Here is a 72,089-nt window from a genome sequence, read left to right on the forward strand (position 1 = left end):
CCGATCCACTCTTGGATCCACTGCATCTCTTCCCGACCGACCGCCTGCAGCACTTTTGTCTACAGGCCCCACGGAACAGATAGAAGAAACCCGACGCACTTCGAGGCCTATGCACCCGCTTCCTGTGGGTGAGGTAAAGCTGGCACACCTGTGCCCAAGTGTAGTATTACATCTCTAGTGCCTGTGTTCCAAATCTTAAGTTCCTAGGTCATCCGGAAGATTCCTTTTGCAGTAACTTTGTACTTTTTACGCACCCATTGAAACCTATGGGAGCACGCGTGTGACTATTTGCTCTGCACACGCCACCCGTGGACCTCCTGGTCACTAACTGACGTTAGCTCCTTGTAGGCCCAGCGATTCTAGAGGCCCTAGGCCTTTTCCCTTTCCTGTTCGTGGTACTTATACCACTATTTTAGTATATGGTTCGAGTGGCCACCAGGGCCTATCCATATAAAGTGCAACTTCTGTGTATTCTGTGATAATCTTGTTTGACGATTTGTGCTCCTGTGCTCATAAAGAGACTAGGGGTTACTTTGAGAAATAAATACATATATATTTTGAATATATATCTGTGTGGTGTCCTTTCATTGGTATAAAAGGGGGTTACTATTGGTAAAACAGCTGGCTTAACACGCATCACGAGTTTAGCCTCAAAGACTGCTTAGCCTACGCTACCACTAGGGCAGCTAGTCCGAAAAGGTTGACTTACAACCACACCATAAGGGTTGCTTGGCATGGTACAAGGTGATCACTTTAACTAGTGAGCATCATATACCAGGCCAACTTCTCACATTGGTGAGCAGCGGTTGGATTTGAGCTTGCTGTGTTTTACCATTGTAATCTCTTGATTACCAATTGAAAGATCACATAGGTACCTGTAGGTACATATAAAACAAGATTAGATATACATAAGTTCTACTGAACTTAGTTGTTGTAGAGCAAAGGGAGTAGCACACCCTGACTACAACTACTAGATAGGTTTAGTAGGTAAACCCAAGTGTAGGTAGATTGCAACACATCCACCCACACTTAAGAGCAATGGCCGGGGCAGAGGGGTCCACTGTACCCATCTCTGTTGAGAGTGACCCCCAGAGGGCACCATCCAGCTTTGCTACCCTTAATCAGAATGAGCTCAGGCATTTGGCAACTCTTAGAGGCCTTAAACAGCCCAAGAACCCAAACTCTGCTGAGCTCAGAGAGCTCTTACAGAATGATGAGAATCAGAGAGCACTCAAGAAAGCTTCCCAGTTAGCCCCCTTAGGGACAGGAACAGGAGGCCCCCCTTCTAAAGATGCCACTGAAGTACCCCTTCCCAATAGTCACCCCTTAGATGGGATGCCTACCACAGAGGATGAGAGTGAAAAGGATACTGACAGTAGTGAGGATGAAGGGAGAACTAGCCCAGTGCCAAGTGTTATACTTGGCCCAGCTAAACCAAGGCTATTGGGGACTGACAGTGGGTTCAACCCACTGGATCTCCCCAGTGGACTTAACACAGGGCTGGGAAGGCAAAGGAATCGCTCAGGTGACTCCAATGCTTCCCATGGCTCTAGAGGCTCTCAAGGTCACTCCAGGAAAAGGATGACCACCCCTCAGAGGAGGGAACATGAGGCCAGAATGCAGGAAGCCCAGCTGAGGATCAGGAAGCAGGAGCTAGAAGTAGCCCTGATGGAAGAAAAACTGAACAAGGCTAGGCAACCTAGAGAGAGTGGGTCTATACCCACTGGTGGCAGCATTGTCCCTAAGGACAAAGATAGGGTCTTTGATAATAGGAACCTGTATAAGGTTGTGCCCCCCTACAAAAGTGGGGATGATATCCACAAATGGATAACTGCTCTTGAGAGAGCCTGCAAAGTACAGCAGGTTCCTGAAGACCAGTGGGCAGCAATCCTCTGGCTCTCCTTTGAAGGAAGAGGCAGAGACAGACTCCTCACTGTTAGGGAGGAGGATGTCAGAAACTACAGAGTCCTGAAGAGTGTCCTAGTTGATGGGTTAGGCTTAACCACTGAACAGTACAGGTTAATGTTCAGAGACACCCAGAAGACACAGACTCAGGACTGGTCTGAATATGTTGAATGTGCCACTAAGGCTTTGGAGGGTTGGTTGCTGGGAAGTAAGGTATCTGATTATACAGGATTGTACAATTTGATGATGAGAGAACAGATTTTAAGTAACTGTCAAAACCAGCTCCTCCATCAACACCTGGTAGACTCAGATTTGACCTCTCCCCAAGAATTGGGAAAGAGGGCAGATAAATGGGTCAGGACCAGGATCAGGCCTAAGAATCAGGGTGGTGACCAAAAGAAAGATACCACCAAACCTCAAGAGAAGGGTGGGGATAGAACAAAAGAGAAATCTTCCTCAGGGCCCCAAAACTCCACGCAGGGTGGTGGGTCCCAAGCTCCCTCCTCTACCACAGGTAAAAAGCCCTACTGCCATGAGTGTAAAACTCCTGGGCATTGGAAAACTGACAGCAGTTGCCCAAGGGCTACAAACAAAACTGTTCCTCCAATTACTCCTGTCACACCACCTATTACTGTCAGCAGTAATCCCCCAGGTGGTGGGAGTGCCCCCAAAAATTTGGGTGGGTTTACTTGGGGAACACAGGGGGACCCTGGCTTAGCCAATTCCCCTGCAGCAGATACTCTTGTCTGTGACGGTGGCATGGGGTTTGCCAACTTCACTGCCTGTCCCAACACTTTGGGTAGGTATAGACAGGAGCCCTACATCAATGGTACAAAAGCTGAGGCCTACAGAGACACTGGAGCTAGCATCACAATGGTGGCCCATTGGCTAGTTCCCTCTGAGCAGCTTTTGCCTGGTTTCTCCTACCAGGTGACCAACATTGATGGCAAACAGAACAGTCATCCCATGGCAGAGGTATGTCTCAGCTGGGGAGGTGTCACTGGCCCTAAAAGGGTGGCAGTGTCCCCAACCTTGCCTGTAGACTGCTTACTGGGGAATGACTTAGAACTCTCAGCTTGGGCTGGAGTTGAACAAGACACCCATTCTAAAATGGTAGGCCTGTCACAAAAGGGTAGGGGGGTTGTGCCATTCACAACCCCTGTCCAAATAGATTTCCTCCCTGAAAAGGTTGGAAGGGCAGTGGTAGCCACAGCCCAGGCACAGACAGACTTCCCTGTAGAGACTGGCAGAGCTGTGACAGTCACAGCTCAAACACAAACTGAGTGCCACCCTGAAAAGGTTGGCAAGGCTGTAATGGTCTCAGCCTATACTCAGACTGACATAGGTGTAGTGAAGCCTGAAACAATGGATCACTCCACACAAACTGAGAGTAGTGGGGAGGAAGAAAAGTCTCCCTCTCCCCAGACATTAGGAAAAGGTCAGCCTCCTCAGGGATCTGACCTCACCCCTTGTGAAGGAACTGCCCCAGAGGTAGCCAGGCCTGGCCTGGCAGAGCCTCTGATGTCAGTGGCCCCTTCCAAGGTGGGACCCAGTCTGGTGCAGGTAGCCTGCCTCTCTCTACCCTGCCTCAGTCAGCCCAGGGCTGCAGAGGTCAGGGAGGCCAGTGGACCCCCAGAGGGCCCCTGTCCACAAGAACCCCCCCATCAAAAGAATGAGGATTGCCTGGCTAGTAGCCCTAGTCAGGTGATGGGTAAAAACATTCCTGAGGGATCTCCTTTACAGGTAGTTAGGGACCTCCCCCAGAGGGATTCTGTTGGGCACAGGCAAACCTGGGACCTTAGGGCCCCAAACCTGACCTGTCCCTCCAGTAAGCCCACAAAAGGGACCCAGCCTCCAGCTTTAGGTAGCCAGAGGCTGACCCTGAGAGCACAGTGCAACTCAGTTAAGGAAAGAAAGGCATCCATGGTGAAGGATGATTGGAGGAAGCTGAGGTCTCACTTTGAGGACACTCACTTCAGTACTCCATCTCGACACCAGCCTTTTACTTTGCCAAGACACACCAAAGGTAGAGATTCCCTATGGTGGAGACCCTCTGATACCCTTAGGGTGAGGGATTGCTTAGTGGACCATGAGACAGGGGGTAACCATGCCAGTGCTGGTTCCTCCTTATATGGCCACTTGGGCAATATAGGCTTACCTGGTCAAGGTCAGCCTTATCTCCCTTCGTTTGGGGGGGGGTTGTGTAGGAAGGTGGATATCTGACTATGGTTACCCCCAAATTTTTGCCTAGTGTCTAGCTGGTTTTTCGACTTAGTTGGCCTGAGATCCTGCCATTCAGGACCTCAGCCCATCTGCTCTCTCTTTAAAATGGACTCCATGTACCCTAGGTACATACCCAATTGGTTGGATCACCCTGTCAGCCCCTGTACCAGTGTACACTAGGTACCCAGGGCATTGGTGTACCCAAGGCCTGCCAAGGGCTGAAGCATGTATTATGCCACCCCAGGCTTGGCCTAACAATTTGACACAACTGGCTGATCACTCAGCTGGGGTAAGTTGGTGTAATCACCTCTTACTTAGGTGTAGTATACCTATACCTAACCTTAAATGGGACACCTGGTAACCTATAAGTCACTCCTATGGCAGGCCTTAACAATCCTGAAGGCAGAGTGCTTGGTTCCATGTGAGATGGTGCTCTGGCATGAGCTGAGCCTGTCTGCAGTGGTCGGAACAACTTCCTTCTACTGTTTCCAGATATCGTCATACCATATACTCTTAAGTGCATTATGAACCTCGCGGTTAAATGCTATCTTTGGTTTGGCTTTATCAAAACATGTCGAGTAAGGTGTCATACGAATTGGAATACTAACCCCTCGCCAATTCTGGCGACGGGGTTAGCATTCCACCCTTCTAGAGGGACACGACATGTACAGTACCTGAAACCCGGGTAAAATCAGACATAGCCTCAGCTCCACAAAATGGATGCTGCCACCACAGACACAAGTCTGCCCTCCTGCTGCTGGGAGTCCTTCCAGCTTGGGAGGTGTGGACAAAGGGTTTCCTGCCAGGGGAGGTGCATGCACCACCCCAGACAGGATTTTGTGTATTGGTCAGGTAGGGCTTGAAAGAAACCAGACATGCCTGTGGCTCACAAGGAGCCTCGGTGCATATGCCAGTTCAAACCGGTCCTGGGGCACACCAGTCCCGGGCCTGGGGCGAGCTGGACAAAGGATTGGGGGTGTAACCACCCCCCTTCCTGGTCCCACCCATAGGGAGGGACCTAGCAGGTAGTCCGGCCCCTAGAATCCGAATAAAGGTAGGAGCTGTGTCCTAAGACTTCAGACATCCTGGAATCAACTTGAAACTAAGAAGAAGACGGGAACTTCGACATTCTGCTGCACAGAAGACTGAAGAAAATCTCCCCTGTGGTCAGGGAGTGACCACCTTGCTAACGCAAGCACCATCCAGCGAATCACCGTCTGCTTTGCCGCCGCCTCCCGCCGGAGCCCGAGCCCAGAGACTGACAAGACCTGGACCTCCAGACCTCTCACCGCCCGATCCACAGTCCCTGAAAAGAGGAGACCCGTGGAGGCACCGAGACACGTGGAGCCAGCCATCTTGGAACGACTACGACAAGCTGACCAGTGCAACAACCGAGGCTCCCTCCAAGTTGTGCTTTGGGTCCTGAGAAGCCCAACCCTCGAGCAGCATCTGCACCAAAGGTGAGCCCTCCAGCATCTCCACGATCTGCGTGGGGCCCTTCTGCATTTTGCCACTCGACGCGCCTAACCGGTTGCTGGCCCGCTGGCTAGTGGCCATCTTGGCGACGAAATCTACGACAAACACCGCTGGTCTGGTTGCTCCAGACTGGCCCTTGCTCCCCTCCAAAGGAGCAATCCCTCTGACCTTGCTGGTCAGAACCAACAGCTGATTTCCGAATCCTCCTGCAATTGCTTTTGCCAAGGCTTGTTTGCTTCGATCAAGTCGCCGACACCGCCGACAGCGAGAGCCTGCGTGGGACAGCTCGTGAGCCGACTCCTGGACGTCGTCGACCTTCAGGGACCACGTGGCTGCGGAGACAAGCTACCCCTCATCACCTGTTTGCACCCGACATCGCCTGGTACCCACCTGGTGCCACGCTGGTCACTGGCTAGTGACTGTGAACACTGTCCCCTCTGCTTACAGGTCTTCAACATCTCCGATCCACTCTTGGATCCACTGCATCTCTTCCCGACCGACCGCCTGCAGCACTTTTGTCTACAGGCCCCACGGAACAGATAGAAGAAACCCGACGCACTTCGAGGCCTATGCACCCGCTTCCTGTGGGTGAGGTAAAGCTGGCACACCTGTGCCCAAGTGTAGTATTACATCTCTAGTGCCTGTGTTCCAAATCTTAAGTTCCTAGGTCATCCGGAAGATTCCTTTTGCAGTAACTTTGTACTTTTTACGCACCCATTGAAACCTATGGGAGCACGCGTGTGACTATTTGCTCTGCACACGCCACCCGTGGACCTCCTGGTCACTAACTGACGTTAGCTCCTTGTAGGCCCAGCGATTCTAGAGGCCCTAGGCCTTTTCCCTTTCCTGTTCGTGGTACTTATACCACTATTTTAGTATATGGTTCGAGTGGCCACCAGGGCCTATCCATATAAAGTGCAACTTCTGTGTATTCTGTGATAATCTTGTTTGACGATTTGTGCTCCTGTGCTCATAAAGAGACTAGGGGTTACTTTGAGAAATAAATACATATATATTTTGAATATATATCTGTGTGGTGTCCTTTCATTGGTATAAAAGGGGGTTACTATTGGTAAAACAGCTGGCTTAACACGCATCACGAGTTTAGCCTCAAAGACTGCTTAGCCTACGCTACCACTAGGGCAGCTAGTCCGAAAAGGTTGACTTACAACCACACCATAAGGGTTGCTTGGCATGGTACAAGGTGATCACTTTAACTAGTGAGCATCATATACCAGGCCAACTTCTCACACCTATGAACCCGCTTCCTGTGGGTGAGGTAAAGCTGGCACTCCGGTGCCCAAGTGTAGAGTATCATCTCTAGTGTCTGTGTTTCCAATCTTGAGTTCATAGTCCATCCGGAAGATCCTTTTTGCAGTAACTTTGTAACTTTTACGCACCCATTGAAAACCTATGGGAGCCCGCGTGTGACTATTTGCTCTGCACACACAACCCGTGGATCTCCTGGTCACTAACTAAAGTTAGCTCCTTGTAGGCCCAGCGATTCTAGAGGCCCTAGGCCTTTTCCCTTTTCTGTTCGTGGTACTTATACCACTATTTTAGTATATGGTTCGAGTGGCCACCAGGGCCTATCCATATAAAGTGCAACTTCTGTGTATTCTAACGTATTCTTGTTTAACGATTTGTGCTCCTGTGCTCATAAAGAGTCTAGGGGATACTTTGAGAAATAAATACATATATATTTTCAATATATATCTGTGTGGTGTCCTTTCATTGGTATAAAGGGGGGTTACATTTGGTAAAACAGCCTGCTTAACACGCTTTGACGAGTTTAGCCTCAAAGACTGCTTAGCCTACGCTACCACTAGGGCAGCTAGTCCGAAAAGGTTGACTTACAACCACACCATAAGGGTTGCTTGGCATGGTACAAGGTGGTCACTTTAACTAGTGAACATCATATACCAGGCCAACTTCTCACAACGCCACACACTGCTGCACGCCACACACTGCTGCACGTCACACACTGCTGCACGCAGCACACTGCTGCTGGATACCACACACTGCTGCATGCTGCTGCACGCCACACACTGCTGCCCGCCACACACTGCTGCACACAGCACACTGCTGCTCACCGCACACTGCTGCATGCCACACACTGCTGCACACCGCACGCTGCTACACGAAACACTGCTGCATGCCACACACTGCTGCACGCCACACACTGCTGCACGCTGCACACTGCTGCATGCCGCACACTGCTGCACGCCGCACACTGCTGCATGCCACACACTGCTGCATGCCGCTGCACGCCACACACTGTTGCACGCCAAACACTGCTGTATGCCAGACACTGCTGCACGCCGCACACTGCTACACGCCGCACACTGCTGCACACCACACACTGCTGCACGCCATACACTGCAGCACGCCACACACTGCTGCATGCAGCACACTGCTGCATGCCACACACTGCTGCATGCCGCTGCATGCAACACACTGCTGCACGCCACACACTGCTGCATGCCACACACTGTTGCATGCCCCTGCACGCCACAAACTGCTGCACGCCACACACTGCTGCATGCCGCACACTGCTGCATGCCACACACTGCTGCATGCCACACACTGCTGCACACCGCACACTGCTGCATGCCTCACACTGCTGCACACCGCAGACTGCTGCACGCCGCACACTGCTACACGCCACACACTGCTGCATGCCACACACTGCTGCATGCCAAAAACTGCTGCATGCCGCTGCACGCCACACACTGCTGCACGCCATACACTGCTGCATGCCACACACTGCTGCACGCAGCACACTGCTGCATGCTGCACACTGCTGCACGCCGCACACTGCTGCATGCCACACACTGCTGCACGCCACACACTGCTGCACACCGCACACTGCTGCATGTTGCACACTGCTGCATGCCGCACACTGCTGCACGCCACACACTGCTACACGAAACACTGCTGCACACCACACACTGATGCATGCCACACACTGCTGCATGCCACACACTGCTGCATGGCACACACTGCTGCATGCCGCACACTGCTGCATGCCACACACTGCTGCACGCCACACACTGCTGCATGCCACACACTGCTGCATGCCACTGCAAGCCACACACTGCTGCATGCCACACACTGCTGCATGTCACACACTGCTGCATGCCGCACACTGCTGCACGCCGCACACTGCTACACGAAACACTGCTGCACACCACACACTGATGCATGCCACACACTGCTGCACGCCACACACTGCTGCACACCACACACTGCTGCATGCCACTGCACGCCACACACTGCTGCACGCCACACACTGCTGCACACAGCACACTGCTGCTCACCGCACACTGCTGCACGCCAAACACTGCTGCACGCCACACACTGCTACACGAAACACTGCTGCACGCCGCACAATGCTACACAAAACTCTGCTGCACGCCACACACTGCTGCATGCCGCACACTGCTGCACGCCTCACAATGCTGCATGCCGCACACTGCTGCATGCCGCACACTGCTGCACGCCGCACACTGCTGCACGCCACACACTGCTGCATGCCGCTGCATGCCACACACTGCTGCACGCCAAAGACTGCTGCACGCCACACACTGCTGCACGCCGCACATTGCTGCACGCCACACACTGCTGCATGCCAAACACTGCTGCACGCCACACACTGCTGCACACCGCACACTGCTACACGCTGCACAATGCTATACGAAACACTGCTGCACAGCACACACTGCTGCATGCCGCAGACTGCTGCACACTGCTGCACGCCGCACACTGCTACACGCCACACACTGCTGTACGCCACACACTGCTGCATGCCACACACTGCTGCATGCTGCTGCAAGCCACACACTGCTGCACGCCACACACTGCTGCATGCCACACACTGCTGCACGCCACACACTGCTGCATGCTGCTGCAAGCCACACACTGCTGCACGCCACACACTGCTGCATGCCACACACTGCTACATGCCGCACACTGCTACACGCCACACACTCCTGCACGCCACACACTGCTGCATGCCGCTGCAAGCCACACACTGCTGCACGCCTCACACTGCTGCACACCGCAGACTGCTGCACGCCGCACACTGCTACACGCCACACACTGCTGCACGCCACACACTGCTGCATGCCGCTGCAAGCCACACACTGCTGCACGCCTCACACTGCTGCACACCGCAGACTGCTGCACGCCGCACACTGCTACACGCCACACACTGCTGCACGCCACACACTGCTGCACACCACAAACTGCTGCATGCCGCTGCACGCCACACACTGCTGCACGCCTCAAAGACTGCTTAGCCTACGCTACCACTAGGGCAGCTAGTCCGAAAAGGTTGACTTACAACAACACCATAAGGGTTGCTTGGCATGGTACAAGGTGGTCACTTTAACTAGTTAACATCATATACCAGGCCAACTTCTCACAACGCCACACACTGCTGCACGCCACACACTGCTGCACACAGCACACTGCTGCACGCAGCACACTGCTGCACACCACACACTGCTGCATGCCGCTGCACGCCACACACTGCTGCACACAGCACACTGCTGCTCACCGCACACTGCTGCATGCCACACACTGCTGCACACCGCACGCTGCTACACGAAACACTGCTGCATGCCACACACTGCTGCACGCCACACACTGCTGCACGCCGCACACTGCTGCATGCCGCACACTGCTGCACGCCGCACACTGCTGCATGCCACACACTGCTGCATGCCGCTTGTGAGAAGTTGGCCTGGCATATGCTGTTCCTAGTTATAGGGACACCTTGCACCAGTCCAATTCGACTCCTATTGATGATAGGTTTAAGACAACCTTTAAAGAAAGCTATCCTAGTGGTAGCTGTGGAGAGCAGCCTTCAGGCTAAGTCTTGAAGGAGTGTTAAGCTTATTGTTTTACCATAATAACCTCTTGAATAACCAAATGAAAGAGTAGCCCACACAGGTATATATATAAAATATATGTATTTATTCTAGACAGAATCCCACAGTCACTTTATGTGGCTAGTGGCAAAGTTACACTTTAAACAAGCATTTATAAACACAATAAATAGCACAGAAATCAATGGGCCCCAGGGGGGGACCAAACCATATACTAAAATAGTGGTATAAGAACCGCGACAATTCTACAGGCAATGCCTAGGGCATTCAGGATCGCTGGCCCCTTAAGAATCCACCCACAGTTAAGAGAAAGGGGACCCACGGGAGGCGTGTGCAGTGCGAGAAGTTGCTATCAGGATCGCAATGTTAGCCTATGGAGAATGTCGCGGTTGAATAATTAAGGTCTAAGGACACTTCTAACAACAGTACAAAGTTAAGGCTGGAGACTTAAGGCTTTGGAGAGCCCACCACCACGGAAGTACCAAAGTACCACTGTTACCTGCCCCAGGGAAGCCGGGTGCATAGGTCGATTCTGGTGTCGGGTCGCGGGCTGATTTTCTATGGAAAAGGAGTCCAAACTGCTGCTAGCTGGAAGTGTCGTTGAAGTCGTGAAGATTAAAGTTGAAGAAAAGACAAAGAGGAACCTGAAAGCAGAGGGGACAGAGTCTGGGTCACAGCACAGTGACCAGGGAGCTCACAGGAAGGAGCTCGTGGATGTCGGGTGCTTCAGGTGTGGAAGGTACAGCTGGGCTCTGCAGTCACGGGCTCCGGGAGGCTTCAAGGAAGACCAGCTTCTGGAGGGCGACTGTCCCACGTCGGCTGAGGGTCGCTGCAGTGTTAGTGTCCCGATTGGATCCACTAAGCATTGGCAACCGCAAACCACGCAAGATGAACAAAGCAGCTGCTGGTGCAGACCCACGAGGTCTGAGGGTGCTCTCCTTTGCAGGAAGCGTAGAGCAGGCCTGGAGCAACCAGGGGAACTCTTAGAAAAGAAGATTGTCCTCCGTCAGGGCCCACAAGTCGAGAGACAAGGGACCGCGGAAGGCAGCAAAATGGAGTGCGTAAAAGGGCTCCCACGGGTCACCGGAGCGGGCCAGGGAGCTGAGTGTCGGCACAAATGCTGCTTGAAGGTTGGCTCAAGAATGGGCCAAAGCACAACTTCCCCACTGGTCGGGGTCGTGTGCTGGACAAGAGGTGGCCGGTGTCTCGGGGTATGCGGGGATCTCGACACCCACGTGGTCCAGGGTGCTCAGACTTGCTGGGCACACTCACAGGACGCTGGGATGCACTGGAGACCCACCTCGAGGTTGCTGGAAGGCGTCGAAGGTCGAGAGAGCAACGAAGTTCCAACCGGGTATCTTGTAGTCTTTTAGGTGCCTGCCAAGCAGGGGGATAACTCCTTTATCTCAAGGGAGATTTCTTCAGTCAGCTGGGCAGCAGCTCGTCGAAGGTCAGTTCTGTGAAGTCCTGTACGAATCTAAGGCTCTAGGGCAAAGTTATTCCCATATATCCCCAAGATTAGGGGATGGTCCAAAAGAGAGCCTACCAATCAGAGTAGAGGCGGGAAAGGGTGGCTACACCCACTCCCCTTTGTGTGTTTCCCGCCTGGGCGAGGGGCAGGATGCCCCTGAACCGGTTCCAGGCGTTGTATGCAGAATTGGGGCTCTGCAGCTGCCTACGTGCAACTCTGAAAGGACATTTGGTGCACCCACCCTGTTCCAATCCACATATCCTGTCTGGGGAGGTGCTGGCACCTCCCTGCCACAGGAGCCCTATTGTCCAGATGGCGAGGCTGGGGTTTTCCCCAGCAACAGCCAGCCAGAGTCGTGTAGGTGGCGAACAGTAGCCATTTTGTGGTACATGTGCAATTTTAAATTGGTGTCCAAATTCTACCGCTTTTCCCATATCACCCTCCTAGCAAGGGAGAATCGTGCCCCCATGCCCATGGCTGGACTGGGGGTATGATTCCTTCATGTTTGACACCAAACACGATATGGTTCTGTGTAGCCATTCCTAAGTTACAGCGATGACGCAATAACTTATAATGCGGTTAAGAGTATATGGTATGGCTACACTACAAACAACCCAGTAACGATTTTACAAAGGTTGCAGAGAGGTCCTACTCACGTAGGGGTCCCCCCTCACACATACCTCAGCACCCAGCCCTGTAGGATTACCAGGGCCTGCCATAGGGGTGACCTATGAGAGTATATGTGTTGTATGGTATGGGACATAGGGTACCTACATCCCTGTAAGGGGTGCTAGCACCACCTTACCCAGGCTACAGTAGTGGCCTGGTGGTGTCAGTTTGGGTGGCTGTCCCAGGGTGGCACAATAAGTGCTGCAGCCCTGGTAGGCCTACTGGGGGACCCATGCCCTGGGTACCTAGGGTACCATCTACAAGGGACTGGTAGGGCATGCCCAGCATCCAATTGGGTTTGTACCTAGAGTACTCACAACAGTTTTAGGGAGAAAGCAGATAGGCTGGGGTCCTGGATAGCGGGATCCCAGCCAGACTAGTCAAAAACCACTTAAATACCAGGAAAAAAGTTGGGGGCAACCATTAGTCAGATTCCACTCTCCTACACCGCTGCACGCCACACACTGTTGCACGCCAAACACTGCTGCATGCCACACACTGCTGCACGCCGCACACTGCTACACGCCGCACACTGCTGCACACCACACACTGCTGCACGCCATACACTGCTGCACGCCACACACTGCTGCATGCAGCACACTGCTGCACGCCACACACTGCTGCATGCCGCTGCATGCAACACACTGCTGCACGCCACACACTGCTGCATGCCACACACTGCTGCATGCCCCTGCACGCCACAAACTGCTGCACGCCACACACTGCCGCATGCCGCACACTGCTGCACGCCACACACTGCTGCATGCCACACACTGCTGCACGCCGCTGCACGCCACACACTGCTGCACACCGCACACTGCTGCATGCCTCACACTGCTGCACACCGCAGACTGCTGCACGCCGCACACTGCTACACGCCACACACTGCTGCATGCCACACACTGCTGCATGCCAAAAACTGCTGCATGCCGCTGCACGCCACACACTGCTGCATGCCACACACTGCTGCATGCCACACACTGCTGCACGCAGCACACTGCTGCATGCCGCACACTGCTGCACGCCGCACACTGCTGCATGCCACACACTGCTGCACGCCACACACTGCTGCACACCGCACACTGCTGCATGTCGCACACTGCTGCATGCCGCACACTGCTGCACGCCGCACACTGCTACACGAAACACTGCTGCACACCACACACTGATGCATGCCACACACTGCTGCACGCCACACACTGCTGCATGGCACACACTGCTGCATGCCGCACACTGCTGCATGCCACACACTGCTGCACGCCGCACACTGCTACACGAAACACTGCTGCACACCACACACTGATGCATGCCACACACTGCTGCACGCCACACACTGCTGCATGGCACACACTGCTGCATGCCGCAAACCGCTGCATACCACACACTGCTGCACGCCACACACTGCATGCCGCTGCAAATCACACACTGCTGCACGCCACACACTGCTGCATGTCACACACTGCTGCATGCCGTACACTGCTGCACGCCGCACACTGCTACACGAAACACTGCTGCACACCACACACTGATGCATGCCACACACTGCTGCACGCCACACACTGCTGCACACCACACACTGCTGCATGCCACTGCACGCCACACACTGCTGCACGCCACACACTGCTGCACACAGCACACTGCTGCTCACCGCACACTGCTGCACGCCAAACACTGCTGCACTCCACACACTGCTACACGAAACACTGCTGCACGACGCACAATGCTACACAAAACACTGCTGGACGCCACACACTGCTGCACGCCACACACTGCTGCACGCCTCACAATGCTGCATGCCGCACACTGCTGCATGCCGCACACTGCTGCACGCCGCACACTGCTGCACGCCACTCACTGCTGCATGCCGCTGCACGCCACACACTGCTGTATGCCAAAGACTGCTGCACGCCACACACTGCTGCATGCCGCACATTGCTGCACGCCACACACTGCTGCATGCCACACACTGCTGCACGCCACACACTGCTGCACACCGCACACTGCTACACACCGCACAATGCTATACGAAACACTGCTGTACAGCACACACTGCTGCATGCCGCAGACTGCTGCACACTGCTGCACGCCGCACACTGCTACACACCACACACTGCTGTACGCCACACACTGCTGCACGCCACACACTGCTGCATGCCGCTGCAAGCCACACACTGCTGCACGCCTCACACTGCTGCGCACCGCAGACTGCTGCACGCCGCACACTGCTACACGCCACACACTGCTGCACGCCACACACTGCTGCACACCACAAACTGCTGCATGCCGCTGCACGCCACACACTGCTGCACGCCTCAAAGACTGCTTAGCCTACGCTACCACTAGGGCAGCTAGTCCGAAAAGGTTGACTTACAACCACACCATAAGGGTTGCTTGGCATGGTACAAGGTGGTCACTTTAACTAGTGAACATCATATACCAGGCCAACTTCTCACAACGCCACATACTGCTGCACGCCACACACTGCTGCACGTCACACACTGCTGCACGCAGCACACTGCTGCACACCACACACTGCTGCATGCCGCTGCACACCACACACTGCTGCACGCCACACACTGCTGCACACAGCACACTGCTGCTCACCGCACACTGCTGCATGCCACACACTGCTGCACACCGCACGCTGCTACACGAAACACTGCTGCATGCCACACACTGCTGCACGCCACACACTGCTGCACGCCGCACACTGCTGCATGCCGCACACTGCTGCACGCCGCACACTGCTGCATGCCACACACTGCTGCATGCCGCTGCACGCCACACACTGCTGCACACCGCACACTGCTGCATGCCTCACACTGCTGCACACCGCAGACTGCTGCACGTCGCACACTGCTACACGCCACACACTGCTGCATGCCACACACTGCTGCATGCCAAAAACTGCTGCATGCCGCTGCACGCCACACACTGCTGCACGCCACACACTGCTGCATGCCACACACTGCTGCACGCAGCACACTGCTGCATGCCACACACTGCTGCACGCCGCACACTGCTGCATGCCACACACTGCTGCACGCCACACACTGCTGCACACCGCACACTGCTGCATGTCGCACACTGATGCATGCCGCACACTGCTGCACGCCGCACACTGCTACACGAAACACTGCTGCACACCACACACTGATGCATGCCACACACTGCTGCACGCCACACACTGCTGCATGGCACACACTGCTGCATGCCGCACACTGCTGCATGCCACACACTGCTGCACGCCACACACTGCTGCATGCCACACACTGCTGCATGCCGCTGCAAGCCACCCACTGCTGCACGCCACACACTGCTGCATGTCACACACTGCTGCATGCCGCACACTGCTGCACGCCACACACTGCTACACGAAACACTGCTGCACACCACACACTGATGCATGCCTGTAGGAAGGTGGATATCTGACTATGGTTACCCCCAAATTTTTGCCTAGTGTCTAGCTGGTTTTTCGACTTAGTTGGCCTGAGATCCTGCCATTCAGGCTCTCAGGCTATCTGCTCTCTCTGTAAAATGGACTCCATGTACCCTAGGTACATAACCAATTGGAAGTGGATCACCCTGTCAGCCCCTGTACCAGTGTACACTAGGTACCCAGGGCATTGGTGTACCCAAGGCCTGCCAAGGGCTGCAGCATGTATTATGCCACCCCAGGCTTGGCCTAACAATTTGACACAACTGGCTGATCACTCAGCTGGGGTAAGTTGGTGTAATCACCTCTTACTTAGGTGTAGTATACCTATACCTAACCTTAAATGGGACACCTGGTAACCTATAAGTCACTCCTATGGCAGGCCTTAACAATCCTGAAGGCAGAGTGCTTGGTTCCATGTGAGATGGTGCTCTGGCATGAGCTGAGCCTGTCTACAGTGGTCGGAACAACTTCCTTCTACTGTTTCCAGATATCGTCATACCATATACTCTTAAGTGCATTATGAACCTCGCGGTTAAATGCTATCTTTGGTTTGGCTTTATCAAAACATGTCGAGTAAGGTGTCATACGAATTGGAATACTAACCCCTCGCCAATTCTGGCGACGGGGTTAGCATTCCACCCTTCTAGAGGGACACGACATGTACAGTACCTGAAACCCGGGTAAAATCAGACATAGCCTCAGCTCCACAAAATGGATGCTGCCACCACAGACACAAGTCTGCCCTCCTGCTGCTGGGAGTCCTTCCAGCTTGGGAGGTGTGGACAAAGGGTTTCCTGCCAGGGGAGGTGCGTGCACCACCCCAGACAGGATTTTGTGTATTGGTCAGGTAGGGCTTGAAAGAAACCAGACATGCCTGTGGCTCACAAGGAGCCTCGGGGCATATGCCAGTTCAAACCGGTCCTGGGGCACACCAGTCCCGGGCCTGGGGCGAGCTGGACAAAGGATTGGGGGTGTAACCACCCCCCTTCCTGGTCCCACCCATAGGGAGGGACCTAGCAGGTAGTCCGGCCCCTAGAATCCGAATAAAGGTAGGAGCTGTGTCCTAAGACTTCAGACATCCTGGAATCAACTTGAAACTAAGAAGAAGACGGGAACTTCGACATTCTGCTGCACAGAAGACTGAAGAAAATCTCCCCTGTGGTCAGGGAGTGACCACCTTGCTAACGCAAGCACCATCCAGCGAATCACCGTCTGCTTTGCCGCCGCCTCCCGCCGGAGCCCGAGCCCAGAGACTGACAAGACCTGGACCTCCAGACCTCTCACCGCCCGATCCACAGTCCCTGAAAAGAGGAGACCCGTGGAGGCACCGAGACACGTGGAGCCAGCCATCTTGGAACGACTACGACAAGCTGACCAGTGCAACAACCGAGGCTCCCTCCAAGTTGTGCTTTGGGTCCTGAGAAGCCCAACCCTCGAGCAGCATCTGCACCAAAGGTGAGCCCTCCAGCATCTCCACGATCTGCGTGGGGCCCTTCTGCATTTTGCCACTCGACGCGCCTAACCGGTTGCTGGCCCGCTGGCTAGTGGCCATCTTGGCGACGAAATCTACGACAAACACCGCTGGTCTGGTTGCTCCAGACTGGCCCTTGCTCCCCTCCAAAGGAGCAATCCCTCTGACCTTGCTGGTCAGAACCAACAGCTGATTTCCGAATCCTCCTGCAATTGCTTTTGCCAAGGCTTGTTTGCTTCGATCAAGTCGCCGACACCGCCGACAGCGAGAGCCTGCGTGGGACAGCTCGTGAGCCGACTCCTGGACGTCGTCGACCTTCAGGGACCACGTGGCTGCGGAGACAAGCTACCCCTCATCACCTGTTTGCACCCGACATCGCCTAGTACCCACCTGGTGCCACGCTGGTCACTGGCTAGTGACTGTGAACACTGTCCCCTCTGCTTACAGGTCTTCAACATCTCCGATCCACTCTTGGATCCACTGCATCTCTCCCGGACCGACCGCCTGCAGCATCTTTGTCTTCAAGCTCCACGGAACAGATAGAAGAAACCCGACGCACTTCGAGGCCTATGCACCCGCTTCCTGTGGGTGAGGTAAAGCTGGCACACCTGTGCCCAAGTGTAGTAATACATCTCTAGTGCCTGTGTTCCAAATCTTAAGTTCCTAGGTCATCCGGAAGATTCCTTTTGCAGTAACTTTGTACTTTTTACGCACCCATTGAAACCTATGGGAGCACGCGTGTGACTATTTGCTCTGCACACGCCACCCGTGGACCTCCTGGTCACTAACTGACGTTAGCTCCTTGTAGGCCCAGCGATTCTAGAGGCCCTAGGCCTTTTCCCTTTTCTGTTCGTGGTACTTATACCACTATTTTAGTATATGGTTTGAGTGGCCACCAGGGCCTATCCATATAAAGTGCAACTTCTGTGTATTCTGTGATAATCTTGTTTGACGATTTGTGCTCCTGTGCTCATAAAGAGACTAGGGGTTACTTTGAGAAATAAATACATATATATTTTGAATATATATCTGTGTGGTGTCCTTTCATTGGTATAAAAGGGGGTTGCATTTGGTAAAACAGCTGGCTTAACACGCTTCACGAGTTTAGCCTCAAAGACTGCTTAGCCTACGCTACCACTAGGGCAGCTAGTCCGAAAAGGTTGACTTACAACCACACCATAAGGGTTGCTTGGCATGGTACAAGGTGATCACTTTAACTAGTGAGCATCATATACCAGGCCAACTTCTCACAATGCCACACACTGCTGCACGCCACACACTGCTGCACACCACACACTGCTGCATGCCACTGCACACCACACACTGCTGCATGCCACACACTGCTGCACACAGCACACTGCTGCTCACCGCACACTGCTGCACGCCAAACACTGCTGCACGCCACACACTGCTACACGAAACACTGCTGCACGCCGCACAATGCTACACAAAACACTGCTGCACGCCACACACTGCTGCACGCCGCACACTGCTGCACGCCTCACAATGCTGCACGCCGCACACTGCTGCATGCCGCACACGGCTGCACGCCGCACACTGCTGCACGCCACACACTGCTGCATGCCGCTGCACGCCACACACTGCTGCACGCCAAAGACTGCTGCACGCCACACTGCTGCACGCCGCACATTGCTGCACGCCACACACTGCTGCATGCCACACACTGCTGCATGCCACACACTGCTGCACACCGCACACTGCTACACACCGCACAATGCTATACGAAACACTGCTGCACAGCACACACTGCTGCACGCCGCAGACTGCTGCACACTGCTGCACGCCGCACACTGCTACACGCCCAACACTGCTGTACGCCACACACTGCTGCATGCCACACACTGCTGCATGCTGCTGCAAGCCACACACTGCTGCACGCCACACACTGCTGCACACCACACACTGCTGCACGCCACACACTGCTGCATGCCGCTGCAAGCCACACACTGCTGCATGCCACACACTGCTGCATGCCGCACACTGCTACACGCCGCACACTGCTACACGCCACACACTCCTGCACGCCACACACTGCTGCATGCCGCTGCAAGCCACACACTGCTGCATGCCTCACACTGCTGCACACCGCAGACTGCTGCACGCCGCACACTGCTACACGCCACACACTGCTGCACGCCACACACTGCTGCACACCACAAACTGCTGCATGCCACTGCACGCCACACACTGCTGCACGCCACACACTGCTGCACGTCACACACTGCTGCACGCAGCACACTGCTGCACACCACACACTGCTGCATGCCGCTGCACCCCACACACTGCTGCACGCGACACACTGCTGCACGCCACACACTGCTGCACACCACACACTGCTGCATGCCGCTGCACTCCACACACTGCTGCACGCCACACACTGCTGCACGCAGCACACTGCTGCATGCCACACACTGCTGCACACCGCACACTGCCAAACAAAACACTGTTGCATGCCACACACTGCGGCACGCCACACACTGCTGCACGCCACACACTGCTGCACGCCGCACACTGCTGCATGACTCACACTGCTGCACACCGCAGACTGCTGCACGCCGCAGACTGCTACACGCCACACACTGCTGCATGCCACACACTGCTGCATGCCAAAAACTGCTGCATGCCGCTGCACGCCACACACTGCTGCACGCCACACACTGCTGCATGCCACACACTGCTGCATGCAGCACACTGCTGCATGCCGCACACTGCTGCACGCTGCACACTGCTGCATGCCACACACTGCTGCACACCGCACACTGCTGCATGTCACACACTGCTGCATGCCGCACACTGCTGCACGCCGCACACTGCTACATGAAACACTGCTGCACACCACACACTGATGCATGCCACACACTGCTGCACGCCACACACTGCTGCACACCACACACTGCTGCATGCCACTGCACGCCACACACTGCTGCACGCCACACACTGCTGCACAGCACACTGCTGCTCACCGCACACTGCTGCACGCCGCACACTGCTGCATGCCACACACTGCTGCACGCCAAAGACTGCTGCACGCCACACACTGCTGCATGCCGCACATTGCTGCACGCCACACACTGCTGCATGCCACACACTGCTGCACGCCACACACTGCTGCACACCGCACACTGCTGCATGTCACACACTGCTGCATGCCGCACACTGCTGCATGCCGCACACTGCTACACGAAACACTGCTGCACACCACACACTGATGCATGCCACACACTGCTGCACGCCACACACTGCTGCACACCACACACTGCTGCATGCCACTGCACACCACACACTGCTGCACGCCACACACTGCTGCACACAGCACACTGCTGCTCACCACACACTGCTGCACGCCGAACACTGCTGCACGCCACACACTGCTACACGAAACACTGCTGCACGCCGCACAATGCTACACAAAACACTGCTGCACGCCACACACTGCTGCACGCCGCACACTGCTGCACGCCTCACAATGCTGCATGCCGCACACTGCTGCATGCCGCACACTGCTGCACGCCGCACACTGTGGCACGCCACACACTGCTGCATGCCGCTGCACGCCACACACTGCTGCATGCCAAAGACTGCTGCACGCCACACACTGCTGCACGCCGCACATTGCTGCACGCCACACACTGCTGCATGCCACACACTGCTGCACGCCACACACTGCTGCACACCGCACACTGCTACACGCCGCACAATGCTATACGAAACACTGCTGCACAGCACACACTGCTGCACGCCGCAGACTGCTGCACACTGCTGCACGCCGCACACTGCTACACGCCACACACTGCTGTATGCCACACACTGCTGCATGCCACACACTGCTGCATGCCGCTGCAAGCCTCACACTGCTGCACGCCACACACTGCTGCACGCCACACACTGCTGCACGCCACACACTGCTGCATGCCGCTGCAAGCCACACACTGCTGCATGCCACACACTGCTGCATGCCGCACACTGCTACACGCCGCACACTGCTACACGCCACACACTCCTGCACGCCACACACTGCTGCATGCCGCTGCGAGCCACACACTGCTGCACGCCTCACACTGCTGCACACCGCAGACTGCTGCACGCCGCACACTGCTACATGCCACACACTGCTGCACGCCACACACTGCTGAATGTCGCTGCAAGCCACACACTGCTGCACGCCTCACACTGCTGCACACCGCAGACTGCTGCACGCCGGACACTGCTACATGCCACACACTGCTGCACGCCACACACTGCTGCACACCACAAACTGCTGCATGCCGCTGCACGCCACACACTGCTGCACGCCACACACTGCTGCACGCCGCACACTGCTGCATGCCGCACACTGCTGCACGCCGCACACTGCTGCACGCCACACACTGCTGCATGCCGCTGCACGCCACACACTGTTGCATGCCAAACACTGCTGCATGCCACACACTGCTGCACGCCGCACACTGCTGCATGCCACACACTGCTGCACGCCACAAACTGCTGCATGCCGCTGCACGCCACACACTGCTGCACACCACACACTGCTGCATGCCACACACTGCTGCATGCCACACACTGCTGCATGCAGCACACTGCTGCTCACCGCACACTGCTGCACGCCGAACACTGCTGCACGCCACACACTGCTACACGAAACACTGCTGCACGCCGCACAATGCTACACAAAACACTGCTGCATGCCACACACTGCTGCACGCCGCACACTGCTGCACGCCCGACAATGCTGCACGCCACACACTGCTGCATGCCGCTGCAAGCCACACACTGCTGCACGCCTCACACTGCTGCACACCGCAGACTGCTGCACGCCGCACACTGCTGCACACCGCAGACTGCTGCACGCCGCACACTGCTACACGCCACACACTGCTGCACGCCACACACTGCTGCATGCCGCTGCAAGCCACACACTGCTGCACGCCTCACACTGCTGCACACCGCAGACTGCTGCACGCCGCACACTGCTACACGCCACACACTGCTGCACGCCACACACTGCTGCATGCCGCTGCAAGCCACACAGTGCTGCACGCCTCACACTGCTGCACACCGCAGACTGCTGCACGCCGCACACTGCTACACGCCACACACTGCTGCACGCCACACACTGCTGCACACCACAAACTGCTGCATGCCACTGCACGCCACACACTGCTGCACGCCACACACTGCTGCACGTCACACACTGCTGCACGCAGCACACTGCTACACGCCACACACTGCTGCATGCCACACACTGCTGCACACCACAAACTGCTGCATGCCGCTGCACGCCACACACTGCTGCACGCCTCAAAGACTGCTTAGCCTACGCTACCACTAGGGCAGCTAGTCCGAAAAGGTTGACTTACAACCACACCATAAGGGTTGCTTGGCATGGTACAAGGTGGTCACTTAAACTAGTGAACATCATATACCAGGCCAACTTCTCACAACGCCACACACTGCTGCATGCCACACACTGCTGCACGCCGCACACTGCTGCATGCCGCACACTGCTGCACGCCGCACACTGCTGCACACCACACACTGCTGCATGCCGCTGCATGCCACACACTGTTGCACGCCAAACACTGCTGCATGCCACACACTGCTGCACGCCGCACACTGCTGCATGCCACACACTGCTGCATGCAACACACTGCTGCACGCCACACACTGCTGCATGCCACAAACTGCTGCATGCCGCTGCACGCCACACACTGCTGCACACCACACACTGCGGCACGCCACACACTGCTGCACGCAGCACACTGCTGCATGCCGCACACTGCTGCATGTCGCACACTGCTGCATGCCGCACACTGCTGCACGCCGCACACTGCTACATGAAACACTGCTGCACACCACACACTGCTGCATGCCACACACTGCTGCATGCCACACACTGCTGCATGCAGCACACTGCTGCTCACCGCACACTGCTGCACGCCGAACACTGCTGCACGCCACACACTGCTACACGAAACACTGCTGCACGCCGCACAATGCTACACAAAACACTGCTGCATGCCACACACTGCTGCACGCCGCACACTGCTGCACGCCCGACAATGCTGCACGCCACACACTGCTGCATGCCGCTGCAAGCCACACACTGCTGCACGCCTCACACTGCTGCACACCGCAGACTGCTGCACGCCGCACACTGCTGCACACCGCAGACTGCTGCACGCCGCACACTGCTACACGCCACACACTGCTGCTCGCCACACACTGCTGCATGCCGCTGCAAGCCACACACTGCTGCACGCCTCACACTGCTGCACACCGCAGACTGCTGCACGCCGCACACTGCTACACGCCACACACTGCTGCACGCCACACACTGCTGCATGCCGCTGCAAGCCACACACTGCTGCACGCCTCACACTGCTGCACACCGCAGACTGCTGCACGCCGCACACTGCTACACGCCACACACTGCTGCACGCCACACACTGCTGCACACCACACACTGCTGCACGCCACACACTGCTGCACGTCACACACTGCTGCACGCAGCACACTGCTGCACACCACACACTGCTGCATGCCGCTGCACACCACACACTGCTGCACGCCACACACTGCTGCACGCAGCACACTGCTGCATGCCACACACTGCTGCACACCGCACACTGCTACACAAAACACTGTTGCATGCTACACACTGCGGTACGCCACACTCTGCTGCACGCCACACACTGCTGCACGCCGCACACTGCTGCATGCCGCACACTGCTGCACGCCGCACACTGCTGCACACCACACACTGCTGCATGCCGCTGCATGCCACACACTGTTGCACGCCAAACACTGCTGCATGCCACACACTGCTGCACGCCGCACACTGCTGCACGCCACACACTGCTGCATGCAACACACTGCTGCACGCCACACACTGCTGCATGCCACAAACTGCTGCATGCCGCTGCACGCCACACACTGCTGCACACCACACACTGCGGCACGCCACACACTGCTGCACGCAGCACACTGCTGCATGCCGCACACTGCTGCATGTCGCACACTGCTGCATGCCGCACACTGCTGCACGCCGCACACTGCTACATGAAACACTGCTGCACACCACACACTGATGCATGCCACACACTGCTGCACGCCACACACTGCTGCATGGCACACACTGCTGCATGCCGCAAACTGCTGCATGCCACACACTGCTGCATGTCACACATTGCTGCATGCCGCACACTGCTGCACGCCGCACACTGCTACACAAAACACAGCTGCACACCACACACTGATGCATGCCACACACTGCTGCACGCTACACACTGCTGCACACCACACACTGCTGCATGCCGCTGCACGCCACACACTGCTGCACGCCACACACTGCTGCACGCAGCACACTGCTGCTCACCGCACACTGCTGCACGCCGAACACTGCTGCACGCCACACACTGCTACACGAAACACTGCTGCACGCCGCACAATGCTACACAAAACACTGCTGCATGCCACACACTGCTGCACGCCGCACACTGCTGTATGCCACACACTGCTGCACGCCACACACTGCTGCATGCCGCTGCACGCCACACACTGCTGCACGCCAAACATTGCTGCATGCCACACACTGCTGCACGCCACACACTGCTGCATGCCACACACTGCTGCACGCCACACACTGCTGCACGCCGCAGACTGCTGCACACTGCTGCACACCGCACACTGCTACACGCCACACACTGCTGTACGCCACACACTGCTGCATGCCACACACCGCTGCATGCTGCTGCAAGCCACACACTGCTGCACGCCACACACTGCTGCACGCCACCCACTGCTGCATGCCGCTGCAAGCCACACACTGCTGCACGCCACACACTGCTGCATGCCACACACTGCTGCACACCGCACACTGCTGCACGCCGCACACTGCTACACGAAACACTGCTGCATACCACACACTGCTGCATGCTACACACTGCTGCACACCGCACAATGCTACACGAAACACTGCTGCACGCCACACACTGCTGCATGGCACACACTGCTGCACGCCGCACACTGCTGCACACTGCTGCATTACTCACTGCTGCATGCTGCATGACACTGCTGCACACAGCACACTGCTGCATGCTGCACACTGCTACACGCCGCACACTGCTACATGCCACACACTCCTGCACGCCACACACTGCTGCACGCCACACACTGCTGCACGCCACACACTGCTGCACGCAGCACACTGCTGCACACCACACACTGCTGCATGCCGCTGCACGCCTCACACTGCTGCACGCCACACACTGCTGCACACAGCACACTGCTGCTCACCGCACACTGCTGCATGCCACACACTGCTGCACACCGCACGCTGCTACACGAAACACTGCTGCATGCCACACACTGCTGCACGCCACACACTGCTGCACGCCGCACACTGCTGCATGCCGCACACTGCTGCACGCCGCACACTGCTGCATGCCACACACTGCTGCATGCCGCTGCACGCCACACACTGTTGCACGCCAAACACTGCTGCATGCCACACACTGCTGCACGCCGCACACTGCTACACGCCGCACACTGCTGCACACCACACACTGCTGCACGCCATACACTGCTGCACGCCACACACTGCTGCATGCAGTACACTGCTGCACGCCACACACTGCTGCATGCCGCTGCATGCAACACACTGCTGCACGCCACACACTGCTGCATGCCACACACTGCTGCATGCCCCTGCACGCCACAAACTGCTGCATGCCACACACTGCTGCACGCCACACACTGCTGCATGCCACACACTGCTGCACGCCGCTGCACGCCACACACTGCTGCACACCGCACACTGCTGCATGCCACACACTGCTGCATGCCGCTGCACGCCACACACTGTTGCACGCCAAACACTGCTGCATGCCACACACTGCTGCACGCCGCACACTGCTACACGCCGCACACTGCTGCACACCACACACTGCTGCACGCCATACACTGCTGCACACCACACACTGCTGCATGCAGCACACTGCTGCACGCCACACACTGCTGTATGCCGCTGCATGCAACACACTGCTGCACGCCACACACTGCTGCATGCCACACACTGCTGCATGCCCCTGCACGCCACAAACTGCTGCATGCCACACACTGCTGCACGCCACACACTGCTGCATGCCACACACTGCTGCACGCCGCTGCACGCCACACACTGCTGCACACCGCACACTGCTGCATGCCTCACACTGCTGCACACCGCAGACTGCTGCACGCCGCACACTGCTACACGCCACACACTGCTGCATGCCACACACTGCTGCATGCCAAAAACTGCTGCATGCCGCTGCACGCCACACACTGCTGCACGCCACACACTGCTGCATGCCACACACTGCTGCACGCAGCACACTGCTGCATGCCGCACACTGCTGCACGCCGCACACTGCTGCATGCCACACACTGCTGCACGCCACACACTGCTGCACACCGTACACTGCTGCATGTCGCCCACTGCTGCATGCCGCACACTGCTGCACGCCGCACACTGCTACACGAAACACTGCTGCCCACCACACACTGATGCATGCCACACACTGCTGCACGCCACACACTGCTACACGAAACACTGCTGCACGCCGCACAATGCTACACAAAACACTGCTGCACGCCACACACTGCTGCACACCGCACACTGCTGCACGCCTCACAATGCTGCATGCCGCACACTGCTGCATGCCGCACAATGCTGCACGCCGCACACTGCTGCACGCCACACACTGCTGCATGCCGCTGCATGCCACACACTGCTGCACGCCAAAGACTGCTGCACGCCACACACTGCTGCATGCCGCACATTGCTGCACGCCACACACTGCTGCATGCCACACACTGCTGCACGCCACACACTGCTGCACACCGCACACTGCTACACACCGCACAATGCTATACGAAACACTGCTGCACAGCACACACTGCTGCACGCCGCAGACTGCTGCACACTGCTGCACGCCGCACACTGCTACACGCCACACACTGCTGTACGCCACACACTGCTGCATGCCACACACTGCTGCATGCTGCTGCAAGCCACACACTGCTGCACACCACACACTGCTGCACGCCACACACTGCTGCATGCCGCTGCAAGCCACACACTGCTGCACGCCACACACTGCTGCATGCCGCACACTGCTACACGCCGCACACTGCTACACGCCACACACTCCTGCACGCCACACACTGCTGCATGCCGCTGCAAGCCACACACTGCTGCACGCCTCACACTGCTGCACACCGCAGACTGCTGCACGCCGCACACTGCTACACGCCACACACTGCTGCACGCCACACACTGCTGCATGCCGCTGCAAGCCACACACTGCTGCACGCCTCACACTGCTGCACAACGCAGACTGCTGCACGCCGCACACTGCTACACGCCACACACTGCTGCACGCCACACACTGCTGCACACCACAAACTGCTGCATGCCGCTGCACGACACACACTGCTGCACGCCTCAAAGACTGCTTAGCCTACGCTACCACTAGGGCAGCTAGTTCGAAAAGGTTGACTTACAACCACACCATAAGGGTTGCTTGGCATGGTACAAGGTGGTCACTTTAACTAGTGAACATCATATACCAGGCCAACTTCTCACAACGCCACACACTGCTGCACGCCACACACTGCTGCATGTCACACACTGCTGCACGCAGCACACTGCTGCACACCACACACTGCTGCATGCCGCTGCATGCCACACACTGCTGCACGCCACACACTGCTGCACACAGCACACTGCTGCTCACCGCACACTGCTGCATGCCAAACACTGCTGCACACCGCACGCTGCTACACGAAACACTGCTGCATGCCACACACTGCTGCACGCCACACACTGCTGCACGCCGCACACTGCTGCATGCCACACACTGCTGCACGCCACACACTGCTGCATGCCACACACTGCTGCATGCCGCTGCACGCCACACACTGCTGCACACCGCACACTGCTGCATGCCTCACACTGCTGCACACCGCAGACTGCTGCACGCCGCACACTGCTACATGCCACACACTGCTGCATGCCACACACTGCTGCATGCCAAAAACTGCTGCATGCCGCTGCACGCCACACACTGCTGCATGCCACACACTGCTGCATGCCACACACTGCTGCATGCAGCACACTGCTGCATGCCGCACACTGCTGCACGCCGCACACTGCTGCATGCCACACACTGCTGCACGCCACACACTGCTGCACACCGCACACTGCTGCATGTCGCACACTGCTGCATGCCGCACACTGCTGCACGCCGCACACTGCTACACGAAACACTGCTGCACACCACACACTGATGCATGCCACACACTGCTGCACGCCAGACACTGCTGCATGGCACACACTGCTGCATGCCGCACACTGCTGCATGCCACACACTGCTGCACGCCACACACTGCTGCATGCCACACACTGCTGCATGCCGCTGCAAGCCACACACTGCTGCACGCCACACACTGCTGCATGTCACACACTGCTGCATGCCGCACACTGCTGCACGCCGCACACTGCTACACGAAACACTGCTGCACACCACACACTGATGCATGCCACACACTGCTGCACGCCACACACTGCTGCACACCACACACTGCTGCATGCCACTGCACGCCCCACACTGCTGCACGCCACACACTGCTGCACACAGCATACTGCTGCTCACCGCACACTGTTGCACGCCAAACACTGCTGCATGCCACACACTGCTACACGAAACACTGCTGCACGCCGCACAATGCTACACAAAACACTGCTGCACGCCACACACTGCTGCACGCCGCACACTGCTGCACGCCTCACAATGCTGCACGCCGCACACTGCTGCATGCCGCACACTACTGCACGCCACACACTGCTGCACGCCACACACTGCTGCATGCCGCTGCACGCCACACACTGCTGCACGCCAAAGATTGCTGCACGCCACACACTGCTGCACGCCGCACATTGCTGCACGCCACACACTGCTGCATGCCACACACTGCTGCACGCCACACACTGCTGCACACCGCACACTGCTACACACCGCACAATGCAATACGAAACACTGCTGCACAGCACACACTGCTGCATGCCGCAGACTGCTGCACACTGCTGCACGCCGCACACTGCTACACGCCACACACTGCTGTACGCCACACACTGCTGCATGCCACACACTGCTGCATGCTGCTGCAAGCCACACACTGCTGCACGCCACACACTGCTGCACACCACACACTGCTGCACGCCACACACTGCTGCATGCCGCTGCAAGCCACACACTGCTGCACGCCACACACTGCTGCATGCCACACACTGCTACACACCGCACACTGCTACACGCCACACACTCCTGCACGCCACACACTGCTGCATGCCGCTGCAAGCCACACACTGCTGCACGCCTCACACTGCTGCACACCGCAGACTGCTGCACGCCGCACACTGCTACACGCCACACACTGCTGCATGCCACACACTGCTGCACACCACAAACTGCTGCATGCCACTGCACGCCACACACTGCTGCACACCACACACTGCTGCACGTCACACACTGCTGCACGCAGCACACTGCTGCACACCACACACTGCTGCATGCCGCTGCACGCCACACACTGCTGCACGCGACACACTGCTGCACGCCACACACTGCTGCACACAGCACACTGCTGCATGCCACACACTGCTGCACACCACACACTGCTACACAAAACACTGTTGCATGCCACACACTGCGGCACGCCACACACTGCTGCACGCCACACACTGCTGCACGCCGCACACTGCTGCATGACTCACACTGCTGCACACCGCAGACTGCTGCACGCCGCAGACTGCTACACACCACACACTGCTGCATGCCACACACTGCTGCATGCCAAAAACTGCTGCATGCCGCTGCACGCCACACACTGCTGCACGCCACACACTGCTGCATGCCACACACTGCTGCACGCAGCACACTGCTGCATGCCGCACACTGCTGCACGCCACACACTGCTGCATGCCACACACTGCTGCACACCGCACACTGCTGCATGTCGCACACTGCTGCATGCCACAAACTGCTGCATGCCACACACTGCTGCATGCCAAAAACTGCTGCATGCCGCTGCACGCCACACACTGCTGCACGCCACACACTGCTGCATGCCACACACTGCTGCACGCAGCACACTGCTGCATGCCGCACACTGCTGCACGCCACACACTGCTGCATGCCACACACTGCTGCACACCGCACACTGCTGCATGTCGCACACTGCTGCATGCTGTACACTGCTGCACGCCGCACACTGCTACACGAAACACTGCTGCACACCACACACTGCTGCATGGCACACACTGCTGCATGCCACAAACTGCTGCATGCCACACACTGCTGCACGCCACACACTGCTGCATGCCACACACTGCATGCCGCTGCAAGCCACACACTGCTGCACGCCACACACTGCTGCATGTCACACACTGCTGCATGCCGCACACTGCTGCACGCCGCACACTGCTACACGAAACACTGCTGCACACCACACACTGATGCATGCCACACACTGCTGCACGCCACACACTGTTGCACGCCACACACTGCTGCACGCCACACACTGCTGCACACAGCACACTGCTGCTCACCGCACACTGCTGCACGCCGAACACTGCTGCACGCCACACACTGCTACACGAAACACTGCTGCACGCCGCACAATGCTACACAAAACACTGCTGCACGCCACACACTGCTGCACGCCGCACACTGCTGCACGCCTCACAATGCTGCACGCCGCACACTGCTGCATGCCGCACACTGCTGCACGCCTGTTAGAAATGGGATTTCTGGTTGGCTAGGGCTTGCGCCAAAGCCAGACAGAAACCACCACTCTAGTCAGGGCTGGGGAGTTACACGCCAAAGATAACCCCTGCTCACCCCCTTGGTAGCTTGGCACGAGCAGTCAGGCTTATCTCTGAGGCGATGTGTAAAGCGTTTGCGCGCGCACCCAGCAACAACACCCAAGGCCCACCACAAAGGAAACTCCACACAAGGTATTCTATAAAAATAACCTTTGTATTATACACAACACATTAGATAAAAACACACACTCTACAATGTGCCAACAGGCACGGGCAGAATTTACAAGGGATTATATGTACAGGGGACAGGGCCACATGGACCACTGTCCGGAATTAGCACTTTTTAGAACATAGCACAAACCACCAATAGTAAACGTAGAACATAACACAAAGTAACTGTAGAGCACAACCAGTCTCTACTGGCGCAATAATGACCTCAGCGTCATCACACTAGCATCAGGTATAAAACCTATCCTGCATCTATCACAGGGGCATAAATCACATTATGCAATTCTCATTGGTCTAACGCATTAGACCTAACCACCTAAGTATAACTATACTAGGGGCGCACATCGCACAGGGAAGTACATTCTCCCTACCATCAACCTAAACAAGGTAAAACAACCTCCTAGGCAGAACTAACCACAGTTAGAGGTACACAACACAGGGTGCGCAAAACATACTATACACAGTATATTTCCTAGCACCCAAATCACATCAGAGTCCAGGTTGCGCCAGAACCTAAACGTAGCAGCTGCCCACTACTTGCTGGGCAGCTGGGGAAAAGAACAGGGCCTAAACGCTGCAGCTGGCACTAAGTGCTGCGCAGCTGGGGACGGCACATAGTAGGCAGGGGCTCTCCCTAGCCCCTGAAACAATATCCAGAATGTTGGAGCCACCTAGGCTCGAAAATGACATGTCCTCCTGGAGCGCGCGGGCTCCCAAAATAATGGTGCGCCAATATTGACAAGGGCCAAAGTACTGTGGAGTGCGCTGGCGTCTTGGAGGGATGAACTACGCAATTGTGGGAGCCACGGGGGCTCTAAAGATACACATGTCCCCCTGGAGCACATTGGCTCCTGAAATCATCATGCCCTCAGCGTTGGAGCGGTGGAGGCTTGGGAACTAACATCACCCTCGCTGGAGCCACGCTCGGGCTCGAAGACGACGTCTGGGGCGTGGGAGCCATCTGGCTCTGAGAACGCTGTGTCGTCACTGGCACTCCCAACCTGTGCCACGACATGTCCCTCCAATACTAGAAGCCGGGGCCCCGAGGGGCCCTGACACACAAGTGTGCAGCATCGGCGGAGCGGCCCGCTCTCATGGCGGGACCGCTCCGACCCTAGGACCAGCCCCTACTCACCGGAGCTTCTTCACCGGGACTTCTGCGGGCACGACAGGCGGCGGGCGGGGCTCTCTCTCGTCATGGGAGCCTCACGCTGCTCCCGCACTTTACCCGGGCCCCCTCCTGGGACCCGGGACTTCTCAATGGAGCCTGCGAGGCTCCGGGACCTCGGGTTGCTGGAAAAATGGCCGCACTTCCGCTTCCGCTTCTGTCCAGCGGCCCCGCCCACAACCAGGCGGGCCGCGGACTCAGCGGTGATTTTTAAATGCGGCTCGGGCCGCGGCGGCGATTTTGGTTCCCAGCAATAGAACCTCGGGGTGGCACCCGCAAAGTAAATAATGATGAAGCGGGGTGGGCACCCGCTCCGGCAGCATTTCGGGGGAATCCTTACGAAGGGGATTCCCTCCACACGGACGGCAGTGCCTTGCTGCGGAGCTCCATCGCTCCTACGGGGCAAAATAAAGCAATATAGCGCTCCCAGGGCGCTAGAAGCAGCCAGGTCTTGGACAGAGCCAGGAAACAGCAATCAACGGTTCCACAAGGTCCATCAGGCATCCAGGGGCTGGGCAGGGCCCAGGGAGGCAAACCTTCCCCTGGGCCCCAGCAGCAGCACGCCCCTGGTAGATTCAAGTGCAGAACAAGAACATTTTGTAAGGGGACACAGCCCCTTTTTATACACCAAATCCCTTTGTCTGGGTTCAGGGTGAGGGGGAAAACCAGTCGCAGCTGGTTGGGGAGCACCCTTGATGTGCTCAGCCCCTCACTCTATTCATTGGCAGGGCTAGGGTCGTCAGTCGCACCGCAGGGGGCGGGGCCAGCATTGTGTGTGGAAAACCCTGTCCTATTCAGGACCCAGGTGTACTCCTCCCACCCATCTAGCTGTTGATCTCCCCATTCACCACTGGGTGACTCATCCTGACTCTGGGGAATCCCTAGCCCGTCACATGACACGACCAGCCAATCACGCGACAGACACACTGCACACAGAAGTGCCCACTTCTAGAAGTGGCACTTCCACACTAGGTACATGCACGCCGCACACATCATCGCGCAGCATTCACTCCCACGAGTCCGCACATACCAAACTCGGGCCTGCACACCCCACGCATCAGGAACTACTAGGGACACATACATTCCCCATGCATTCCTATGGGAGGGCAGGCCTATCTCACCACATGCACTCAGAGCACGCACGAACTTTACCCTGGGACACAGGGAAAGTGCGCAGAAACCAAGAAAATCACCACACCAAGTCACCAATAAAAAGCAAAAAGTTCAGGGGTGAACCTGCCAGAAGGGCCAAGTCCAACAACGCCGCACACTGCTGCACGCTACACACTGCTGCATGCCGCTGCACGCCACACACTGCTGCATGCCAAAGACTGCTGCACGCCACACACTGCTGCACGCCGCACATTGCTGCACGCCACACACTGCTGCATGCCACACACTGCTGCACGCCACACACTGCTGCACACCGCACACTGCTACATGCCGCACAATGCTATACGAAACACTGCTGCACAGCACACACTGCTGCACGCCGCAGACTGCTGCACACTGCTGCATGCCGCACACTGCTACACGCCACACACTGCTGCATGCCACACACTGCTGCATGCCACACACTGCTGCATGCCGCTGCAAGCCTCACACTGCTGCACGCCACACACTGCTGCACGCCACACACTGCTGCACGCCACACACTGCTGCATGCCGCTGCAAGCCACACACTGCTGCACGCCACACACTGCTGCATGCCGCACACTGCTACATGCCGCACACTGCTACACGCCACACACTCCTGCACGCCACACACTGCTGCATGCCGCTGCGAGCCACAGACTGCTGCACGCCTCACACTGCTGCACACCGCAGACTGCTGCACGCCGCACACTGCTACATGCCACACACTGCTGCACGCCACACACTGCTGCATGCCGCTGCAAGCCACACACTGCTGCACGCCTCACACTGCTGCACACCGCAGACTGCTGCACGCCGCACACTGCTACATGCCACACACTGCTGCACGCCACACACTGCTGCACGCCACACACTGCTGCACGCCACACACTGCTGCACGCCGCACACTGCTGCATGCCGCACACTGCTGCACGCCGCACACTGCTGCACACCACACACTGCTGCACGCCACACACTGCTGCACACCGCACACTGCTGCATGTCGCACACTGCTGCATGCCGCTGCACGCCACACACTGCTGCACGCCTCAAAGACTGCTTAGCCTACGCTACCACTAGGGCAGCTAGTCCGAAAAGGTTGACTTACAACCACACCATAAGGGTTGCTTGGCATGGTACAAGGACTGCTGCACGCCACACACTGCTGCACGCCGCACATTGCTGCATGCCGCACACTGCTGCACGCCACACACTGCTGCACGCCACACACTGCTGCACGCCGCACACTGCTGCATGCCGCACACTGCTGCACGCCGCACACTGCTGCACACCACACACTGCTGCACGCCACACACTGCTGCACGCCACACACTGCTGCACACCACAAACTGCTGCATGCCGCTGCACGCCACACACTGCTGCACGCCTCAAAGACTGCTTAGCCTACGCTACCACTAGGGCAGCTAGTCCGAAAAGGTTGACTTACAACCACACCATAAGGGTTGCTTGGCATGGTACAAGGTGGTCACTTTAACTAGTGAACATCATATACCAGGCCAACTTCTCACAACGCCACACACTGCTGCACGCCGCACACTGCTGCACGCCGCACACTGCTGCATGCCACACACTGCTGCATGCCGCTGCACGCCACACACTGCTGCACACCGCACACTGCTGCATGCCTCACACTGCTGCACACCGCAGACTGCTGCACGCCGCACACTGCTACACGCCACACACTGCTGCATGCCACACACTGCTGCATGCCAAAAACTGCTGCATGCCGCTGCACGCCACACACTGCTGCACGCCACACACTGCTGCATGCCACACACTGCTGCACGCAGTACACTGCTGCATGCCGCACACTGCTGCACGCCGCACACTGCTGCATGCCACACACTGCTGCACGCCACACACTGCTGCACACCGCACACTGCTGCATGTCGCACACTGCTGCATGCCGCACACTGCTGCATGCCGCACACTGCTACACGAAACACTGCTGCACACCACACACTGATGCATGCCACACACTGCTGCACGCCACACACTGCTGCATGGCACACACTGCTGCATGCTGCACACTGCTGCATGCCACACACTGCTGCACGCCACACACTGCTGCATGCCACACACTGCTGCATGCCGCTGCAAGCCACACACTGCTGCACGCCGCACACTGCTGCATGTCACACACTGCTGCATGCCGCACACTGCTGCACGCCGCACACTGCTACACGAAACACTGCTGCACACCACACACTGATGCATGCCACACACTGCTGCATGCCACACACTGCTGCACACCACACACTGCTGCATGCCACTGCACGCCACACACTGCTGCACGCCACACACTGCTGCACACAGCACACTGCTGCTCACCGCACACTGCTGCACGCCAAACACTGCTGCACGCCACACACTGCTACACGAAACACTGCTGCACGCCGCACAATGCTACACAAAACACTGCTGCACGCCACACACTGCTGCACGCCGCACACTGCTGCACGCCTCACAATGCTGCACGCCGCACACTGCTGCATGCCGCACACTGCTGCACGCCGCACACTGCTGCACGCCACACACTGCTGCATGCCGCTGCACTCCACACACTGCTGCACGCCACACACTGCTGCACGCAGCACACTGCTGCATGCCGCTGCAAGCCACACACTGCTGCACGCCGCACATTGCTGCACGCCACACACTGCTGCATGCCACACACTGCTGCACGCCACACACTGCTGCATGCCGCTGCACTCCACACACTGCTGCACGCCACACACTGCTGCACGCAGCACACTGCTGCCTGCTGCTGCAAGCCACACACTGCTGCACGCCACACACTGCTGCATGCAGCACACTGCTACACGCCGCACACTGCTACACGCCACACACTCCTGCACGCCACACACTGCTGCATGCCGCTGCAAGCCACACACTGCTGCACGCCTCACACTGCTGCACACCGCAGACTGCTGCACGCCGCACACTGCTACACGCCACACACTGCTGCACGCCACACACTGCTGCACACCACAAACTGCTGCATGCCGCTGCACGCCACACACTGCTGCACACCACACACTGCTGCACGTCACACACTGCTGCACGCAGCACACTGCTGCACACCACACACTGCTGCATGCCGCTGCACGCCACACACTGCTGCACGCCACACACTGCTGCACGCAGCACACTGCTGCATACCACACACTGCTGCACACCGCACACTGCTACACAAAACACTGTTGCATGCCACACACTGCGGCACGCCACACACTGCTGCACGCCACACACTGCTGCACGCCGCACACTGCTGCATGCCGCACACTGCTACACGCCGCACACTGCTACAAGCCACACACTCCTGCACGCCACACACTGCTGCATGCCGCTGCAAGCCACACACAACTGCACGCCTCACACTGCTGCACACCGCAGACTGCTGCACGCCGCACACTGCTACACGCCACACACTGCTGCACGCCACACACTGCTGCACACCACAAACTGCTGCATGCCACTGCACACCACACACTGCTGCACGCCACACACTGCTGCACGTCACACACTGCTGCACGCAGCACTTTGCTGCACACCACACACTGCTGCATGCCGCTACACGCCACATACTGCTGCACGCGACACACTGCTGCATGCCACACACTGCTGCACACCACACACTGCTGCATGCCGCTGCACTCCACACACTGCTGCACGCCACACACTGCTGCACGCAGCACACTGCTGCATGCCACACACTGCTGCACACCGCACACTGCTACACAAAACACTGTTGCATGCCACACACTGCGGCACACCACACACTGCTGCACGCCACACACTGCTGCACGCCGCACACTGCTGCATGACTCACACTGCTGCACACCGCAGACTGCTGCACGCCGCAGACTGCTACACGCCACACACTGCTGCATGCCACACAATGCTGCATGCCAAAAACTGCTGCATGCCGCTGCACGCCACGCACTGCTGCACGCCACACACTGCTGCATGCCACACACTGCTGCAGGCAGCACACTGCTGCATGCCGCACACTGCTGCACGCCGCACACTGCTGCATGCCACACACTGCTGCACACCGCACACTGCTGCATGTTGCACACTGCTGCATGCCGCACACTGCTGCACGCCGCACACTGCTACACGAAACACTGCTGCACACCACACACTGATGCATGCCACACACTGCTGCACGCCACACACTGCTGCACACCACACACTGCTGCATGCCACTGCACGCCACACACTGCTGCATGCCACACACTGCTGCACACAGCACACTGCTGCTCACCGCACACTGCTGCACGCCAAACACTGCTGCACGCCACACACTGCTACACGAAACACTGCTGCACGCCGCACAATGCTACACAAAACACTGCTGCACGCCACACACTGCTGCACGCCGCACACTGCTGCACGCCTCACAATGCTGCACGCCGCACACTGCTGCATGCCGCACACTGCTGCACGCCGCACACTGCTGCACGCCACACACTGCTGCATGCCGCTGCACACCACACACTGCTGCACGCCAAAGACTGCTGCACGCCACACACTGCTGCACGCCACACATTGCTGCACGCCACACACTGCTGCATGCCACACACTGCTGCACGCCACACACTGCTGCACACCGCACACTGCTGCATGTCACACACTGCTGCATGCCGCACACTGATGCACGCCGCACACTGCTACACGAAACACTGCTGCACACCACACACTGATGCATGCCACACACTGCTGCACGCCACACACTGCTGCACACCACACACTGCTGCATGCCGCTGCACGCCACACACTGCTGCACGCCTGTGAGAAGTTGGCCTGGTATATGCTGTTCACTAGTTCTAGTGACCACCTTGTACCATGCCAAGCAACCCTTATGGTGTGGTTGTAAGTCAACCTTTTTGGACTAGCTGCCCTAGTGGTAGCGTAGGCTAAGCAGTCTTTGAGGCTAAACTCGTGATGCGTGTTAAGCAAGCTGTTTTACCAATAGTAACCCCCTTTTATACCAATGAAAGGACACCACACAGATATATATTCAAAATATATATGTATTTATTTCTCAAAGTAACCCCTAGTCTCTTTATGAGCACAGGAGCACAAATCGTCAAACAAGATTATCACAGAATACACAGAAGTTGCACTTTATATGGATAGGCCCTGGTGGCCACTCGAACCATATACTAAAATAGTGGTATAAGTACCACGAACAGAAAAGGGAAAAGGCCTAGGGCCTCTAGAATCGCTGGGCCTACAAGGAGCTAACGTCAGTTAGTGACCAGGAGGTCCACGGGTGGCGTGTGCAGAGCAAATAGTCACACGCGGGCTCCCATAGGTTTCAATGGGTGCGTAAAAAGTACAAAGTTACTGCAAAAGGAATCTTCCGGATGACCTAGGAACTTAAGATTTGGAACACAGGCACTAGAGATGTATTACTACACATGGGCACCGGAGTGCCAGCTTTACCTCACCCACAGGAAGCGGGTGCATAGGCCTCAAAGTGCGTCGGGTTTCTTCTATCTGTTCCGTTGAGCCTGGGACAAAGATGCTGCAGGCGGTCGGTCGGGAAGAGATGCAGTGGGTCCAAGAGTGGATCGGAGATGTTGAAGACCTGTAAGCAGAGGGGACAGTGTTCACAGTCACTAGCCAGTGACCAGCGTGGCACCAGGTGGGTACCAGGCGATGTCGGGTGCAAACAGGTGATGAGGGGTAGCTTGTCTCCGCAGCCACGTGGTCCCTGAAGGTCGACGACGTCCAGGAGTCGGCTCACGAGCTGTCCCACGCAGGCTCTCGCTGTCGGCGGTGTCGGCGACTTGATCGAAGCAAACAAGCCTTGGCAAAAGCAATTGCAGGAGGATTCGGAAATCAGCTGTTGGTTCTGACCAGCAAGGTCAGAGGGATTGCTCCTTTGGAGGGGAGCAAGGGCCAGTCTGGAGCAACCAGACCAGCGGTGTTTGTCGTAGATTTCGTCGCCAAGATGGCCACTAGCCAGCGGGCCAGCAACCGGTTAGGCGCGTCGAGTGGCAAAATGCAGAAGGGCCCCACGCAGATCGTGGAGATGCTGGAGGGCTCACCTTTGGTGCAGATGCTGCTCGAGGGTTGGGCTTCTCAGGACCCAAAGCACAACTTGGAGGGAGCCTCGGTTGTTGCACTGGTCAGCTTGTCGTAGTCGTTCCAAGATGGCTGGCTCCACGTGTCTCGGTGCCTCCACGGGTCTCCTCTTTTCAGGGACTGTGGATCGGGCGGTGAGAGGTCTGGAGGTCCAGGTCTTGTCAGTCTCTGGGCTCGGGCTCCGGCGGGAGGCGGCGGCAAAGCAGACGGTGATTCGCTGGATGGTGCTTGCGTTAGCAAGGTGGTCACTCCCTGACCACAGGGGAGATTTTCTTCAGTCTTCTGTGCAGCAGAATGTCGAAGTTCCCGTCTTCTTCTTAGTTTCAAGTTGATTCCAGGATGTCTGAAGTCTTAGGACACAGCTCCTACCTTTAAGCGGATTCTAGGGGCCGGACTACCTGCTAGGTCCCTCCCTATGGGTGGGACCAGGAAGGGGGGTGGTTACACCCCCAATCCTTTGTCCAGCTCGCCCCAGGCCCGGGACTGGTGTGCCCCAGGACCGGTTTGAACTGGCATATGCACCGAGGCTCCTTGTGAGCCACAGGCATGTCTGGTTTCTTTCAAGCCCTACCTGACCAATACACAAAATCCTGTCTGGGGTGGTGCACGCACCTCCCCTGGCAGGAAACCCTTTGTCCACACCTCCCAAGCTGGAAGGACTCCCAGCAGCAGGAGGGCAGACTTGTGTCTGTGGTGGCAGCATCCATTTTGTGGAGCTGAGGCTATGTCTGATTTTACCCGGGTTTCAGGTACTGTACATGTCGTGTCCCTCTAGAAGGGTGGAATGCTAACCCCGTCGCCAGAATTGGCGAGGGGTTAGTATTCCAATTCGTATGACACCTTACTCGACATGTTTTGATAAAGCCAAACCAAAGATAGCATTTAACCGCGAGGTTCATAATGCACTTAAGAGTATATGGTATGACGATATCTGGAAACAGTAGAAGGAAGTTGTTCCGACCACTGCAGACAGGCTCAGCTCATGCCAGAGCACCATCTCACATGGAACCAAGCACTCTGCCTTCAGGATTGTTAAGGCCTGCCATAGGAGTGACTTAGAGGTTACCAGGTGTCCCATTTAAGGTTAGGTATAGGTATACTACACCTAAGTAAGAGGTGATTACACCAACTTACCCCAGCTGAGTGATCAGCCAGTTGTGTCAGATTGTTAGGCCAAGCCTGGGGTGGCATAATACATGCTGCAGCCCCTGGCAGGCCTTGGGTACACCAATGCCCTGGGTACCTAGTGTACACTGGTACAGGGGCTGACAGGGTGATCCACTTCCAATTGGTTATGCACCTAGGGTGCATAGTTTTAATTTAGTAGAGAGAACAGCAGGCTGGGGGTCTGATTGGCAGGCCCACAGCCTCAATATGTCAAAAACCAGTGAAGCAAAAAGCAAAAATTTGGGGTGACCATAGGATAGCAGACCCTACTCTCCTACACAACCCCCCCCCAAACGCTGGGACATTAAACTAGCCTTGAGCAGTCTCGTCTTCATGTCCTAAGTGGAAGTACCTGGAGAGACCATCTGCATTCCCATGGTCAGTACCTGGCCGGTGCTCCACTGTAAAGTCCATCCCCTGTAGGGAAATGGACCACCTAAGCAGTTTGGGGTTTTCACCCTTCATCTGATTTAGCCACAAGAGGGGCTTATGGTCGGTCTGAATCTTGAAGTGAGTGCCAAACAAGTATGGCCTCAGCTTCTTCAGGGCCCACACCACAGCAAAGGCCTCCCTCTCAATAGCTGACCAATTCTTCTCTCTGGGGGTCAACCTTCTGCTAATAAAAGCAATGGGTTGGTCTTGACCATCTACATTAAGTTGTGACAGCACAGCTCCCACACCCAACTCAGAAGCATCTGTTTGGACAATAAACTCTTTGGAGTAGTCAGGACTTTTCAGGATAGGTGCAGAGCACATGGCCTCCTTCAGGTCATCAAATGCCTTTTGACAGCTTACTGTCCACTGAACCTTTTTGGGCATCTTCTTGGATGTCAGATCATTAAGAGGAGTCACAATGGACCCATAGTTCTTAACAAACTTCCTGTAATACCCAGTCAAGCCCAAGAAAGCTCGAACTTGAGTCTGGGTGGTTGGAGGGGACCAATCCTTGATGGACTGTATCTTACTCTCCAGTGGTTGAACTTGGCCCCCACCTACAAGGTGGCCCAAATACACAACCTTACTCTGCCCTATCTGGCACTTAGTAGCCTTGATAGTGAGGCCTGCCCTTTGCAGAGCCTCAAGAGCCTTCTTCAGGTGGATCAGGTGATCCTCCCAGGTGGAACTAAAGACAGCAATGTCATCAAGATATGCTGCGCAAAAGTCATCCAACCCAGTAAGGACTTGGTTCACCAGCCTTTGGAAGGTGGCAGGTGCATTCTTCAGACCAAAGGGCATCACCACAAACTGATAATGCCCACCTGGGGTTGAGAATGCTGTTTTGGCCTTAGACTCCTCAGCTAACCTGATTTGCCAATAGCCAGCTGTCAAGTCAAATGTGCTCAAAAACTTTGCAGAAGCTAGTTTGTCTATGAGCTCATCTGCCCTTGGAATAGGGTGTGCATCTGTCCTGGTGACAGCATTGAGTCCTCTGTAATCCACACAGAACCTCATCTCTCTCTTGCCATCTTTGGTGTGAGGTTTGGGGACCAGAACCACTGGGCTAGCCCAGGGGCTCTCTGAGGGTTCAATGACACCTAATTCCAGCATTTTATGTACCTCAGCCTTTATACAGTCCCTGACGTGGTCAGGTTGTCTGTAAAGTTTGTTCTTTACAGGCAGACTGTCACCAGTGTCCACAACATGGGTACACCAGTCAGTTTGACTAGGTATCAAGGAAAACATATGTGAAAATGATTGTAGAACCTGTCTACATTCAGTCTGCTGATGGGCAGTGAGGTTGCCTCCAAGGGTCACTCCTTCAACTGAGCCATCTTCAGGGTTCTGAGACAACAGGTCTGGGAGAGGGTCACTCTCTTCCTCCTGTCCCTCATCTGTAGCCATGAGCAAGCCCATGTCTGCCCTGTCAACATATGCTTTAAGCCTGTTAACATGGAGTACCCTGTGGGGACTCCTGGGAGTTCCTAGGTCGACCAAGTAGGTGACCTCTCCCTTCTTTTCCAGGATTGTATGGGGTCCAGACCATTTGTCTTGGAGTGCTGCTGGGGCCACCGGCTCCAACACCCATACCTTCTGTCCTGGCTGATACTCAACCAAGACAGCCTTTTGGTCATGCCAAGCTTTCTGTAAGGCCTGGCTTGCCTCAAGGTTTTTAGATGCCTTCTCCATATACTCAGCCATCCTGGAGCGGAGACCAAGTACATAGTCCACTATGTCTAGCTTAGGCTTTTTGAGAGGTAACTCCCATCCTTCCTTCACCAAACACAGTGGGCCTCTCACAGGGTGCCCAAACAACAATTCAAAGGGGCTGTAGCCAACTCCTTTTTGTGGGACCTCTCTGTAAGCAAACAGAAGGCAGGGTAGAAGGATATCCCATCTTCGCCTGAGCTTTTCAGGTAATCCTTTGATCATACCCTTTAGGGTCTTGTTGAATCTCTCAACAAGCCCATTGCATTGTGGGTGATAAGGGGTGGTGAACTTGTAGTTGACACCACATTCCTTCCACATAGCTGTCAAGTATCCTGACATAAAGTTGGTACCTCTGTCAGATACTACCTCCTTAGGAAACCCCACTCTGGAGAATACTCCCAGCAGGGCCCTGGCCACAACAGGAGCTGTAGTGGTCCTAAGGGGAATTGCCTCTGGATACCTGGTGGCATGATCCACTACCACCAGTATAAATCTGTGTCCAGATGCAGTGGGAGGATCCATGGGACCCACTATGTCTATTCCCACTCTTTCAAAGGGGACCCCCACCACAGGTAGTGGTATTAGGGGGGCCTTTGTTGTGCCACCTGATTTGCCACTGGCTTGGCAGGTAACACAGGAGCGACAAAACTCCTTTGTATCTTCATTCATATGAGGCCAGTGAAAGTGAGGGACAAGCCTGTCCCAAGTCTTGTTCTGGCCTAAGTGTCCTGCTAAAGGAATGTCATGGGCCAAGGTAAGAAGGAAGCCCCTAAATTGCAGAGGTATGACCAACCTCCTGGTTGCACCAGGCTTGGGGTCTCTAGCCTCTGAATAAAGGAGCCCTTCATCCCAATACACTTTATGGGTACCTTGAGCATTCCCAGCAGCCTCAGCAGCAGCCAGCTGTCTGAGGGGTTCAAGAGAGGGACAGGATAACTGAGCCTGCCTCAAGTCAGCCCTTGAAGGTCCCCCTGTCCCCAGAAACTCAACCTGATCAGGTTCAAGCTCTTCAGGGACAGTTCCTTCAGGGTCCTCTAGATCAGCTTCCTGGGAAGGCTGATCATCACTCTGAGGCAGGGGGGAAGGCACAGCCTTGACCCTCCTGTTCTTCTTCTTGGTAGGTGCTTGGTCCATTGTTCCAGGATCCAAGACCTGTGGTTCAGTGAGGCACTTTTTGGCCTGTGACCTGGTCACAGCAAGGACATGTGATGATATACCTAACATCTCTGCATGAGTCCTGTACTCCACTTCTGACCATAGAGAACTCTCTAGGTCATTGCCCAACAAACATTCTACTGGGAGGTCTGCACTAACCACAACCCTTTTGAGGCCAGTTACCCCTCCCCATGAGAAGTTAACAACTGCCACACTATGTGAAGTAGTGGCATTGCTGGCATTGGTCACCAGGTAGTTCTCACCTGGTATGTACTGTCCAGGATCCACAAAGCCTGGTGTCACCATAGTGACACTGGCACATGTGTCCCTGTAGGCTTGAGCCACTTTGTCATTAATTAAAGGAGTCTGTCTGTACTTGCCCAGGTTACTGGGGCTCACAGTCAGGGACAAATCAATGTCCCCATCACAGATCAAGACTGCCTGTGTAAGGGTTCTGTCTAAGTCAGAATCTCCTTCAGTTCCCATAGTGATTCCCACTACACCCTTTGTCTGGGGACCAACACTGCTAACAGTAGTACTGGGAGCAGGTGCCTTAGGGGCAACAGTGTTGGGGGCTCCACCCTTTTTGCAATCACTAGTCCAGTGAGTTGTATTTTTACAATGATTGCACCAGGGTTTCTTCTGACCTTCTTTCTTCTTTTTGGACTGTTGGGACCCACCCTCCTTAGTAGTAGTTTGGGGCCCTGTTGAAGACTTCTGGTCTTTAGGTTTCTGATCTCCACCCTTTTGGTCTGTTTTCTTCTGATCACCCCCTTGGCCCTGGTTCTGGTTCTTTTGCTTAACCCTGGTTCTGACCCATTTGTCTGCCTTCTTTCCCAATTCTTGGGGAGAGGTCAGATCAGAGTCAACCAAGTGTTGATGCAGTTGCTGGTTTTGACAGTTATTTAAAATCTGCTCTCTCATCATCAAATTATACAATCCTGTAAAATCAGATACCTTACTTCCCAGCAACCAACCCTCCAAAGCCTTAGTGGCACATTCAATGTATTCAGACCAGTCCTGAGTCTGTGTCTTTTGGGTGTCTCTGAACATTAACCTGTACTGTTCAGTGGTTAAGCCTAACCCATCTACCAGAACACTCTTCAGGACTCTGTAGTTTCTGACATCCTCTTCTCTAACAGTGAGGAGTCTGTCTCTGCCTCTTCCTTCAAAGGAGAGCCAGAGGATTGCTGCCCACTGGTCTTCAGGAACCTGCTGTACTTTGCAGGCTCTCTCAAGAGCAGTTATCCATTTGTGGATGTCATCCCCACTTTTGTAGGGGGGCACAACCTTAGACAGGTTCCTATTGTCAAAGACCCTATCTTTGTCCTTAGGGACAATGCTGCCACCAGTGGGTATAGACCCACTCTCTTTATGCTGTCTAGCCTTGCTAAGTTTCTCTTCCATCAGGGCTACTTCTAGCTCCTGCTTCCTGATCCTCAGCTGAGCCTCTTGCATCTTGGCCTCATGTTCCCTCCTCTGAGGGGTGGTCATCCTTCTCCTGGAGTGACCTTGAGAGCCTCTAGAGCCATGGGAAGCATTGGAGTCACCTGAGCGATTCCTTTGCCTTCCAAGCCCTGTGTTAAGTCCACTGGGGAGATCCAGTGGGTTGAACCCACTGTCAGTCCCCAATAGCCTTGGTTTAGCTGGGCCAAGTATAATACTTGGCACTGGGCTAGTTCTCCCTTCATCCTCACTACTGTCAGTATCCTTTTCACTCTCATCCTCTGTGGTAGGCATCCCATCTAAGGGGTGACTATTGGGAAGGGGTACTTCAGTGGCATCTTTAGAAGGGGGGCCTCCTGTTCCTGTCCCTAAGGGGGCTAACTGGGAAGCTTTCTTGAGTGCTCTCTGATTCTCATCATTCTGTAAGAGCTCTCTGAGCTCAGCAGAGTTTGGGTTCTTGGGCTGTTTAAGGCCTCTAAGAGTTGCCAAATGCCTGAGCTCATTCTGATTAAGGGTAGCAAAGCTGGATGGTGCCCTCTGGGGGTCACTCTCAACAGAGATGGGTACAGTGGACCCCTCTGCCCCGGCCATTGCTCTTAAGTGTGGGTGGATGTGTTGCAATCTACCTACACTTGGGTTTACCTACTAAACCTATCTAGTAGTTGTAGTCAGGGTGTGCTACTCCCTTTGCTCTACAACAACTAAGTTCAGTAGAACTTAAGTATATCTAATCTTGTTTTATATGTACCTACAGGTACCTATGTGATCTTTCAATTGGTAACCAAGAGATTACAATGGTAAAACACAGCAAGCTCAAATCCAACTGCTGCTCACCAATGTGAGAAGTTGGCCTGGTATATGCTGTTCACTAGTTCTAGTGACCACCTTGTACCATGCCAAGCAACCCTTATGGTGTGGTTGTAAGTCAACCTTTTTGGACTAGCTGCCCTAGTGGTAGCGTAGGCTAAGCAGTCTTTGAGGCTAAACTCGTGATGCGTGTTAAGCAAGCTGTTTTACCAATAGTAACCCCCTTTTATACCAATGAAAGGACACCACACAGATATATATTCAAAATATATATGTATTTATTTCTCAAAGTAACCCCTAGTCTCTTTATGAGCACAGGAGCACAAATCGTCAAACAAGATTATCACAGAATACACAGAAGTTGCACTTTATATGGATAGGCCCTGGTGGCCACTCGAACCATATACTAAAATAGTGGTATAAGTACCACGAACAGAAAAGGGAAAAGGCCTAGGGCCTCTAGAATCGCTGGGCCTACAAGGAGCTAACGTCAGTTAGTGACCAGGAGGTCCACGGGTGGCGTGTGCAGAGCAAATAGTCACACGCGGGCTCCCATAGGTTTCAATGGGTGCGTAAAAAGTACAAAGTTACTGCAAAAGGAATCTTCCGGATGACCTAGGAACTTAAGATTTGGAACACAGGCACTAGAGATGTATTACTACACATGGGCACCGGAGTGCCAGCTTTACCTCACCCACAGGAAGCGGGTGCATAGGCCTCAAAGTGCGTCGGGTTTCTTCTATCTGTTCCGTTGAGCCTGGGACAAAGATGCTGCAGGCGGTCGGTCGGGAAGAGATGCAGTGGGTCCAAGAGTGGATCGGAGATGTTGAAGACCTGTAAGCAGAGGGGACAGTGTTCACAGTCACTAGCCAGTGACCAGCGTGGCACCAGGTGGGTACCAGGCGATGTCGGGTGCAAACAGGTGATGAGGGGTAGCTTGTCTCCGCAGCCACGTGGTCCCTGAAGGTCGACGACGTCCAGGAGTCGGCTCACGAGCTGTCCCACGCAGGCTCTCGCTGTCGGCGGTGTCGGCGACTTGATCGAAGCAAACAAGCCTTGGCAAAAGCAATTGCAGGAGGATTCGGAAATCAGCTGTTGGTTCTGACCAGCAAAGTCAGAGGGATTGCTCCTTTGGAGGGGAGCAAGGGCCAGTCTGGAGCAACCAGACCAGCGGTGTTTGTCGTAGATTTCGTCGCCAAGATGGCCACTAGCCAGCGGGCCAGCAACCGGTTAGGCGCGTCGAGTGGCAAAATGCAGAAGGGCCCCACGCAGATCGTGGAGATGCTGGAGGGCTCACCTTTGGTGCAGATGCTGCTCGAGGGTTGGGCTTCTCAGGACCCAAAGCACAACTTGGAGGGAGCCTCGGTTGTTGCACTGGTCAGCTTGTCGTAGTCGTTCCAAGATGGCTGGCTCCACGTGTCTCGGTGCCTCCACGGGTCTCCTCTTTTCAGGGACTGTGGATCGGGCGGTGAGAGGTCTGGAGGTCCAGGTCTTGTCAGTCTCTGGGCTCGGGCTCCGGCGGGAGGCGGCGGCAAAGCAGACGGTGATTCGCTGGATGGTGCTTGCGTTAGCAAGGTGGTCACTCCCTGACCACAGGGGAGATTTTCTTCAGTCTTCTGTGCAGCAGAATGTCGAAGTTCCCGTCTTCTTCTTAGTTTCAAGTTGATTCCAGGATGTCTGAAGTCTTAGGACACAGCTCCTACCTTTAAGCGGATTCTAGGGGCCGGACTACCTGCTAGGTCCCTCCCTATGGGTGGGACCAGGAAGGGGGGTGGTTACACCCCCAATCCTTTGTCCAGCTCGCCCCAGGCCCGGGACTGGTGTGCCCCAGGACCGGTTTGAACTGGCATATGCACCGAGGCTCCTTGTGAGCCACAGGCATGTCTGGTTTCTTTCAAGCCCTACCTGACCAATACACAAAATCCTGTCTGGGGTGGTGCACGCACCTCCCCTGGCAGGAAACCCTTTGTCCACACCTCCCAAGCTGGAAGGACTCCCAGCAGCAGGAGGGCAGACTTGTGTCTGTGGTGGCAGCATCCATTTTGTGGAGCTGAGGCTATGTCTGATTTTACCCGGGTTTCAGGTACTGTACATGTCGTGTCCCTCTAGAAGGGTGGAATGCTAACCCCGTCGCCAGAATTGGCGAGGGGTTAGTATTCCAATTCGTATGACACCTTACTCGACATGTTTTGATAAAGCCAAACCAAAGATAGCATTTAACCGCGAGGTTCATAATGCACTTAAGAGTATATGGTATGACGATATCTGGAAACAGTAGAAGGAAGTTGTTCCGACCACTGCAGACAGGCTCAGCTCATGCCAGAGCACCATCTCACATGGAACCAAGCACTCTGCCTTCAGGATTGTTAAGGCCTGCCATAGGAGTGACTTAGAGGTTACCAGGTGTCCCATTTAAGGTTAGGTATAGGTATACTACACCTAAGTAAGAGGTGATTACACCAACTTACCCCAGCTGAGTGATCAGCCTGTTGTGTCAGATTGTTAGGCCAAGCCTGGGGTGGCATAATACATGCTGCAGCCCCTGGCAGGCCTTGGGTACACCAATGCCCTGGGTACCTAGTGTACACTGGTACAGGGGCTGACAGGGTGATCCACTTCCAATTGGTTATGCACCTAGGGTGCATAGTTTTAATTTAGTAGAGAGAACAGCAGGCTGGGGGTCTGATTGGCAGGCCCACAGCCTCAATATGTCAAAAACCAGTGAAGCAAAAAGCAAAAATTTGGGGTGACCATAGGATAGCAGACCCTACTCTCCTACAACGCCACACACTGCTGCACACAGCACACTGCTGCTCACCACACACTGCTGCACGCCGAACACTGCTGCACGCCACACACTGCTACACGAAACACTGCTGCACACCGCACAATGCTACACAAAACACTGCTGCACGCCACACACTGCTGCACGCCGCACACTGCTGCACGCCTCACAATGCTGCACGCCGCACACTGCTGCATGCCGCACACTGCTGCACGCCGCACACTGCTGCACGCCACACACTGCTGCATGCCGCTGCACGCCACACACTGCTGCATGCCAAAGACTGCTGCATGCCACACACTGCTGCACGCCCGACATTGCTGCACGCCACACACTGCTGCATGCCACACACTGCTGCACGCCACACACTGCTGCACACCGCACACTGCTACACGCCGCACAATGCTATACGAAACACTGCTGCACAGCACACACTGCTGCACACCGCAGACTGCTGCACACTGCTGCACGCCGCACACTGCTACACGCCACACACTGCTGCATGCCACACACTGCTGCATGCCACACACTGCTGCATGCCGCTGCAAGCCTCACACTGCTGCACGCCACACACTGCTACACGCCACACACTGCTGCACGCCACACACTGCTGCATGCCGCTGCAAGCCACACACTGCTGCACGCCACACACTGCTGCATGCTGCACACTGCTACATGCCGCACACTGCTACACGCCACACACTCCTGCACGCCACACACTGCTGCATGCCGCTGCGAGCCACACACTGCTGCACGCCTCACACTGCTGCACACCGCAGACTGCTGCACGCCGCACACTGCTACACGCCACACACTGCTGCACGCCTGTTCTGCTATGGGTTTTTGGATCAGGTAGAATTCGCTCATCAGAGCCTCACTAACCCAGCCAGAACGTTCCTTCGTCCCTAGGACCTATTTACAATAGGTAACCACATATATCTACCGCCTAAGGACAGGGAATTCCTAATACACATACCAAAACCTTTTACAATCGGCGGCCTCGCGATCCCATACGGATCCAGAACTCTCTACCCAGACGGCAGTATCACAAATGGCGGCCTCGCGGTCCCATACGAACCCAGAACTCTCTACCCAGACGGCAGTATCACAAATGGCGGCCTCGCGGTCCCATACGAACCCAGGACTCTCTACCCAGACGGCAGTATTACAAGTGGCGGCCTCGCGGTCCCATACGAACCCAGAACTCTCTACCCAGACGGCAGTATTACAAGTGGCGGCCTCGCGGTCCCATACGAACCCAGGACTCTCTACCCAGACGGCAGTATCACAAGTGGCGGCCTCGCGGTCCCATACGAACCCAGGACTCTCTACCCAGACGGCAGTATCACAAGTGGCGGCCTCGCGGTCCCATACGAACCCAGAACTCTCTACCCAGACGGCAGTATCACAAATGGCGGCCTCGCGGTCCCATACGAACCCAGGACTCTCTACCCAGACGGCAGTATCACAAGTGGCGGCCTCGCGGTCCCATACGAACCCAGGACTCTCTACCCAGACGGCAGTATCAGCACAAGTTCATCCTATGATCACCATAACATCATCACACAAAGACTGTTAGTTCGAGCACTGCCTGTTCTCTGGTTCGAGGGGCTCCCCTTCCCCCTTATTCAGTTACCACTCATCCGATCAGGGTTAACATCTGTTCATATAGCCGCAGCTGACTGGAGAAATAGGCTACCCTCTCATACAAGAACATACAGCACACGTTGGTCCACTACAAACTGGGGCATCATTATTCATCGGATCACACAAAGATTACTAGTTCGAGCACAACCTGTTCCCTGGTTTGAGGGGCTCCTCTTCTCCCTTGTTCAGTTACCACTTACCTGATCAGGGTTGACATCTGTTCATATAGCCGCAGCTGACTAGAGGAATAGGCTACCCTCCCACACAAGAACACGCAGCACATGTTGGTTCACCACAAACTGGGGTATTTTATTACTTATTTCATAACCTTACAATATAACTCACAACCTGTAAAGAAAAGTGAAAGATTAAGTTGTACAATCTAATAAGAAAGGGTCGACATCACCTTAATAGTGTGTAGCCTGCACTCCGTGGTCATCTAGGTTCCCTTCTCGTCTATGCCTCGGCTCGTCTGGAAGTCACACCTCCGCGCACGGATCTGTTCCCTTCACCCTTCTCCGAGCCACTGGGACCTCTTCCTCATCGGCTACTCTCTCCTCTCTGGCTACTCTACTAGGAGAGTATCTGTCTCTCGGTTTCTTCTCCGCCTTCAAGATGGCGTTTGTCTTCCCTGGAATAAGTAGTAGCTCTACTGCTAACGGCCAGACGCCGCCTACGGACTGAAACAAGTGCCCACAACTGCCTCGGACTTTCACTAATATAGAGATGCATTTCCTCATGGAAAATTCCGTCCCGTAACCTGCCGCCCACCAAATTCTTGTACCTCCCCGTACCAAGGACACTTTCCCAGCCGGCCGGCCTGATGTAGTGTCTTCGGCATGAAGAAAAATACAATCCTTCGATAAGGGCCGGCCCGAACCGGTTCTCTCCAAGCGAATAACACCTCATAACTAAAACACTCCCTTTGACCTAGAAGCTTCCCAAGCTGTCGGAGCAGAAAGAAAGATGGAGTCTCTCCCGTTTGAGGCCTACCAGGTCTGAATTCAGCACGGCTCCAGGAAATACCCTCACTACAGGACAGGTTATCCCTAATACTAACAAATCTATCCCCTAGGTTATGTGTGCAAGCCCTGATCTACGGGAAGAGCACAGGATCATGTCAAAGTGCCCAGCAGATAGGCTCCATTCACTACTCTAACCCTTAGACTTGGATGGTAAGAGACTGAAGTCACAGTAATCACCCTACAACACAAAAAGGCCGGGAAAATCGAGCAGAACAACGCCACACACTGCTGCATGCCGCTGCAAGCCAAACACTGCTGCACGCCTCACACTGCTGCACACCGCAGACTGCTGCACGCCGGACACTGCTACATGCCACACACTGCTGCACGCCACACACTGCTGCACACCACAAACTGCTGCATGCCGCTGCACGCCACACACTGCTGCACGCCACACACTGCTGCACGCCGCACACTGCTGCATGCCGCACACTGCTGCACGCCGCACACTGCTGCACGCCACACACTGCTGCATGCCGCTGCACGCCACACACTGTTGCATGCCAAACACTGCTGCATGCCACACACTGCTGCACGCCGCACACTGCTGCATGCCACACACTGCTGCACGCCACACACTGCTGCACGCCACAAACTGCTGCATGCCGCTGCACGCCACACACTGCTGCACACCACACACTGCTGCACGTCACACACTGCTGCACGCAGCACACTGCTGCATGCCGCACACTGCTGCACGCCGCACACTGCTGCATGCCACACACTGCTGCACGCCACACACTGCTGCACACCGCACACTGCTGCATGTCGCACACTGCTGCATGCCGCACACTGCTGCACGCCGCACACTGCTACACGAAACACTGCTGCACACCACACACTGATGCATGCCACACACTGCTGCACGCCACACACTGCTGCATGGCACACACTGCTGCATGCTGCAAACTGCTGCATGCCACACACTGCTGCATGCCACACACTGTTGCATGCCACACACTGCATGCCGCTGCAAGCCACACACTGCTGCACGCCACACACTGCTGCATGGCACACATTGCTGCATGCCGCACACTGCTGCACGCCGCACACTGCTACACGAAACACAGCTGCACACCACACACTGATGCATGCCACACACTGCTGCACGCTACACACTGCTGCACACCACACACTGCTGCATGCCGCTGCACGCCACACACTGCTGCACGCCACACACTGCTGCATGCAGCACACTGCTGCTCACCGCACACTGCTGCACGCCGAACACTGCTGCACGCCACACACTGCTGCACGAAACACTGCTGCACGCCGCACAATGCTACACAAAACACTGCTGCATCCCACACACTGCTGCACGTCGCACACTGCTGCACGCCCGACAATGCTGCACACCACACACTGCTGCATGCCGCTGCAAGCCACACACTGCTGCATGCCTCACACTGCTGCACACCGCAGACTGCTGCACGCCGCACACTGCTACACGCCACACACTGCTGCACGCCACACACTGCTGCATGCCGCTGCAAGCCACACACTGCTGCACGCCTCACACTGCTGCACACCGCAGACTGCTGCACGCCGCACACTGCTACACGCCACACACTGCTGCACGCCACACACTGCTGCACACCACAAACTGCTGAATGCCACTGCACGCCACACACTGCTGCACGCCACACACTGCTGCACGTCACACACTGCTGCACGCAGCACACTGCTGCACACCACACACTGCTGCATGCCGCTGCACGCCACACACTGCTGCACGTGACACACTGCTGCACGCCACACACTGCTGCACACCACACACTGCTGCATGCCGCTGCACTCCACACACTGCTGCATGCCACACACTGCTGCACGCAGCACACTGCTGCATGCCACACACTGCTGCACACCGCACACTGCTACACGAAACACTGCTGCACACCACACACTGCTGCATGCTACACACTGCTGCACGCCGCACAATGCTACATGAAACACTGCTGCACGCCACACACTGCTGCACGCCGCACACTGCTGCACGCCTCACACTGCTGCACACCGCAGACTGCTGCACGCCGCACACTGCTACACGCCACACACTGCTGCACGCCACACACTGCTGCACACCACAAACTGCTGCATGCCACTGCACGCCACACACTGCTGCACGTCACACACTGCTGCACGCAGCACACTGCTGCACGCCACACACTGCTGCATGGCACACACTGCTGCATGCCGCAAACTGCTGCATGCCACACACTGCTGCATGCCACACACTGCATGCCGCTGCAAGCCACACACTGCTGCATGCCACACACTGCTGCATGTCACACATTGCTGCATGCCGCACACTGCTGCACGCCGCACACTGCTACACGAAACACAGCTGCACACCACACACTGATGCATGCCACACACTGCTGCACGCTACACACTGCTGCACACCACACACTGCTGCATGCCGCTGCACGCCACACACTGCTGCACGCCACACACTGCTGCACGCAGCACACTGCTGCTCACCGCACACTGCTGCACGCCGAACACTGCTGCACGCCACACACTGCTACACGAAACACTGCTGCACGCCGCACAATGCTACACAAAACACTGCTGCAGGCCACACACTGCTGCACGTCACACACTGCTGCACGCAGCACACTGCTGCACGCCACACACTGCTGCATGGCACACACTGCTGCATGCCGCAAACTGCTGCATGCCACACACTGCTGCATGCCACACACTGCATGCCGCTGCAAGCCACACACTGCTGCATGCCACACACTGCTGCATGTCACACATTGCTGCATGCCGCACACTGCTGCACGCCGCACACTGCTACACGAAACACAGCTGCACACCACACACTGATGCATGCCACACACTGCTGCACGCTACACACTGCTGCACACCACACACTGCTGCATGCCGCTGCACGCCACACACTGCTGCACACCACACACTGCTGCATGCCGCTGCACGCCACACACTGCTGCACGTGACACACTGCTGCACGCCACACACTGCTGCACACCACACACTGCTGCATGCCGCTGCACTCCACACACTGCTGCATGCCACACACTGCTGCACGCAGCACACTGCTGCATGCCACACACTGCTGCACACCGCACACTGCTACACGAAACACTGCTGCACACCACACACTGCTGCATGCTACACACTGCTGCACGCCGCACAATGCTACATGAAACACTGCTGCACGCCACACACTGCTGCACGCCGCACACTGCTGCACGCCTCACACTGCTGCACACCGCAGACTGCTGCACGCCGCACACTGCTACACGCCACACACTGCTGCACGCCACACACTGCTGCACACCACAAACTGCTGCATGCCACTGCACGCCACACACTGCTGCACGTCACACACTGCTGCACGCAGCACACTGCTGCACGCCACACACTGCTGCATGGCACACACTGCTGCATGCCGCAAACTGCTGCATGCCACACACTGCTGCATGCCACACACTGCATGCCGCTGCAAGCCACACACTGCTGCATGCCACACACTGCTGCATGTCACACATTGCTGCATGCCGCACACTGCTGCACGCCGCACACTGCTACACGAAACACAGCTGCACACCACACACTGATGCATGCCACACACTGCTGCACGCTACACACTGCTGCACACCACACACTGCTGCATGCCGCTGCACGCCACACACTGCTGCACGCCACACACTGCTGCACGCAGCACACTGCTGCTCACCGCACACTGCTGCACGCCGAACACTGCTGCACGCCACACACTGCTACACGAAACACTGCTGCACGCCGCACAATGCTACACAAAACACTGCTGCAGGCCACACACTGCTGCACGCCGCACACTGCTGCACGCCCCACAATGCTGCACGCCGCACACTGCTGTATGCCACACACTGCTGCATGCCGCACACTGCTGCATGCCACACACTGCTGCATGCCGCTGCACGCCACACACTGCTGCACGCCAAACATTGCTGCATGCCACACACTGCTGTACGCCGCACACTGCTGCACGCCACACACTGCTGCATGCCACACACTGCTGCACGCCACACACTGCTGCACGCCGCAGACTGCTGCACACTGCTGCACACCGCACACTGCTACACGACACACACTGCTGTACGCCACACACTGCTGCATGCCACACACTGCTGCATGCTGCTGCAAGCCACACACTGCTGCACGCCACACACTGCTGCACGCCACACACTGCTGCACGCCACACACTGCTGCATGCCGCACACTGCTGCATGCCGCACACTGCTGCACGCCGCACACTGCTACACGAAACACTGCTGCACACCACACACTGCTGCATGCTACACACTGCTGCACACCGCACAATGCTACACGAAACACTGCTGCACGCCACACACTGCTGCATGGCACACACTGCTGCACACCGCACACTGCTGCACACTGCTGCATTACTCACTGCTGCATGCTGCATGACACTGCTGCATGCAGCACACTGCTGCACGCTGCACACTGCTACACGCCGCACACTGCTACACGCCACACACTCCTGCACGCCACACACTGCTGCATGCCACAAACTGCTGCATGCCGCTGCACGCCACACACTGCTGCACGCCACACACTGCTGCATGCCACACACTGCTGCACGCAGCACACTGCTGCATGCCGCACACTGCGGCACGCCGCACACTGCGGCATGCCACACACTGCTGCACGCCACACACTGCTGCATGCCGCACACTGCTGCATGCCGCACACTGCTGCACGCCGCACACTGCTGCATGCCACACACTGCTGCATGCCGCTGCACGCCACACACTGTTGCACGCCAAACACTGCTGCATGCCACACACTGCTGCATGCCGCACACTGCTGCACACCGCAGACTGCTGCACGCCGCACACTGCTGCATGCCACTGCACGCCACACACTGCTGCACGCCACACACTGCTGCATGCCGCTGCATGCAACACACTGCTGCACGCCACACACTGTTGCACGCCAAACACTGCTGCATGCCACACACTGCTGCAGGCCGCACACTGCTACACGCCGCACACTGCTGCACACCACACACTGCTGCACGCCATACACTGCTGCACGCCACACACTGCTGCATGCAGCACACTGCTGCACGCCACACACTGCTGCATGCCGCTGCATGCAACACACTGCTGCACGCCACACACTGCTGCACGCCACACACTGCTGCATGCCCCTGCACGCCACAAACTGCTGCACGCCACACACTGCTGCATGCCGCACACTGCTGCACGCCACACACTGCTGCATGCCACACACTGCTGCACGCCGCTGCACACCACACACTGCTGCACACCGCACACTGCTGCATGCCTCACACTGCTGCACACCGCAGACTGCTGCACGCCACACACTGCTACACGCCACACACTGCTGCATGCCACACACTGCTGCATGCCAAAAACTGCTGCATGCCGCTGCACGCCACACACTGCTGCACGCCACACACTGCTGCATGCCACACACTGCTGCACGCAGCACACTGCTGCATGCCGCACACTGCTGCACGCCGCACACTGCTGCATGCCACACACTGCTGCACGCCACACACTGCTGCACACCGCACACTGCTGCATGTCGCACACTGCTGCATGCCGCACACTGCTGCACACCGCACACTGCTACACGAAACACTGCTGCATACCACACACTGATGCATGCCACACACTGCTGCACGCCACACACTGCTGCATGGCACACACAGCTGCATGCCGCACACTGCTGCATGCCACACACTGCTGCACGCCACACACTGCTGCATGCCACACACTGCTGCATGCCGCTGCAAGCCACACACTGCTGCACGCCACACACTGCTGCATGTCACACACTGCTGCATGCCGCACACTGCTGCACGCCGCACACTGCTACACGAAACACTGCTGCACACCACACACTGATGCATGCCACACACTGCTGCACGCCACACACTGCTGCACACCACACACTGCTGCATGCCACTGCACGCCACACACTGCTGCACGCCACACACTGCTGCACACAGCACACTGCTGCTCACCGCACACTGCTGCACACCACACACTGCTGCACGCCACACACTGCTGCACGCAGCACACTGCTGCATGCCGCACACTGCTGCACGCCGCACACTGCTGCATGCCACACACTGCTGCATGCCACACACTGCTGCACACCGCATACTGCTGCATGTCGCACACTGCTGCATGCCGCACACTGCTGCACGGCGCACACTGCTACACGAAACACTGCTGCACACCACACACTGATGCATGCCACACACTGCTGCATGGCACACACTGCTGCATGCCGCACACTGCTGCATGCCACACACTGCTGCACGCCACACACTGCTGCACGCCACACACTGCTGCATGGCACACACTGCTGCATGCCGCACACTGCTGCATGCCACACACTGCTGCACGCCACACACTGCTGCATGCCACACACTGCTGCATGCCGCTGCAAGCCACACACTGCTGCATGCCACACACTGCTGCATGTCACACATTGCTGCATGCCGCACACTGCTGCACGCCGCACACTGCTACACGAAACACAGCTGCACACCACACACTGATGCATGCCACACACTGCTGCACGCTACACACTGCTGCACACCACACACTGCTGCATGCCGCTGCACGCCACACACTGCTGCACGCCACACACTGCTGCACGCAGCACACTGCTGCTCACCGCACACTGCTGCACGCCGAACACTGCTGCACGACACACACTGCTACACGAAACACTGCTGCACGCCGCACAATGCTACACAAAACACTGCTGCATGCCACACACTGCTGCACGCCGCACACTGCTGCACGCCCCACAATGCTGCATGCCGCACACTGCTGTATGCCACACACTGCTGCATGCCGCACACTGCTGCACGCCACACACTGCTGCATGCCGCTGCACGCCACACACTGCTGCACGCCAAACACTGCTGCATGCCACACACTGCTGCACGCCGCACACTGCTGCACGCCACACACTGCTGCATGCCACACACTGCTGCACGCCACACACTGCTGCACACCACACACTGCTACACGCCGCACAATGCTATACGAAACACTGCTGCACAGCACACACTGCTGCACGCCGCAGACTGCTGCACACTGCTGCACACCGCACACTGCTACACGCCACACACTGCTGTACGCCACACACTGCTGCATGCCACACACTGCTGCATGCTGCTGCAAGCCACACACTGCTGCACGCCACACACTGCTGCACGCCACACACTGCTGCATGCCGCTGCAAGCCACACACTGCTGCACGCCACACACTGCTGCATGCCGCACACTGCTGCATGCCGCACACTGCTGCACGCCGCACACTGCTACACGAAACACTGCTGCACACCACACACTGCTGCATGCTACACACTGCTGCACACCGCACAATGCTACACAAAACACTGCTGCACGCCACACACTGCTGCATGGCACACACTGCTGCACGCCGCACACTGCTGCACACTGCTGCATTACTCACTGCTGCATGCTGCATGACACTGCTGCACGCAGCACACTGCTGCACGCTGCACACTGCTACACGCTGCACACTGCTACACGCCACACACTCCTGCACGCCACACACTGCTGCATGCCGCTGCGAGCCACACACTGCTGCACGCCTCACACTGCTGCATACCGCAGACTGCTGCACGCCGCACACTGCTACACGCCACACACTGCTGCACGCCACACACTGCTGCACACCACAAACTGCTGCATGCCGCTGCACGCCTGTAGGAGAGTAGGGTCTGCTATCCTATGGTCACCCCAAATTTTTGCTTTTTGCTTCACTGGTTTTTGACATATTGAGGCTGTGGGCCTGCCAATCAGACCCCCAGCCTGCTGTTCTCTCTACTAAATTTACACTATGCACCCTAGGTGCACAACCAATTGGAAGTGGATCACCCTGAGAGCCCCTGTACCAGTGTACACTAGGTACCCAGGGCATTGGTGTATCTAAGGCCTACCAGGGGCTGAAGCATGTATTGTGCCACCCCTGGCCGGGCCTAACAAATTTGACACAACTGGCTGATCACTCAGCTGGGGTAAGTTGGTGTAACCACCTCTTACTTAGGTGTAGTATACCTATACCTAACCTTAAATGGGACACATGTTAACCTATAAGTCACTCCTATGGCAGGCTGTTAGAAAGGGTAGACGGACTGGGAGGGTCGGCCGGGGTCAGGAGGAGAGGTCTCCAGGGAGAGCCGTCTCCAGCGATCGTACAGACAAGTAACTTCCCCCCCACAGACAGATACCACACACGGATAAGGTTCAGGGTTCTTTATAAGCACTTCTTAGGGTACGGTTGAGTGGTACAAGGAGGTCTGGACTCAGGGGTCCCCTCGATTCAAGTCTCTCAAAGCAGGGTAAGGGGTAGCGGGACAGTCTGTCTACCAGTCAGGTAGTCTGGATGAGATGATGATTAGCTCACAATCCTCGAGCTTAGTTGGTACGGGCCGCGGCAGCGCCAGCAGGTCCCGGTGGAGATGGTCGGTACACGGTCCGCGGCAGCGCCAGCAGGTCCCAGTGGAGATGGTCGAGGTACGGTCCGCGGCAGCGCCAGCAGGTCCCGGTGAGGATGGTCGTTACAACGGGCCGCGGCAGCGCCAGCAGGTCCCGACGAGGATGGATGTTGTAGAAGGCCACGGCAGCGCCAGCAGGCAGGACGATGGTTCACAAGAGCGGGCTACGGCAGCGCCAGTAGTCCATCAAGGCTGAGTTCTCTCGGTGTCTCTCGACTCCAGGATACAACTGCCTTCCTGCTCCGGAGTTGCCCCAGTTATAGGGCAGCCGCCCTTTGATGTCCGGGCCCTCGCACTTGGAGGTCGGAGGGCCCGGGATGAAGGTGTCCAGACACCCAGCAGGGGGTGGAGCCAGCACCTGGGGGAGCTGGAGGCGATCGGCACCTGGCGGGGGAAGAGCTCTTGACACTTCATCCTCCCATTGACCTGCCAAGTGGTCCGCTCACCTCCCGGGTGGATGGTGGTGCCGAGATGTCGGGGCCGGCCAGGCCCGGGGTTAGGGTCGGGGCTAGGCCACGCGGCCTCGTGGTGCAGGGCCCAAGATGGCGGCTTTAACCGGCCGGGGGAGCCGGTGGGGCTGGGCCCCGTGATGAGTAGAGGTCCGAGGGCAGAAGATCCGTCGTGAGACGGGGTACAGGTGCTTTTCGTGGGTTATGCCTGGTGGGCCGGAGCTCGGGCCCTGTCGTGCGGGGAGGGAGCAAGCCCTTCGTGTGGCCTGTCCAACATGCGTCCCCCCCAGCTGAAGGCGGGGAGAGTCACCCATCTCCTTGGGGACTCTCTTCGTCGAGGCGGAAAAAGCGGGACAGGCCATCCGCGTTGGCGTGGTCTTGGCCTGGTCGGTGCTCCACAGTGAAGTCCATTCCCTGCAGGGAAATGGACCAGCGCAAGAGTTTTGGGTTCTCCCCCCGCATCTGCATCAGCCACTGCAGGGGTCGATGGTCGGTTTGAACCCGGAAATGGGTACCGAAGAGATAGGGCCGGAGCTTTTTGAGGGCCCACACCACTGCGAAGGCCTCCCTCTCGATGGTGCTCCAGCGCTGTTCTCGGGCCAGGAGACGTCGACTGATGAAGGCCACCGGCTGGTCATGACCTTCGGGGTTTAACTGAGAAAGAACGGCTCCGATGCCGTGGTCGGAGGCGTCGGTCTGTACCACGAATTCCCGACTGTAATCGGGGGCCTGGAGCACAGGGGCGGTGCACAGGGCGGCCTTCAGCTTCTCGAAGGCCGCTTGACAATCGGGGGTCCAGTTAATCCGCTTTGGTTGGTTCTTGGACGTGAGACCCGTGAGGGGCCCCACGATGCTGCCGTAGTCCTTCATGAACCGCCGGTAGTAGCCGGTGAGCCCCAAGAAGGCTCGGACCTCGGTCTGGGTGACGGGGGGCTGCCAGGACTGGATGGCAGCAATCTTAAGTTGTAGCGGGGCCACCAGCCCGCTTCCCACTTGGTGCCCAAGGTAGGTCACAGACCCTTGGCCAATTTGGCACTTGCCGGCCTTAATTGTGAGGCCGGCCCGCTGGAGGGCCTGTAGGACCTCTTGGAGGTGACGGAGGTGGTCGGGCCAGTGGCGGCTGTATACAGCGATATCGTCCAGGTAGGCAGCGCTGAACTCTTCGAGCCCCGCCAAGACCTGGTTCACGAGGCGTTGAAACGTGGCGGGGGCATTCTTCATGCCGAAGGGCATGACCTTGAATTGGTAGTGGCCATCGGGGGTAGAGAAGGCTGACCGTTCCTGAGCCCTGGGTGTGAGGCCGATCTGCCAGTAGCCCGCTGTTAGGTCGAAGATACTGAGGTAGCGGGCGGCCCCCAGCCGGTCGATCAGCTCGTCTGCTCGGGGGATCGGATGAGCGTCGGTCCGGGTGACAGCGTTCAAGCCCCGGTAGTCGACGCAGAATCTCAGTTCAGGTGCGGTGCCGGGGGCAGCGGCTTTGGGGACCAATACAACCGGACTGGCCCAGGGACTGTCCGAGGGCTCGATGACCCCGATTGTGAGCATCTTGGCCACCTCCTCCTGTATGCAGGCCCGTACCCGATCTGGTACGCGGTAGGCCCGGTGTCGGACAGGGGGACTGTCCCCGGTGTCCACGTCGTGCAAACACCAAGGGGTGACCCCGGGGGTGAGGGAGAACAGGGTAGCAAACTGCAGCAGGAGGTTCCGGCAGCCCTGGCGTTGCTCCGAAGTGAGGGTGTCAGAGAGCCGGACCCCGTCCACGGAGCCGTCATTCTCCTGAGTCTTCAGAAGATCCGGGAGGGGCTCGGAGTTCTCCTCTGCCCCACTGTCCGTAGCCATCAGGAGGCTGAGTTCTGAGCGCACAAAGTGTGGTTTGAGTCGGTTGGTGTGGAGGACCCGAAGGGGGTTCCGGGAGGTCCCCAGGTCGATGAGGTAAGTGACGGGGCTTTTGCGCTCGACCACTTTGAAGGGCCCCGTCCACTTATCTTGCAAGGCACATGGTTCGGTGGGGGACATCACCCATACTTGTTGTCCAGGCTCGAACTCAACGGCGGAGGCATTGTGATCATACCACTTCTTCATGTCCTCCTGGCTGGCCTCGAGGTTCACCTTGGCCATCTCTCTGAAGCGCCGGGTCTGGTTGCGTAGGGCCAGGAGGTATTTGAAGACGTCTGGAGGGGTCTTTAGGGGGGCCATCTCCCAACCTTCTTTTACTAGGCTGAGGGGCCCTCGCACAGGGTGCCCGTACAGGAGTTCGAAAGGGCTAAAACCGAGGGACTTCTGGGGAACTTCTCGGTAAGCGAAGAGGAGGCACGGGAGTAGTACATCCCACTGGCGACGGAGGGGCTCTTCCAATCCCCCAATCATCCCCTTGAGGGTGCGGTTAAAACGCTCCACTAGTCCGTTCCCTTGGGGGTGATAGGGGGTCGTGAATCTGTAGGTGACCCCACATTGTTGCCAGAGGGACTTCATGTATTTGGATATAAAGTTCGTGCCTCGGTCGCTGACGACTTCTCGGGGGAAGCCTACCCGGGAGAAGATCCCCATTAGGGCCCGGCCAACCACCGGAGCTGTCACGGTCCGTAGGGGCACCGCCTCGGGGTAGCGGGTGGCATGGTCCACCAGTACTAAGATGAACCTGTGTCCTTGTGCCGTGCGGGGGTCCAGAGGCCCCACGATGTCTATCCCCACCCTTTCGAACGGGGTGGTGACCACAGGGAAGGGTTGCAGAGGGGCTTTCAGCTTCCGACCACTCTTCCCGCTGGCTTGGCATGTGGGGCAAGATCGGCAGTGGTTCAGGACGTCGTTCCTCATTTTCGGCCAGAAAAAGTGGGTCACTAGGCGGCTGTACGTTTTATCCTGGCCCAGGTGTCCAGCCAGGGGGACATCGTGGGCCAGGTTGAGCAGAAAGTCTCTGAAGCGGAGAGGTACCACCAGTACTCGACCGGCCCCCAGCTCGGCGATTCTTTGCTCGCTGTATAGCAGGTCGTTATCCCAGTAGACCCAGTGAGTTCCGGTGGAGTCCCCTGTGTTCTGGGCGCTGGCTTGTTGGCGGAGTCCCTCGAGGGAGGGACAGGTCTTTTGTTCCTGGCGGAACTGTTCTTGGGTGGGCCCCCCTTCTTGACGCCACTGAGCCAGGTCAGGAAGGTCCTGGGGTTGCGCGTACCCTTCGGTCGTCGAGTCTGGGAGGCTGGCCTCGTCGTTGTCTTCTACTGGGGCGACTGGGGGCGGGGGTGCTGGCCATTCTGGTTCTTCTGATCGAGGGACGGCACGGGCGGTCATGGACCGGGTGGTTATGCAGGCCCAGTCCGGGAGGCCCAGCATCCCCAGGTGCTCTCTTCTCTCAACGGTGGCCCACGGGGAACTCTCGAGGTCATTCCCCAGGAGGCAGTCCACGGGGGCATCGTCCCGGACCGTCACCTTCAACAGGCCGGAGACCCCTCCCCATTCGAATGGGACGCAGGCCATTTGACACATACTTTCAGAGTTGTCTGCCGAGCGGACGGGGCAGAGAATGTTCGGCAGGATCTGCTCGGGCTTCACCAGGTGACAGCGGACGGCCGTCACACTGGCGCCTGTGTCACGCAAGGCCTCGGCTCGTTGTCCATTAATGGTCACCCACTGACCGTATTTCCTGGTGTTAGCGGGTAGGGGAGCCCGCGGGACCATGTCTCTTCCCCCTAAGCACGCCAGGACCATGGCGGCCGGTTCCCACTCTTGCTGGGCCGGCTCATACTCCTCTGGTTCCTCCAATGATCGCTCTTCCCCCAGGGCGGCGGCAGCTACCTGGCGGGGCTTGGGTGTTTGGTTCTGCGGGCAGCTCGGGTCATTGGCGTAGTGGCCGACTCGCTGGCATCGGTGGCACGTGACGTTGGCTCGGACCCCAGGACGCCACGGGGGGTTGCCCCGACCGGCCGTAGCCAGTGTGCTGGCCATGGGTGTTGCGGGCAAGGCGTCTCTCCCTCGCCACTGGCCCCCTCCTCCTCCCCGAGGACGGTGCTGGCCTTGGTTGTTTCTGTTCTGTTCGTGTGGCCCCCTCCGGCCCACTCGGGTGCTTTCCCATCGGTCAGCTTCGGCGGCGAGCTGCCGGGGGTCAGTCAGCTTACTGTCGAGGAGGTGCTGCCTGAGCTCGACGAAGCAGTTGTTTGACAGGTGCTCCCATACCATCAGGTTAAAGAGTTGTTCGTAGGTGGTGACCTGGCTCCCCTTTATCCAACCCTCGAAGGCACGGCTGAAATAGTTCACGTATTCTACCCAAGTTGTACCTGGGATCCGGGTGCAATCTCTGAACCTCTGGCGGTACATCTCGGGTGTGAGGCCGTAGCGGGTGAGGAGGGCAGCTGTAGGAGAGTAGGGTCTGCTATCCTATGGTCACCCCAAATTTTTGCTTTTTGCTTCACTGGTTTTTGACATATTGAGGCTGTGGGCCTGCCAATCAGACCCCCAGCCTGCTGTTCTCTCTACTAAATTACAACTATGCACCCTAGGTGCATAACCAATTGGAAGTGGATCACCCTGTCAGCCCCTGTACCAGTGTACACTAGGTACCCAGGGCATTGGTGTACCCAAGGCCTGCCAAGGGCTGCAGCATGTATTATGCCACCCCAGGCTTGGCCTAACAATCTGACACAACTGGCTGATCACTCAGCTGGGGTAAGTTGGTGTAATCACCTCTTACTTAGGTGTAGTATACCTATACCTAACCTTAAATGGGACACCTGGTAACCTATAAGTCACTCCTATGGCAGGCCTTAACAATCCTGAAGGCAGAGTGCTTGGTTCCATGTGAGATGGTGCTCTGGCATGAGCTGAGCCTGTCTGCAGTGGTCGGAACAACTTCCTTCTACTGTTTCCAGATATCGTCATACCATATACTCTTAAGTGCATTATGAACCTCGCGGTTAAATGCTATCTTTGGTTTGGCTTTATCAAAACATGTCGAGTAAGGTGTCATACGAATTGGAATACTAACCCCTCGCCAATTCTGGCGACGGGGTTAGCATTCCACCCTTCTAGAGGGACACGACATGTACAGTACCTGAAACCCGGGTAAAATCAGACATAGCCTCAGCTCCACAAAATGGATGCTGCCACCACAGACACAAGTCTGCCCTCCTGCTGCTGGGAGTCCTTCCAGCTTGGGAGGTGTGGACAAAGGGTTTCCTGCCAGGGGAGGTGCGTGCACCACCCCAGACAGGATTTTGTGTATTGGTCAGGTAGGGCTTGAAAGAAACCAGACATGCCTGTGGCTCACAAGGAGCCTCGGTGCATATGCCAGTTCAAACCGGTCCTGGGGCACACCAGTCCCGGGCCTGGGGCGAGCTGGACAAAGGATTGGGGGTGTAACCACCCCCCTTCCTGGTCCCACCCTTAGGGAGGGACCTAGCAGGTAGTCCGGCCCCTAGAATCCGCTTAAAGGTAGGAGCTGTGTCCTAAGACTTCAGACATCCTGGAATCAACTTGAAACTAAGAAGAAGACGGGAACTTCGACATTCTGCTGCACAGAAGACTGAAGAAAATCTCCCCTGTGGTCAGGGAGTGACCACCTTGCTAACGCAAGCACCATCCAGCGAATCACCATCTGCTTTGCCGCCGCCTCCCGCTGGAGCCCGAGCCCAGAGACTGACAAGACCTGGACCTCCAGACCTCTCACCGCCCGATCCACAGTCCCTGAAAAGAGGAGACCCGTGGAGGCACCGAGACACGTGGAGCCAGCCATCTTGGAACGACTACGACAAGCTGACAAGTGCAACAACCAAGGCTCCCTCCAAGTTGTGCTTTGGGATCTGAGAAGCCCAACCCCCGAGCAGCATCTGCACCAAAGGTGAGCCCTCCAGCATCTCCACGATCTGCGTGGGGCCCTTCTGCATTTTGCCACTCGACACGCCTAACCGGTTGCTGGCCCGCTGGCTAGTGGCCATCTTGGCGACGAACTCTACGAAATACACTGCTGGTCTGGTTGCTCCAGACTGGCCCTTGCTCCCCTCCAAAGGAGCAATCCCTCTGACCTTGCTGGTCAGAACCAACAGCTGATTTCCGAATCCTCCTACAATTGCTTTTGCCAAGGCTTGTTTGCTTCGATCAAGTCGCCGACACCGCCGACAGCGAGAGCCTGCGTGGGACAGCTCGTGAGCCGACTCCTGGACGTCGTCGATCTTCAGGGACCACGTGGCTGCGGAGACAAGCTACCCCTCATCACCTGTTTGCACCCGACATTGCCTGGTACCCACCTGGTGCCACGCTGGTCACTGGCTAGTGACTGTGAACACTGTCCCCTCTGCTTACAGGTCTTCAACATCTCCGATCCACTCTTGGATCCACTGCATCTCTCCCGGACCGACCGCCTGCAGCATCTTTGTCTTCAAGCTCCACGGAACAGATAGAAGAAACCCGACGCACTTCGAGGCCTATGCACCCGCTTCCTGTGGGTGAGGTAAAGCTGGCACACCTGTGCCCAAGTGTAGTATTACATCTCTAGTGCCTGTGTTCCAAATCTTGAGTTCCTAGTCCATCCGGAAGATCCTCTTTGCAGTAACTTTGTACTTTTTACGCACCCATTGAAACCTATGGGAGCACGCGTGTGACTATTTGCTCTGCACACGCCACCCGTGGACCTCCTGGTCACTAACTGACGTTAGCTCCTTGTAGGCCCAGCAATTCTAGAGGCCCTAGGCCTTTTCCCTTTTCTGTTCGTGGTACTTATACCACTATTTTAGTATATGGTTTGAGTGGCCACCAGGGCCTATCCATATAACGTGCAACTTCTGTGTATTCTGTGATAATCTTGTTTGACGATTTGTGCTCCTGTGCTCATAAAGAGACTAGGGGTTACTTTGAGAAATAAATACATATATATTTTGAATATATATCTGTGTGGTGTCCTTTCATTGGTATAAAAGGGGGTTGCATTTGGTAAAACAGCTGGCTTAACACGCATCACGAGTTTAGCCTCAAAGACTGCTTAGCCTACGCTACCACTAGGGCAGCTAGTCCGAAAAGGTTGACTTACAACCACACCATAAGGGTTGCTTGGCATGGTACAAGGTGATCACTTTAACTAGTGAGCATCATATACCAGGCCAACTTCTCACATTGGTGAGCAGCGGTTGGATTTGAGCTTGCTGTGTTTTACCATTGTAATCTCTTGGTTACCAATTGAAAGATCACATAGGTACCTGTAGGTACATATAAAACAAGATTAGATATACATAAGTTCTAATGAACTTAGTTGTTGTAGAGCAAAGGGAGTAGCACACCCTGACTACAACTACTAGATAGGTTTAGTAGGTAAACACAAGTGTAGGTAGATTGCAACACATCCACCCACACTTAAGAGCAATGGCCGGGGCAGAGGGGTCCACTGTACCCATCTCTGTTGAGAGTGACCCCCAGAGGGCAACATCCAGCTTTGCTACCCTTAATCAGAATGAGCTCAGGCATTTGGCAACTCTTAGAGGCCTTAAACAGCCCAAGAACCCAAACTCTGCTGAGCTCAGAGAGCTCTTACAGAATGATGAGAATCAGAGAGCACTCAAGAAAGCTTCCCAGTTAGCCCCCTTAGGGTCAGGAACAGGAGGCCCCCCTTCTGAAGATACTACAGAGGTACCCAGTTCCAATAGCCATCCCTTAGATGAGAACCATACTACAGGGGAGGAAAGTGGTGAGGATACAGAAAGTAGTGATGATGAAGGGAGAACTAGCCCAGTGCCAAGTATTATACTTGGCCCAGCTAAACTAAGGCTATTGGGGACTGACAATGGGTTCACCCCATTGGATCTCCCCAGTGGACTTAACACAGGGCTTGGGAGGCAAAGGAATCGCTCAGGTGACTCCAATGCTTCTCATGGCTCTAGAGGCTCTCAAGGTCACTCCAGGAAAAGGATGACCACCCCTCAGAGGAGGGAACATGAGGCCAGAATGCAGGAAGCCCAGCTGAGGATCAGGAAGCAGGAGCTAGAAGTAGCCCTGATGGAAGAAAAACTGAACAAGGCTAGGCAACCTAGAGAGAGTGGGTCTATACCCACTGGTGGCAGCATTGTCCCTAAGGACAAAGATAGGGTCTTTGATAATAGGAACCTGTCTAAGGTTGTGCCCCCCTATAAAAGTGGGGATGACATCCACAAATGGATAACTGCTCTTGAGAGAGCCTGCAAAGTACAGCAGGTTCCTGAAGACCAGTGGGCAGCAATCCTCTGGCTCTCCTTTGAAGGAAGAGGCAGAGACAGACTCCTCACTGTTAGAGAAGAGGATGTCAGAAATTACAGAGTCCTGAAGAGTGTTCTAGTTGATGGGTTAGGCTTAACCACTGAACAGTACAGGTTAATGTTCAGAGACACCCAAAAGACACAGACTCAGGACTGGTCTGGGAAGTAAGGTATCTGATTTTACAGGATTGTATAATTTGATGATGAGAGAACAGATTTTAAATAACTGTCAAAACCAGCAACTGCATCAACACTTGGTTGACTCTGATCTGACCTCTCCCCAAGAATTGGGAAAGAAGGCAGACAAATGGGTCAGAACCAGGGTTAAGCAAAAGAACCAGAACCAGGGCCAAGGGGGTGATCAGAAGAAAACAGACCAAAAGGGTGGAGATCAGAAACCTAAAGACCAGAAGTCTTCAACAGGGCCCCAAACTACTGCTAAGGAGGGTGGGTCCCAACAGTCCAAGAAGAAGAAAGAAGGTCAGAAGAAACCCTGGTGCAATCATTGTAAAAATACAACTCACTGGACTAGTGATTGCAAAAAGGGTGGAGCCCCCAACACTGTTGCCCCTAAGGCACCTGCTCCCAGTACTACTGTTAGCAGTGTTGGTCCCCAGACAAAGGGTGTAGTGGGAATCACCATGGGAACTGAAGGAGATTCTGACTTAGACAGAACCCTGACACAGGCAGTCTTGATCTGTGATGGGGACATTGATTTGTCCCTGACTGTGAGCCCCAGTAACCTGGGCAAGTACAGACAGACTCCTTTAATTAATGACAAAGTGGCTCAAGCCTACAGGGACACATGTGCCAGTGTCACTATGGTGACACCAGGCTTTGTGGACCCTGGACAGTACATACCAGGTGAGAACTACCTGGTGACCAATGCCAGCAATGCCACTACTTCACATAGTGTGGCAGTTGTTAACTTCTCATGGGGAGGGGTAACTGGCCTCAAAAGGGTTGTGGTTAGTGCAGACCTCCCAGTAGAATGTTTGTTGGGCAATGACCTAGAGAGTTCTCTATGGTCAGAAGTGGAGTACAGGACTCATGCAGAGATGTTAGGTATATCATCACATGTCCTTGCTGTGACCAGGTCACAGGCCAAAAAGTGCCTCACTGAACCTCAGGTCTTGGATCCTGGAACAATGGACCAAGCACCTACCAAGAAGAAGAACAGGAGGGTCAAGGCTGTGCCTTCCCCCCTGCCTCAGAGTGATGATCAGCCTTCCCAGGAAGCTGATCTAGAGGACCCTGAAGGAACTGTCCCTGAAGAGCTTGAACCTGATCAGGTTGAGTTTCTGGGGACAGGGGGACCTTCAAGGGCTGACTTGAGGCAGGCTCAGTTATCCTGTCCCTCTCTTGAACCCCTCAGACAGCTGGCTGCTGCTGAGGCTGCTGGGAATGCTCAAGGTACCCATAAAGTGTATTGGGATGAAGGGCTCCTTTATTCAGAGGCTAGAGACCCCAAGCCTGGTGCTACCAGGAGGTTGGTCATACCTCTGCAATTTAGGGGCTTCCTTCTTACCTTGGCCCATGACATTCCTTTAGCAGGACACTTAGGCCAGAACAAGACTTGGGACAGGCTTGTCCCTCACTTTCACTGGCCTCATATGAATGAAGATACAAAGGAGTTTTGTCGCTCCTGTTTCACCTGCCAAGCCAGTGGCAAATCAGGTGGCACAACAAAGGCCCCCCTAATCCCACTACCTGTGGTGGGGGTCCCCTTTGAAAGAGTGGGAATAGACATAGTGGGTCCCATGGATCCTCCCACTGCATCTGGGCACAGATTTATACTGGTGGTAGTGGATCATGCCACCAGGTATCCAGAGGCAATTCCCCTTAGGACCACTACAGCACCTGTTGTGGCCAGGGCCCTGCTGGGAGTATTCTCCAGAGTGGGGTTTCCTTAGGAGGTAGTATCTGACAGAGGTACCAACTTTATGTCAGGATACTTGACAGCTATGTGGAAGGAATGTGGTGTCAACTACAAGTTCACCACCCCTTATCACCCACAATGCAATGGGCTTGTTGAGAGATTCAACAAGACCCTAAAGGGTATGATCAAAGGATTACCTGAAAAGCTCAGGCGAAGATGGGACATCCTTCTACCCTGCCTTCTGTTTGCTTACAGAGAGGTCCCCCAAAAAGGAGTTGGCTACAGCCCCTTTGAATTGTTGTTTGGGCACCCTGTGAGAGGCCCACTGTGTTTGGTGAAGGAAGGATGGGAGTTACCTCTCAAAAAGCCTAAGCTAGACATAGTGGACTATGTACTTGGTCTCCGCTCCAGGATGGCTGAGTATATGGAGAAGGCATCCAAAAACCTTGAGGCAAGCCAGGCCTTACAGAAAGCTTGGCATGACCAAAAGGCTGTCTTGGTTGAGTTTCAGCCAGGACAGAAGGTATGGGTGTTGGAGCCAGTGGCCCCAGCAGCACTCCAAGACAAATGGTCTGGACCCCATACAATCCTGGAAAAAAAGGGAGAGGTCACCTACTTGGTAGACCTAGGAACTCCCAGGAGTCCCCACAGGGTACTCCATGTTAACAGGCTTAAAGCATATGTTGACAGGGCAGACATGGGCTTGCTCATGGCTACAGATGAGGGACAGGAGGAAGAGAGTGACCCT

The sequence above is a fragment of the Triturus cristatus genome, chromosome 1_1, assembly GCF_964204655.1.
Source record: "Triturus cristatus chromosome 1_1, aTriCri1.1, whole genome shotgun sequence".
In the NCBI taxonomy this organism is placed as follows: domain Eukaryota; kingdom Metazoa; phylum Chordata; class Amphibia; order Caudata; family Salamandridae; genus Triturus; species Triturus cristatus.